The sequence below is a fragment of the Sphaeramia orbicularis genome, chromosome 8, assembly GCF_902148855.1.
Source record: "Sphaeramia orbicularis chromosome 8, fSphaOr1.1, whole genome shotgun sequence".
Taxonomy (NCBI): Eukaryota; Metazoa; Chordata; class Actinopteri; order Kurtiformes; family Apogonidae; genus Sphaeramia; species Sphaeramia orbicularis.
Window position 1 is genome coordinate 51,880,429 of NC_043964.1, and position 65,019 is coordinate 51,945,447.

At 40.9% G+C, this 65,019-nt stretch overlaps 2 protein-coding genes across 2 annotated transcripts; both read left to right on the forward strand.

The window, feature by feature from the left end:
• The first annotated feature begins 9,264 nt into the window (after positions 1-9,264).
• Positions 9,265-13,187, forward strand: LOC115424877 (scavenger receptor cysteine-rich type 1 protein M130-like). The gene is made up of 5 exons (XM_030142272.1): positions 9,265-9,406; positions 11,336-11,641; positions 11,711-12,016; positions 12,520-12,750; positions 13,168-13,187. Exons 1-5 carry the CDS (start codon positions 9,346-9,348, stop codon positions 13,185-13,187), a joined length of 924 nt encoding a protein of 307 aa, XP_029998132.1. The 5' UTR covers positions 9,265-9,345.
• A 15,609-nt stretch (positions 13,188-28,796) lies between these two features.
• Positions 28,797-60,603, forward strand: LOC115424878 (deleted in malignant brain tumors 1 protein-like). Its single transcript, XM_030142273.1, has 13 exons — positions 28,797-28,842; positions 36,749-36,784; positions 36,875-37,189; positions 40,109-40,420; positions 42,476-42,790; positions 44,839-45,150; positions 46,884-46,921; positions 48,175-48,251; positions 51,618-51,679; positions 51,749-52,054; positions 52,555-52,875; positions 59,665-59,750; positions 59,850-60,603. Exons 1-13 carry the CDS (start codon positions 28,797-28,799, stop codon positions 59,886-59,888), a joined length of 2,265 nt encoding a protein of 754 aa, XP_029998133.1. The 3' UTR covers positions 59,889-60,603.
• The last annotated feature ends 4,416 nt before the right edge of the window (positions 60,604-65,019 follow it).

Consider the following 65,019-nt stretch of genomic DNA (forward strand, 5'->3'; position numbering starts at 1 on the left):
AGTTGTTTGTTTTAATCAAAGGTCTTTAAAATGTTTGGTGAATATGTGTTTTCTGTTCCTAAAGATCACATCAGACTGGTTGGTCCTGGTTCTACTCGGTGCTCTGGTAGGGTTGAGGTCTTCCATGGTGGTACCTGGGGAACAGTCTGTGATGATGGATGGGACTTAAATGATGCTCAGGTGGTTTGTAGACAGATATACTGTGGGACGGCAGTGAGTGCCCCAGGCTCCGCCCACTTTGGTCCAGGTTCTGGTCCAACCTGGCTCGATGATGTGGATTGTTCAGGAAGTGAGAGTTCTCTGACTGAGTGTCAACACCCAGGATTTGGAAGAGAAAACTGTGGACACCATGAGGACGCTGGTGTCATTTGTTCAGGTGAGAAATCCTTTTCCACTGTTGCCCATAAAGTTGAGTGTGGTTGCTGGTCCTTGGGGCCCTCTTTGTCGGCCCCTGGTTCTTGGAGGGGGTGCAGTTGTGGTTCCATGTCTGTGTTCTTCAGTCTCAGTCTCTTTCCCTGTTAGGCCTGAGCTGAGTAAAGCCGGTGCAGGGCCTATTGAGTCTGCAGTGGGTGCATGGGGACGAAATCACCAGTGACGCAGTCGCCTTTCTCCACCGTCTCCACTCACACATATTCACATTCACGGCACTGAGACCTTTAAGAACATGTACGTGACATGGACACAAATCGCATATTTACACCTGCTTAGAATGAATGGGAGTCAATGGGACACACCCAGTCGGGGTCAGTCATGTGGGTGTAAGTGCACGACATGTGACATCTGACCCCACAGACATGTGGGGGACCTCGACACCTTTCAAATAAAGCCAAATAGGTGGTTGCCATGGAAACGGCTATACTGTTCCTGTTCAGATTATTTTAATTTTCATTTATTTATTTATTTATTTTTATTTATTTATTTTTTAATTTTTCCTTCTCCTGCGCTTTGAGCTCAAATTTGACCCCCTGAACATTTACGAAAACTCACCAAATTTTGCCCAAAATTCAGAAATGTGCAAAATTGAATTTACATATTGGTTTCGTAGATGTTGGTAAAGAAATGTTGCCACAGTGCCCCCTTGAAAAGTGAAAATACATTACGCCAATGGGAGCACGTCCAATGTAAAGTTTGTCGTACAGCCAGGAAAATCAGTACACAGGTTCATCATCAAGACACAAACAAAAAATATTATTATAACCCGTAGTCGGCCCTATTGGATTGACATTTCCACAGTGCTGAGTCGGCGTTTTCGCAGACGTTGTACTTTAACTATCTCCTCCTTGGGCGTTTGGCCAAATGAGCACTAAATTGGTGTACAGTATCTAGAGAAGTGGGCCATCAAAAGTTAGCCAAATTTTTGGGATTGGTGTCATCGTTTTTGTGTGACGACGTCACAAACTTTGCAAAGTTTTTTAGAAAATTTACCATTACAAAAATTGCTTCAGCTCAGACATACGAACATCGATTTGGCTCAAAGTTGACTCAGACATCTATCTCGACGGCCTACACCTATTTATCAAAAGAAATTGAAATTTCACACTATAGCACCCCCTACAAGTTTATTTTTATGAAAATTGCTTCAGTTCAGACATACGAACACTGATTTGGCTCAAATTTGACTCAGACATCTATCTCCCAGGCCTACACCCATTTATCAGAAAAAATAGAAATTAGGCACTATAGTGCCCCCTACAAATGTACCTTTACAAAAATTGCATCAGTTTGGACATACGAACACCATTTTGGCTCAGATTTGACTCGGTGGTACATCTCACAGGCCTACACCCATTCAATTGGAAGAAATTGAATTTTGGTTCCCTGCAGATTTACTTATACAAAAATGTGTTAAGTTCGGACATACGAACACCAACTTGCCTCAAATTTGAGTCAGTTGTCAATCTCCCACACCTACACCCATTCATCAGAAGACACAAAATTTGGTGTTAGAGTGCCACCTGCTGAACGACGGACATGCTTTTACTTGATGTGCCCATGACGAGGGCCTTTCAACGCCGCTTGCAGCTTTAATAATCATTTTTTTTGTTTGTTTGTTTATTAGGCCCGAGCCGAGTAAAGCCAGCGCAGGGCCTATTGAGTCTGCAGTGGGTGCATGGGGACGAAATCGCCAGTGACGCGGTCGCCACTCTCACACATATTCACATTCACGGCAGTGAGACCTTTAAGAACATGTACATGACATGTGCACAAATCACATATTTACACCTGCTTAGAATGAATGGGAGTCAACGCCCAATCGGGGTCAGTCATGTGGGTGTAAGTGCACGACACGTGACATCTGACCCCACAGACATGTGGGGGACCTTGAGAGCTTCCAAATAAAGCCAAATACGTGGTTGTCACGGAAACGCCTAAATTGTTCTTGCTCAGGTTATTATTTTTATTTATTTATTTATTTTCCCTTCTCCTGCGCTTTGAGCTCAAATTTGACCCCTTGAACATTTACGAAAACTCACCAAATTTTGCCCAAAAGTCAGAAGTATGAGAAATTGAATTTACATATAGGTTTCATAGATGTCGGTAAAGAAATGTTGCGGCAGCGCCCCCTTGAAAGGTGGAAATACATAACACCAATGGGAGCACGTCCGACATACTGGATTGAAGTTTCCAAAATGCTGAGTCAGCATTTTTGCTGTCATATTTTAACTATCTCCTCCTTGGGCGTTTGGCCAAATGAGCTCAAACTTGGTGTAGAGTATCTAGAGGAGTGGGGCATCAAAAGTTAGCCAATTTTTCAGGATCAGTTTCACCATTTTTATTCAAGGAAGTCGCAAACTTTGCAAAGTTTTTTTGGAAATTTGCCTTCACAAAACTAGCTTCAGTTCAGTCATACAATCATTGATTTGGCTCAAATTTGAATCAGTTGTCAATCTCCCTGGCCTAAAGCCATTTAGTGGAGAAAAAAAAAAAAATTGCACTATAGCACCCCCTACAAGTATACATTTACAAAAATGACATCAGTTTGGACATACAAACACCGATTTGGCTCAAATTTGAGTCGCTTGTCAATCTCCCAGGCCAACACCCATTTATTGGAAGAAATTTTAATTTTGCACTATAGCGCCCCCTACAAAGTTACCTTTACAAAAATTGCTTCAGCTCGGACATTCAAACACCAATTTGGCTCAAATTAGAGTCAGTTGTCTATTTCCCAGGCCTACACCAATTCATCTGAAAAATTTGAAATTTGGCTACATAGCGCCCCCTACAAATTTAACTTTACTAAAAGTGGTTCAGTTTGGACATACGATCACCCATTTGGCTCAAATTTGAATCAGTTGTCAATCTCCCAGGGCTACACCCATTTGTCAGAAGACATTGAAAATTCACACAATAGCGCCCTCTACAATTTGCCTTTACAAAATTTGCATCAGTTTGGACATACAAACACCGATTTGGCTCAAATTTAGCTCTGTGGTACATCTCCCAGGCCTACACCCATTCAATGGAACAAATTGAATTTTGGCTGCATAGCATCCCCTACAGATTTACTTATACCAAAATTTCTTTAGTTTCTATATATGAACACCAATTTCCCTCAAATTTGAGTCACTTGTCAATCTCCCAGGCCTACACCCATTCATCAGAAGACATTAAAATTTGGTGCTAGAGCGCCACCTACTGAACAATGGACATGCTTGTACTGGACGTGCCCATGGCGAGGGCCTTTCATTGCCGCTTGTGGCTTTAATTTTTCTTTCTCCTACGCTTTGAGCTCAAATTTGACCCCCTGAACATGTACAAAAAATCACCAAAGTTTGCTCAAAATTCAGAAGTGCGTGAAATTGAATTTACTTATAGATTTTGTAGATGTCGGTAAAGAAATGTTACGACAGCACCCCCATGAAAAGTGGAAATACATTACGCCAATGGCACCACGTCCTACGTAAAGTTAGTCTTACAGCCACAGAAATTGGTACACAGATTTGTTGTCAGGAGACAAACAAAAAATGTTATTGTGGCCATGGTCCTAAACCAACTGGAAGTCGGCCATATTGGATTGAAATTTCCAAAATGCTGAGTCAGCACTTTCACTGACATCATATTTTAACTATCTCCTCCTTGGGCGTTTAGCCAAATGAGCTCAAAATCAGTATACAGTATCTAGAGAAGTGGGACATCTGAAGTTAGCCAAATTTTTGGGATTGGTGATACCGTCTTTGTGCGATGAGGTCGCAAACTTTGTGAAGTTTTTTCGAAAATTTACCATTACAAAAATTGCTTCAGCTCAGACATACAAACACCGATTTGGCTCAAATTTGAATCAGACATCTATCTCCCAGGCCTACACCCTATTATTGAAAGAAATTGAAATGTCACACTATAGCGCCTCCTATAAATTTATTTTTATGAAAATTGCTTCAGTTTGGACATACAATCACCGATTTGGCTCAAATTTGACTCAGACATCTATCTCCCAGGCCTACATTCATTTGTCAGAAAAATTTGAAATTTGGCGCTATGGCACACCCTACAACTTTACCTTTACGAAAATTGCTTCAGTTTGGACATACGAACACTGATTTAGCTCAAATTTGAATCAGTTGTCAATGTCTGAGGCCTACACCCATTTATCAAAAGAAATTGCCATTTAGCTCTATAGCGCCCCCTACAAATTTATTTTTTATGAAAATTGCTTCAGTTCGGACATACGTTGACCAATTTGGCTCAAATTTGACTCTGTGGTACATCTCGCAGGCCAACACCCACTGAATGGAAGAAATTTAATTTTGGCTCCATACTGCCCCCTACAGATTTACTTATACAAAATTTTGTTCAGTTCAGACATGTGAACACCGATTTGCCTCAAACTGGAGTAAATTGTCAATCTCCCAGGCCCATACTCATTCATCAGAAGAAATTGAAATTTGCTGCTATAGCGACCCCTACAAATTTACCTTTACAAAAATTGTCTCTGTTCGGACATACGAACACTGATTTGCCTCAACTTTGAATCGGTTGTTTATCTCCCAGGCCTACACCCATTCATAAGAAGGCATTAAAATTTGGTGCTAGAGCACCACCTGCTGAACGATGGACATACTTGTACTGGATGTGCCCGTGGTGAGGGCCTTTCAATGCCGCTTTTGGCTTTAATTCTCTTTCTTTCCTCTGATGCAGTCACTCTGTCACAGCAGATTCATGTGAACAGCTGATGTTGGCTGGATTTGGTACTGGTGTTATTTGGGCAGTAGCTGTTTATGATATTCTGTTCATGTTTTCTTTGCTTATATTCATCATTTAATTGGTCTTATTTATTCTATTTGATTGTAATTTTCTTTCTTTCTTTCTTTCTTTCTTTCTTTCTTTCTTTCTTTCTTTCTTTCTTTCTTTCTTTCTCTTCTGCCCAGTTTTACTCAGTTCTGGATCGAGTTATTGTTCCCATTATAATTATCATCATGGTTGTTATTGTTGGTATTGTTGATATTTTTCTGTGAGGGTCTTCACCACCTTTACTATCTTGTTCTCCCCCCTTCACCCCTCCACCTTTAACCCTTAAAGATCCAGACGTCCACCTTTAACCTTACAGACCAAAACGACCACCCTTAACCTAAACCATCTACTGATCTAAACTGTTTAATTCCTGTTGATCTACTAATAATTTTAATCCATGTTAATAATTGGTGTAAAATACAATTCTTCATCTTTTCATGGTCCTCAGATATGACCATATTTGGACATTTAGGGGCTCTGTAGTTATTGTGGAAACATCATCTTCTCCAACATTGATTCTCCAGTAAAACCCATGGAGCTGGATCAATGACAGTGGATGGACACACTGTTTTGTTTTATTTTGTTTTGTTTTATATATTAAATAATAATAAAAAAGAAAAATTCACCAAAAATTTACTAAAATAACAAGCGACATGAGAAAATCTGCAAAACAATTTTTTGAAACTGTAAAAAAAAAAAAAAAAAAAAAAAGCAAGAAACAGTGATTAATGAAATGAACGAAATGAAAAACGAATGGACAAAAATAATCAGCAACATGAGCAAAATATGCCTCAAACTGAATGAAATTGAATAAAAACTAATAATCCCATGGAGTTGGATCAGTGCCAGTAGATGGACACACTGGGTTTATGTTCAGTTCATGACAGATTGGACTGAAAAAGACACTGTTTATTCAGTTTGATCTGTTTCTGATAGAAGAACCTTTGAATTTATTCGGAGCTTTAATGAACACAGAGGATCATCTTCTAATAAATGGTGGTAAATTGCTTCAGAAACACAACAGTATTTGTGTGTAACTGATCCTGCTCAACCTAAATGTGTCAGTTTCATCTTGTCGTTGTTCATCTGCTGCTGTTCAATCATGTCATATATTTGTATTTGAACCTTCATCTGTGTCACATGTGCTGGTTTGGTATTTAGACGACGTTTGTCAAAGTCAAAGCACAAACACAGTTCAGACAGATTTAGATCCAACCTGATCAGCCTCAGTTTCCTGTTTCTTCACTCATGTGGACATGTTTGATTTGTCATCAGAATCTTGTCCTATTTTCATGGCTGTCCTTTGTGTTTTTCCTGCAGGGCTCCTGTCTGAAAACAACACCACTTCAACAGGTAAGAAATGCAGAAAGGAGGGATGTGAACTGGGTTGAAGCTGAACATCCTGGTTCGGGTGGTTTTCATCTGAACAAACTGGAGCCAATGCAGAGGATTCAGGAAGGATGGGTTTACAGAAGCTCCACTGAGCACGCTCAGCTCCTGTTCCTGACATTTGGACAAGTGTGGCTTTAAAGATCCACAAGTGAAGGAAACACTGACAAACAGGAGCAGACTGAGCCATTCAATTCACTGACTGAATGAATGAGGGATGAACTGAGTCCGTTTGGACTCAGAAAATCTGTCAGTGGGACTGAAAACACTGTTCAGACATGGAAACCAGTGCTGCTACTCACACTGGTGTATGAACGTGTGTGAATGTTCAGTGGTGGTCAGATAGGTGCAGATTGGCAGCCACGCTTCCGTCAGTCTGCCCCAGAGCAGCTGTGGCTACAAATGTAGTTTACCGCCAGCAGAGGGAGAATGTGAGAGCGAATGAATAATGGATCCACTGTGTGCACTTTGAGTATGCATTCATAAAAAAGCACTGTATAAATCTAATCCGTTATTATTATTATAAACCATATGTGGTCAATAATCCAGTCCATTTGGTCCAGATGGTGTGTTGTGGTTCTGGACTGGACTCTTACTGGTCTGTCTTATTTCTACAGAGTCTGTCCACTTCAGGTTGGTGGGAGGAGCCAGTCGTTGTCACGGTGACCTGGAGATGAAACAAAAGGATGGAAACTGGAAACCAGTGGATGAGTTTGACTGGTACAGGAAGTTAGGAAACAGAGTTTGTGCAAAACTGGACTGTGGATCTGCAGTTTCACTGAGAGGTAGATGGACTGGTTCACGTGTAGATAATTGGAGGATCAGATCAAACTGTGATGAATCTGAACTGAGTGACTGTTTTACATCTGAGACATTTCTCTTTTCATCCCTAAAGCTGAGTTGTTCAGGTAAGAGCATTAACACTGAACCCTAACCCTTCCACTGTCACTGTGGGCTCCAGACTCTGTGGACTCTCAGATCCTGGTCGGTCCAAGACTTCAACTCAGATTTAATGTGAACTCACACAAACTGATCAATACAATCAATATTTTTATTCGTGTAGCACTTTTCATACAGCAAAAATGTAGCACGAAGTGATTTACATATAAAAAATTGGTACAACCGCCCCCCCCCCACACACACACACACACACACACACACACACACACACACACCCATATTATTACTAAAGTAAGTATAATATAAATATACAACATTAAACAGATCAAACAGAAGCATTAGTTAAAGCCAAATTCAAAGGTGGGTGTTGAGCCTGGTTTTCAAATGTCTCCATTCTCTGCAGCCCTCAGGTTCTCCTCAGGTTCTCCTCAGGTTCTCCTCAGGTTCTCTTCAGGTTCCCCTCAGGTTCTCCTCAGGTTTCTCCATAGGTGAGGGGCATAATGCTGTAAATCTGCCTCAGCCTGAGTTTGAGTGTTTCTTCATGGAACAGTTCTCAGGCCAGTGCCAGAGGACCTCAGGGTCTGCCAGGGTTCAGAAGGTCAAAGCAAGTCTACGAGATAAGAAGGAGCAAGACCATGAAGACATTTAGAAACCATTCAAAAGACCTTCAAACCAACCCTGAAACCCAGGGGGAGCCAATGCAGTGGTTTTCAAACCTCTGTAATGTGAGCCCACCTTCTGGTCTTCATCAGCACACGAGCGGCTGAGTTCTGGAGAAGCTGGAGGTGTGAAGTTCTATCTTTAGGAAGATCAGAGAGCAGAGCATTACTGTAGTCAGTTCTACTGGAGATAAAAGCAGGCATCAACATCTACGTATTGGCTGGACACAGAACTGGACAGACTCTGGCTATATTCTGGAGATGATCAAAACCTGTTTTTAGATGGATCCAAAATGAGGAATAAAAGTAAAAATAAACAACCAATAATATCCATGTCCACAAACAAACAGCTGATGAACATCATGTCACACACACAAGAAACAAACACTAACACATATGAATGTGAGTCCACTACAGTCCAATAAAATCCACTATATAGTCCAAGCCCCAGACCCCGGTCTACTCCAGTCCACTAGAGTCCCTTAGAGTCCACTTCAGACTGTAGTTTGATTCCAGTCTTCTTCCATCTGTGTCCACAGACTCTGTCAGACTGGTCCATGGGTCCAGTGTGTGTTCAGGCAGACTGGAGGTCTGGTCTAACCAGTCCAGGTCCTGGTCCCCAGTGTGTGAAGGACACTTGGACCTTCATGGTGCCCAGGTGGTCTGTAGGGAGCTGGGCTGTGGGGCTCCTGGGCTCCTCCAGGGGGTGCTCTATGGAGAAGCGGAGGCTCCTGTGGTGCAGATGTTCCAGTGTGAAGGCCATGAGTCTGCTCTGCTGGACTGTGGAAGCTCAGGGTCACAGACCTGCTCATCTGGAACAGCTGTGGACCTTACCTGTCGAGGTGGGTGGAGCTTTGACTGACACCAGCTGACATCAGTTCACTCACTTTGATCTCATTTATCTGCCACTTGTATTTGATCAGATCCTGATGATGTCAGACTGGTGGGAGGAGCCAGTCGCTGCAACGGTAAAGTACAGATCAAACATCATGGAGAATGGAGATACATGGGATATTATCAGTCTGTTGACCCCTGGACCCTGAAGGCAGCAGATGTCATATGTCGTCGACTGGACTGTGGATCTGCTGTTTCTGGGAGAGAATCTGATCCATCTTATCATGTGTGGTTCATCAGCCCCACCTGTCTTCTCTCTTCATCTACACTGATGGACTGTGTGAGAACAGATACTGGGACCAGAGGCTCCACCCTGTCCCTCACCTGTTCAGGTAAGTCTACTGTGGATGGTCCTGATTCTGTCAGAGTTCTTCCATGAGTCCATTCAGGTGTGTTTTATCTGAGCTGTGTCAAACCAAACCCAGTCAGACCAGGTCCACACATTGGACAGTTGGACTCAAACTTCTAACACATGCAGCTGAATTCAGTTCCAGTCCATGAACGTGGTCACATGACTCTGCTTTCCAACAGGCTGTTGAACAGCTCAGAAGGACTGAGTCCATTTGTTTGAACTGGACTTTGTGTTGGTCCATGTGCTCTTTTTCCAGCTCTATGTGGGTCTGCTGGACTCTGAGGACACCATGGAAACATCACTGACACTAAACCATGTCCTTAAATGCAGATGTTTGACATGAGCCACATGTTTCCAGTGGTCTGAGATGAACCAGTGCACAGGTCACTGATCAAACACACTGCATTATGGTGCATTCACTGACCACTGGGATTCTATGTGTGCATCAAACCCACTGCCTTTGAACAGACCCCACTCACACATATTGAATGTTCAGTCTGACTTCAGAATGACTGTGTGTCCACCAGCGCTGACGTTCAACTAACTCTAACCTGTGACTGAGGATCCACAGAGTGGACCTGAGGCCTGTTTGAGTCCAGTCTGAATGTAGACAGCGCCCTCTGTTGGAATCCAGTTCAACAACAGCACACACTCACTGTGTCCTTCAGCTCCACATTCAACACTAAAGGGCCTTTTATTGGTGTGTTCTTTGTTCTGCTGTTTTCTTTGAGGACGTTGTGGCTCTGGTTGAACTGGTCCATGAGTCCTATTTAGTTCCTGTGTCACTAATGACTGACAGGAGGCTTTGAAAGAGTCAAGATCACTTTAATCTTTGATTTTAACATGGTGTTTCCTCCAAAGTTCAATGGTTTAGTTCATGTTCAGCTGACATTTTGTCCACATTTCTGGAAAAAAAGCCTTTGTTCAAATGCAAATGGACCTACTATCAGTTTCTTTTCAGATAATATGTGTTTCCTGCTTCTGTAAAAGTCCACTTTCCATCATCTGTCATATTTCCAAATGTTATGTGGTAAGTCGGGCCCATAAATTCAGATTTTCTGCTGAGAACTGAAAACCTTCTGCAGATGAATGTGAGAACACGTGTGCGCAGATATGGTTCTGCACAGGGAACGTGGAAGAACATTTAAACATGCAGCCATTATTATTAGTAGTAGTAGTATTTAGAATTATTGCATATTTGATCCTTCTAATCATCTCTGTGGGTAACCAACCATTATTTATCTCTCATAACTGTAGTATTTATCACTGTGACAATATACTGTATAGAACTGTTCTGTTATATATTGTACTCTGTTCTTCAAAATGAACAGATGTGTTGTTAAGTCTTTCAAACCTGACGGGTCATCGCTGACACACCCTGTGCATCTGCAGTTTGGATGGATGGAACTGTTTCACCATTTAAGACGTTGTGCTTTACAGGTTTTATTGGGTCATTACGGTCATTTCACTCAGGCCTGAACTAGAAGCTGGAGAAGAAGCTGTTTGAGCAGAATTAGAACATACAGGAAATTGTAAAGTGCTTTGAGTGTCCCAAAAAGCGCTAGAAGAATCTAATCCATTATTATTATTTTGATTTTGATTTTGATTATTATTATTATTATTATTATTATTATTATTATTATTATTATTATTATTATTATTATTATTATTATTATTATTAAATTGTAAATGACTAGATGTTGAATGTTCTAAGTGTTCTGGAAGTATGGGCAAAAGGAGGAACTCACAGCATATTTTCTACCCTTTTTCTAGTCAAAAATAATAAAAAGTGCAGGCGGTCCATTTTAGGCTGAGGGTTGAAAGGGTTCCAGAGTCCACCCTCACACTGCCGTCTGTCCAGGGGCTTTTGTGTCTTTAAACATGTCTCTGTGTTGTTGTGGGTCCACAGACTCTGTCAGACTGGTCCATGGTTCCAGTCTGTGTTCAGGCAGACTGGAGGTCCGGTCCAACCAGTCCTGGTCCTCAGTGTGTGAAGAGGATTTGGACCTTAACGATACCCAGGTGGTCTGTAGGGAGCTGGGCTGTGGGGCTCCTGGGCTCCTCCAGGGGGGGCTCTATGGAGAGGGGGAGGCTCCAGTCTGGACCAGTGAGCTCCAGTGTGAAGGAAATGAGTCTGCTGTCCTGGACTGTAGAAGGTCCAGCTCCGCTGGGAAGACCTGCTCACCTGGAACAGCTGCTGGACTCACCTGTTCAGGTACCAAGGGGGTGTGGCTTTCATATGACAGTGTGTTTCTTTGACTCATGTCTTTGTGTCTCTGCTCAGATCCAGGTGGTGTCAGGTTGGTGGGACAGCCGAGCCGCTGTGCTGGTACTTTGGAGATCCAACACCAGGGACACTGGAGACCAGTAGAAGATGAGTATAAACTCTGGGACCTGAAGTCTGGATCTGCTGTGTGTCAACATCTGGACTGTGGATCAGCTGTTTCAGTCAACAGAACAGATAATTCTACAGACAGACCTGTGTGGGTGGTGTCCGTTCCTTGTGTAAAGCTGACATCTGGACTGAGGGACTGTGTTGGACTAGATGATTTCTATAAACACTCATCTGGTGTGGACGTGGTGTGTTCAGGTACAAATGGACACAAACTGTGTCTGAACTGAATTCTCAGTGACCAGATGGTTCTGACTCTGACGTTTAAAGTTACGTCTAATGAATCTGTTCATTTCATCAGTTGATTATTTTGTCTCAGTTCATTGTTTTTTTTCTGTCAAATGTGTCAAATATTGACCTTTGTAACGTCCAGATTCCAAATGAACGTCTTCATTTGGACCAGATGAGGCTGAAAACACAAACAGATTTCACATTAGTCTCATTTAGGACAAAAGGACCAAATGTTGACATGTGAGACTCTAAAACCACCACATGTGTGTCATTTTTTACCCATAATGCCTTTGAAGGTCAGCTGTGCTCTAAATGACCCATTCCTCCATGTTTTCATTGGTCAGTGTTCATCCCATCCCAAACTCCTGTGGATCAGATCCATCTGTGTCTCTGAGGAGGATGGATTCTCTGACTGCTTGTTTGTGCTCATGTGTGCTGCTTGGTCCAATCATGTCTCTGTGTGTGGACAGATCTGCTGCCTCAGCCCAACATCTCCCTGTCTGACGGGGTCTTTGAGGTCTACCAGCAGGGGTTCAGGGTGCTCATTGGCTCCGAATTCACCATCACATGCTCCGTCCAACCACAGTACCCAGGAGGCTCCTTCCAGCTGATCTCCGACACCAAGGAGCCGCTGAACCTCACCCAGCCAGCTGTCAATCACTCCGCCCACTTCCTGTTGTCTGCCATGGGCTACGCCCACCGAGGGAACTACACATGTGTTTATCACGTGGATGTTTATAACCACAGCTTCTCGTCGTCTCAAAGCCCTGCCCTCTATCTCACTGTCGGAGGTAATGTCAGGACAAACACACACAAAACACCCACAATGCATCAGTAACAGTCACATGACCATGTTCCACAGCATTCCCAGTGAGCAGAGTGAGCAGGTGTGAGCAGAACCACGTTGGTAGGACTGAGATCAGGTAAAGCCGGTCCAGTTGAACCTGTCACAGACTGGGCTGAACCAACAAACACTCCTTTAATCTGAGCTCAGTTCAAACCACAGTTAAATTTAAACCCAGGTTTAAACCCAGTCCATCCAGTTGAATGTGAAGCCCAGTTAGTGTCCACAGTGTAAGGTGCATCTGTACATGTGTCTGTGTGGTCCACATGTCTAGGGGTCATGTTGGATCAGTAGTCCAAATGTTCTCAGATATTTGATCAGGCACCTGTGTGGGCAGCACTTTGGAAGCATTTTCAGGACGCACTTGGTCTCAGTTCAAGAATTTATTCGGATCACATGTGAAACCTAAACGCCAGCGCTGGTCTTTCTGGACAAGGACTCCTGCAGGAACTCAAGTCACAAAAAGCCTCAAATTCTAGGTCGGTTTGGTAATTATCTTCTTGGATGTCTCCACCCTGGACATAGGTTGGACTTCACAACGTCATCTGACTCCGTCTTCTGATTGGACCTCACCTATTGACGCCACTTACCGACCGTCTGTTCACGTCTTTGCTACTAGAACGTGCTATGCAAAGTGTTGTGATTGTTGTTGGAGACGTAAATCTATCGGAGTGCGAGTTCCCAGCCTCTGTAGACACAACATCTTCTCCAGTGAACAGAACTGACCCTGAACTTATCAGTAGTGACGTCCATGAGTTTAACTGGGAGGCAAGCTTCACCAGTAGAGAAATACATGAGGTGACTGGGACATTTGAGAGCAGCTCAGAGCAAAACTGTATTTATTCAAGAGTTATTCTTCAACTTGAACTTAGATAAATGTTCAAACAGCACTATGTGTACGTGTATTAATCATGTCATTTATATCGCTGCTTAAAAATCTTGATTATCTGAGTGTTTCAGTTGTATTTTACGGTCAATGTGCTTTAAAAACATCAAATATGGTCCTCAGATATCGGCTGTAGATGTGGGTCATGGTCTGAGCACATAGTCCAAAATGGGCGTGGGCCTAAGACTGACCCCTGTGGGTGGACCTGGACTCAGGACCTTGTTGCTGTGAGGCCACAGTGCTGTCCACTGCACCAGCGCCACCAGGACTGAACAGATTCTGTTCCAACACTAACAGTTGTGTGTGTGAACTCAACTCCCATTTGGAGCCAAATCCAACTGCAGTCTGAACTCAAACACACAATCCCACTGAGCTCAGCACAAACATCCTCATGATGGGAATGTGTCCCGTTGGTGCAGATGTTCTTCACACTGAATATGTTCCATCAGTAGATGTGAATGTGTTCCAGGTGTTTCCGACTCATTATTGATCGGATCGGTTCTGTTCACACTGTGATCAGCAGAATAGTGTCAAACAGACACAGTTTGTCAGCTTTTCCAGACGTCAGGACTCTTCAGCTCCACTCTGATGGTTGTTGTTGTTGTTGTTGTTGTTGTGTTTCAGACTTGGTGAGAAATCTGATCATCAGGGTGGTGCTGGTCCACTTCATCCTGATCACAGGGACCATGTTCCTCTACTTGTACTGTCGGGTCAGTTCACAGCTTTATTCAACACACTAACACACTTCAACGCTGACATGGGACGCTTCTGCCAAACTGGGTTTACCTCCAATATTTGTCACATGTGTTTGTGCATGTTTCAGAGGCTCATGGTGTGGAGAAGCCAATCATGGAATAATGGCTGATAACGGAATAACGACCAATAATGGAATAACTTATTATAATATTATCCTGTTAAAAAAAATCTTTTCAAATGTAATAACTGAGCCATTAACATAATAATATATGAATATAACTGTATATAAGTTTGATTTATTAGATAGAACTGTGATAAAAGTACACGGGGGGGGGGGGTTAACAGGCCAATAATGTACGACCAAAAGTTATTCCGTTATCTGTGGTTCTTCCGTTATCGGTGGTTCTTCCGTTATCAGTAGTTCTTCTGTTATCGGTGGTTCTTCTCCATGGTGCTTTTCCTCCGTCCAACACCAATGCCCTTCATGTGTGTGTTGAATGGTTTTACTGGTTGAACTGGGCTGGGTTTCATCTGGAAAATGTCCACACAGATGAGATCACATGACTTAGGTCATGTGATGATCTAAAGCTCCAACCTGGAAGGACTGAGGATGGGAACTCCAGTCTGTGGAGTCCAAGTCCTGGATTTAGTCAATCCACCTCCTGTCTGTTCCAGTCCACCAGGAAAAGTCCAGACAAACACTGAGACTGAACGTCTGTGTGCTTTCAGAGCCGTCCCATGTCAGCAGGATTTACCTGATCAGGTGGATTTGATTCAGTGATTGAATGAACTTTACATGGACTCACACACACATGAGTGACAGCAGCACATGATGATGACATGTTTGTTCCAGGCCAACAGGGGGCGCTTCAGACTGAAGGTACGCAACACAGGATGAGCTACACGACCACGGACACAGTCTACGTCCACAGTCTACGTCCACAAAACACCATCATTCTGACTGACCTGCTGATGCTGTGTGCTAAACCTGTCAGGTTTCATTTTTAGTCCAACGTCCTGAAGGTCCGATGGACGACTGGGATCAGCTGTCATCCATAAAGTTTTTCCAGAACCTTCTTCCCTAAAACTCTCGGTCAGAATGAGTTGGTATTTGTTGTGGAACATCTTTGGGCTAAGGTCTACCAAGTTTTTTCAAAGAATTGGGAAATATTGATTTGTAAATTTTATATGAATTTTTGAAATTTTCTAAATCCCCTTTGGTTTATAATGGAACCCATTTCAAAGTGTGAAAAGTTGAAAACAGTTGAAGATATTGATCTGTCAATTCTGATTTTCTTTTACTGCTGACCATAAGTCTTCTGTTCTTGGAATTGTCTGTATCTCCTCACAACATATTTGTGTGGCTGTTTCAGGGTCATCACGTTGTTCCCTTTCTTTCCTCTACCATAGATAACAATTTCTCACGCCATCCTCCATCCTCCTCTTCCCTCCCAAATGTTCCAGGTGTTTTCTCTTATGACAACAATGTCTGGTTAAAGTCTGTCAAAACTGTCACTAAAAAGCTTCATCTCTCTAACTGCTATGTCTGTGCCCACGTCCCGCATACCGCAAAGGACGCCCTTCCCCTTTTTCCAATGCCGCTAAATGTATCCATGACCCTAGCAGCCCTGACCTTTTTAGTTCCACGTGCAAATGGTGTCATTTCCCCCTCAGTGTGGAACAAACCATCCTATATTAGCCTCAGTCTTAGCTTACCGTGCCTTGCAGGTTATACCATTCAGAGTTACAATGTATCTGAGTATCACACGCCTACCGTCTTTCAACCGGTTATGGTCACTCACCCCTCAGCATATGTTGCCCCATTGTGTTTTACCCTCCGCTGCTGGGATGGTGCACATTTTCTTGGTACCACTCACCACTGTACCCACACCACCAATGGTACCTGTGGTTATCCACAGAAATCCCCCTGTTGGCTCAGAAACCGACTCCCTCACCAAGGTGGAGTTACTGTCCCGGTCCAACACCACGATGGTAATTGACATGTTTCCAGGGCAATTTTTTATTTACCCAGTGATTACGGATTTGGTTCACTTACTGCAAAGGTTTGGGTTTGTGGTCCAAATGTTTACCAGTTCCTCCCACCCAACTGGTGTGGAGTTAATCACCTTGCCCGTCTCTTACCTGATGTCCTCGTGGTAGGTAATCTGACTTATTCTCACCCCTATTACCCACATGTGCAACGCCCCATTCATTCCCATGTCCATCGTGGATCTGAGACCAAAGCACGAGTCAGGATAAAACAATGGGACAAAGGTGTGGGAGCTGTTATTCCCATGTGGGCTCTTCCTAAATTGGCTCATTACATTGATGATACAGCTGTAGATTTGGAGGATGGAACCAAGTCGGTGACAGAAGGCTTTGGTGCTGTTTCTGTGGAAATCAAAGCCCTCAGAAATGTGACCTATGTAGTTGATCACTCAAACGAGCTTCTAATTCACCAATTTAATGGCGACCCCCCCCCCCCCCCCACTGAAGGATTTGACCTTTGGAACTGGCTCACCTCTGGCCCATGGGGGCAGATTTTCCTTAAAGTAGTGACCCCATTCCTTGCCGTCTGTGTTGTTCTCTGTTTGTGTTCCTGCTGCCTTGTTCCTCTGATCAGGAACAGGATTTCCTCCATACTCAGTCCCACCCTCCTGACCTATCAGCTGGTCCCCACTGACTCTAAACCTGTCCCTCAGACACCGCCCTCTTCTGATTTTGACCCCTCCCATTTCTCTGACGCCAACTGAGACGCCGTCTTTGAAGCTCCCAGCCGGTTTGTAAATACATTGTTTTCACTTCCTCATCAGCTTGCTCATACTGTGTGCCTTTTGCACACCAAAAAAAGCGGTTCCATTCTGGACATGCAGATTTTCTACTTCCAGACTGTGACGTCTCATCTGAAACCTGTGAGGGTGTCATGTGACTGATGTTGAATTCTGTGAAGGTCTAACCATATGTTATTGTTACTATATCTGACATATTTTTTTTTTACTATTTTATACTAATGTTGTTTTGATAGATGATATTTTTGTGTATTTTTGTGTAGAGGAAGTCACATATGGGCTTTCATTTGGTGCCGTGACCTCTGACCTAGAGTGACTTTGGAAGGTCAAACAAATGTCAATTAAAGTCTTTAAATATGCCTTTGGAAAACAAGACCCTCTGCTATATATATATATATATATATATATATATATATATATATATATATATATATATATATATATATATATATATTCTCTGTACATATTTGTGATATTTTTTAGGACTTCTTGTATGATTTTTTTTTATCGCTGCCTTACTGTTGTATTGTTTTACTGTGATGCAGATTGACCTCAGATGAAGACAGCAATCTGAATGTCCAACATGTATCAGTGGATAAATCCCCTTTAATCCTTTTCCATCTTTAATCCTCCATATCTGCTCCTTTTACTCTGTCTGTTCATTATTATTATGACTTGTATTTACACCTCCTGATTCATGTCCAATGAACAGTTCTATTAAAGTGTGTGTGAACAGTTGTGTGTTTTCCATGACAGCATTAACACGTTTGATCAGGTAAAAAATGCAAAAAATGTTTATGACCAAAATGAACAAAGATGGGCCCAACTGAGGTCAACTGAACCATAACTGTAACAGAACAAAACTGACCTAAACAGAAAATGAACAAAGGTGGAATAAACAGAAGGGGATTAACCCAAATCAAACACGGTGGGGGGGGGGGCATTACACTAAGAAATTAAACCAAACCATTAACTTAGTCAAAATAACAGAAAAAAATAATAATTAGAACTACACACAAAATACTAAGTGTCTGAAATAAATGTGATTTAACCTAAGAATTAAAGGTGGTGTATGTAGGATTGTGGCCCAAACTGGAACTGCAATCACATTCAAATACTGTAGAGCGTGGTATCCTCTGCTCCTCCCCCCAGACTAGGGGTGGACAGATCCAGCATGAGCGTCCACTACTAGTGTTTCCACTAATCCTGTCCACCACACCATAAATTTAAAACAAAAAAATCATCACCAGACTTATTCTACATCAGTCTAATATAGAACAGAACAGGACAAACGTCCTGCCCACTCAAATGAAAGTTTACACAGATTCAGGAGATAGAGAAAAATGAGCCTTAAGTTTAACTTTTACTTCCACAAAGTACAAGTGGCACGGATCACTACTGTACCCCCCCACCACCGCCACCGAACCACAGATGGCAGACTACTGAACCCTCCCACCCTTTCGGATTACACACCGCTACATGCAGAGGTCACTTCCTACAGAAAACACTGAACTACAAGGAGCTACCATGGACAGAGACAAGTCCTACACCGGTACCAGGTCTGTTCACCAGTACTCAGCCTCTTCACCAGGGCCAGGAGAAAAGACCGCCGGTCTGGGACTGAGTGCAGACCACAGCCTGGCTCTCAGTGGTTCTTACGGTGGTCAGACTGAGGCAGAGCCGGCGTTGGTCTTCAAATTCTTCTCCTCTTTCATCCGTCTCCATGTTTCTAAATTATCTTCTTTTCAGATCCTTGTTTTTTTTCTCACTTTGTCACGTTGACATATTTGGGAATAATCAGAGTCCTTTTAGGTTTATTAAGGTCAGACATTTGTGATCAGAAATGTTCAGCTGCAGCTCAGTGGAACTGCCAACCTGAATGAACAAAGGTACTGACTCTGTGATTGGCAGACAGGTGATGGGCGGAGCCTCAGACCAAAACACACAGTGACAACAGAAACATTATTTGGGGCTGACACTGAGCTTTTCAAATGTCAATATTCTGTGTGGACTACTACTGTCAGTGAGCTCAGGATTTGAAATGAACAGGATTCCTTCATGTCTGCTGACAGTCAAGGCCATTTTAGAATGACTGAGAACAGAATTCGCCCATCAGTCTGCTCCTCTGTCTGGGAACTCAAGAAACAAGTGTCAGTAAATCCTTCAAACAGACACTAGTATGTGTGCACCCAAATGAGTGTGTTTAAAGAAATACTTCAACTAAACTGTGTGATGCACTTATGAACTGGAACTGAAGAAACACAAAGTCAGGAGAGAACAAAAACTACTAACACTAGGTTGTGGTGGATAAGGGGTCCACCCATAGGTGGAGCTAGGGCATCAGGAATGGGGAAGTGAAATTTCATGAGACAAAACCAGTGTTTCTCCAGCAGCAGCAGCAGACTGACACTTATAATAGTAAAGGCTTCATGTTGGAAACATGAGCCAATGAACCCTATTACTGAGCAGAACACTGACAATGACACCAGTGTTTCCTATTGGCTGATATTATTGATGATGTCATCAAACTGAGATGGAGCAGCAGAAGAATTTATTCATTCTTTACACAGATTAATACTCATAGGGTCAGATCTACTAGCAGGAGAGAGAGAGAGAGAGAGAGAGAGAGAGAGAGAGAGAGAGAGAGAGAGAGAGAGAGAGAGAGAGAGAGAGAGAGAAAGAGAGAGAGAAGGAGAGCGCAGGAGAGGGAGAGAGAGAAGAAGAGGAGAGAAAGAGAGAAGGGAGAGAGAGAGAGAGAAGGGAGAGGGAGAAAGAAAGAGAGAAAGTGAGAGAGAGAGGAGAAAGAAGAAGAAAAAGCATGGGGAGAAAGAGGGAGAGAGAGAAGTGGGGGCAGAGAGAGGAGAGCAGGAAGAGAGAAAAGAGAGGAGGGAGAAAAGTGAGAGAGAGAGGGGGGGGAGAGAAGGAGAGAGAGAGAGAAAGAGAGAGAGAAGGAGAGAGATGGGGAGAGGAGAGAGAGAGAAAAAGAGAGAGAGAGAGAGAGAGAGGGAGAAAAAGAAAGAGACAGGAGAGAGAGAAAGAGGGGAGAGAAGGCGAGAGAGAGGGAGAGAGAGAAAGAGAGAGAAGAACAGAGAGAGAGAGAAAGAGTGAAGAGAGAGAGAGGGAGATTTTATCACAGTTATTTCTAATGAATGAACTTAAATACAGTCATATTCATAATTTTTATTGGCTTATTACATTTGAAAACTGGTAAATTTATGACGTTATCAGTCATTATTACGTTATTGGCTTCAACAAACTCAAACGTCCACCTTTAACCCTTACAGACCCAATTTAATTTAAATTTCAGTTTTTTCAGGGTTTTTTTTTTGGGGGGGGGGGGGGTAATTTATAAAACTAAGTATTTTCATAATCTAAATGTTTGTTGTTTTTTTTTACACTAAAACAAACACAAACATTTGGAGTTGTCATTATTTACAGGTTCTTATGTTATTATTTCTCTGCTCCGGCCCACTGCAGATCAAATTTAGCTGAATATGCCCCTGAACTAAAATGAGTTGGACAGCCCTGCTTTCTGGACTTGGAAGCTCCTTTTAAAATGACCAAGACAAAACAAGTGTCCAGCAGCAGCACATATGAATACAGATATGAGCAGATCCCTCATGAGGTCAGATTAGACAAAGGCCAGGACACTTTATTAGTCCAGTCCAATTCATACACAGGACAATTCACAGAGCTGTCCACAAATGGAAAAGACACAGGTTCAAAACACACTAGTACAATGAAAACAGCAGCAATCAAACACCAAGAATAATCAGTGAAACTAAAGGCAAAGGTCAGAGGTCAGATGGAAGCCTTTCAGTTGTTCTGTGTCCAGTTGAACAGAGCCGTTTTCAGCCTGGACTTCAACACTGTCCCAGTCCAGGTCTGTCTCACTGTTCCACAGTTGAACTCATGGAACTGAAACGCACCTTCACCTGTTTAGTCCTGACTCTGGGCTCCAGCACGAGACCAGTCCATGAGGTTCTCAGGGTCCCACATGGTTCATAAGGGACCGACATATCCCAGACTTTGGACTTTGGTGCTGGACCATGGACAGACTTGTAGACCAGCAGAGCTGTTTTCCAGTCTATGGTGTGAGCCACAGGAAGCCAGTGCAGATGTTCCTCCCACTGATCCAGATGTGGGACAGCTCAGTAGGTAATACTACTGACTGTGGTGCAGGACACTGGGCTGGGAATCCCACTAGGGGACACAGCTGAACCATTTGACCCATGATGATCATTTGAGTTCATTTGCACATGTTGCGTTGACCATCAACTGTATTCTGACTCTGAGGTTGAACTGGACGAGGCATAGGTTACAGTTGAATGGATCTGCTGAACTGCACTGGACCTTCTGCATGCTGCTTTGAATTGTGCAAATAAAGAACTGGTTATTGTTGCATTCAAGATTCAAAGATTCACGTTTCAAAGATTCAAAGATTCAAGATTCAAAGATTCGAGAGTCAATGATTTAAGATTCAATGATTCAATGATTCATGATTCAATATTCAAAGATTAAAGATTCAAGATTGAAAGAACCATGATTCAAAGATTCAGAATTCAAGATTCAATGATTTAGAGTTTAAGATTGAAAGATTAAAGATTCAAAGATTCAAAGATTCAAGATTCAGATATTTAAAGATATGAGATTCAATGATTCAAAGATTCAGGATTCAATGATTCCGTATTCAAAGTTTCAAAGATTGAAGATTCAAAGAATCAAAATTCAACAATTCAAAGATTCATTATTCAAACATCCCTCCATCTGTCTTCTTCCTCTTATCTGGGTCCTTGTTCAGGACTCATCAGTCTAATTATGGATGCCCAGACTCCTCCCTCTCCTCAGACTCCTCCTCCAGCTCTTCCAGGGGGACCTGAGGGTGTGCCCAGACACCCTACAGAGGAAACTCAAATTTTTTTTTTTAAAAATTCAAGATTCAATGATTCAAAGATTCACAATTCAATATTCAAAGATTCAAGATTCAATAATTCAAGATTCAAAGGTTCAGAGATTCGAGATTCAATGATCTGAGATTAAATGATTCAAAGATTCAATAGTCAAAGATTCAAGATTAAATGCTTCAAAATCCAAATATTCAAAGATTCATGATTCAGAGATTCAAGATTCAAAAACTGATGATTCAATATTCAAAGATTCAAGATTCAATGATTCAAGATTCAAAGGTTCAGAGATTTGAGATTTAATGATTTGAGATTAAATGATTCAAAGATTCAAGAGTCAAAGATTCACAATTCAAAGACTCAAGATTAAATACTTCAAAATCCAAATATTCAAAGATTCACAATTCAAAGACTGATGATTTAATATTCAAAGATTCAAGATTCAGTGATTCAAGACTTAAAGGTTCAGACATTCGAGATTCAAGGATTTGAGATTAAATGATTCAAAGATTCAAGATTAAATGCTTCAAAATCCAAATATTCAAAGATTCATAGTTCAAAGATTCAAGATTTAAAGACTGATGATTCAATATTCAAAGATTCAAGATTCAGTGATTCAAGATTCAAAGGTTCAGAGAATCGAGATTCAATGATTTGAGATTAAATGATTCAAAGATTCAAGAGTCAAAGATTCACAATTCAAAGATTCAAGAGTCAAAGATTCACAATTCAAAGATTCAAGATTAAATACTTCAAAATCCAAAGATTCAAGATAAAAGATCCAAGATTCAAAGATTCAGTTATTCCAGATTCAAAGCTGTAGAAGTGCAGATCCCATACAGAAGGACATTCCAGTAGTGGAGCCTTGAGGAGACAAAGGTGTGGACAAGCTGGAAAACCTGCTCCGTTTACAAATGTTTTTCAAATGCTCCAGAAAAATGGCTCCTAGAGAACCAGCACTGCCAACACTAATCTGCATTCTAGTGTGGATGGCACAGACTCCAGTCTGGTCCAACAGATCCACTACTGGACTAATGTGTGCACACATGGACTGGATCAACTGTCTGGGTTAGTTCCACTGAAGAGTTTACAGCAAGAGTTTTTACTTGTTCTTTTTTCTATGTCTGGTTTGTAATTGCACAATTAGCCTATTTATCTATTTATTTTGATTTATTTATTCTTCTTGCTCTGTTCTCCTCTCTCTTCTTCTCTTTCTCTCTTTTCTATCTTATTCTTGCTCTAGTAAAGTTAGTGTATTTTTAGAATGTATTGTATGTATTGAATGTATTTTCTGTATTTGGATGAAGCTGTTCAATCTGAACAGACTTTTCTGTATCTGTCATGTTTAACGGTTTTCTTCCAGTATATTAGGACTTTGTAATCTAAGTGATGTTTGTTCTGTTGGTCGTTTGTCCAGGACAACAGATGGAAATGAGCTTCTCTGCTAAATCTGGTGCATGCATCTTGTTCTTTGTAACTAATGCCAGTACACACTGTCCTGGAACTAAATAAATACATACATACATACAAATGCACAAAATGCAAATTGCGCAACGGGAAACAGGTAACGGAAACAAAACAGTTTTTCCGCTCTCATGAGGTGGTTTTTTTGAGATGTTTTGATACAGAAGTGTTGCACAAAAGTGTCATAGAAACACATTTAGTGCAATTTCACACATCTGTTCCAACACCGTGGAGGTTTGGCATGAAACTCAGTGCCTCCATCTTCCTTAAACCAGTGTCTTGCTAGAACTATACAGTATTTATGAGAATTACAACATGTTGCAGCATGGGACTGGACTAGAACCACGCATCAGAAGCCAAACACTCTCCAGTGGAAACACCTACAAGTAGCACTTTGATGAATTTGTACAAATATCGCTTTTATTTTGTGGAAAACTGTAATGAAAACCAAGCTATTAAAAGTAAAGTTAGGAATAAACAAACTCACTAAACACAAGATAGAGCTGAGAAACTTCAGATGGACGGACAGATGATTAAACCTGTTACTGTTGCTATGACAACCCTGTTTCTGACTCCATGAATCCAACAGTAACGTCCAAAAGTCTGACCAATGAGACAGATGTAGTGTTTGACCTTTGACCTGTTCCTGTGGTCTGATGGTCTGGGCTCAGTGTGACAGAGCACTGACACGTTCAACACTGAACACAGTCACTCACAGACGGTGACACTGACATTTTGGATCTGACACCTGGAAAGTCCCCAGATGTGAATGTGACGTGTGACGGACAGAGCCTCAAAAACAGACCCACCATAATAATGGGATTCAGGGGGTCTGTCCTGGTGCACTGGTGCATTGTGGGTGTTGAGTGTGCAGCTGGACTGAGCACAGTTGGATTTAGTAGCAGTAGATGAGTTCCTTCAACCACTACGTTTCCATCCACACTCAGATGTGGCTCATTTCAGAACTGGGGGTACATTTTGTGTCTCCCAGATACACCCATTGTTTTTTCTCCCCAGACAAATCTTTATTGAATCCGTTTTTAATAATACTACTAATTAAATTAAACTTCAACAAATAGTAATGCTTTTTTTTGTATATTTTTGACCAAATGTAGACAGAAAATATTAACCTAAGAAGTCCCACCCCATCCAAAATGGACTGTCTTTGGCTCAGGATTCATACATTGAACTTGAATTAAAATGAAATAATTTTACATAATTGTCATTTTTTTCGTGCTCACTCTAAAAACACCAACAAAATCAATTGCAGAGAATTTCTATTTTCTGTATTATGTGAAATTTCAGTATTAAATAAATATGTTTTTTGTCTGTCTGTACCAGTGGATCCAAACCTTTTTTGGCTCGTGACCCCATTTTAGCATCACACATTTCTGGTGACCCCAGACTTTCAAAACAGAAACATTTTTTTGCTGAAATTAATTTAATTTTCCTTGGTCAGGATATGTACAGTCAGTCCAGCTTGTATTTAAAAGGCTAACAATTAAAACTGAACAAACGAGAACTGAAAATGTGAATTATGGAAGAGCTGCAGCATCTGAACCGTTAGGGGTCTGAGCCTATTTTGGCTGTTTTTGAGTTCTTTTGATTTTGTCTTTATATACTATATAAATAAATGTTTACTATACCCATGTTTAGTATCTTCTTTTTCAGCACAACTTCATCTATCTCATCTGCCTATTATTTTTTCACTTTAACTATGATATCAACACAAAAGGCCAAAAAACACAAAAAATATAAAATGCGGTTTGAACAATGTATATAATTTATTGCATAAATGACACAGAGATGCTTAATGAACCTTTTCAAAGACTTTAAAAGTGAAGTTTGGTTCCAAATAATAAGTATATAAAATAAAAATTATAATAAATTAAAAAATATACTCAAATATTTGACCTAAAAGCATATCTTTACATAGGTGTTTTCTCTGGTTTTCTTAATCAGTTACTAGAAATTTCAGGCGACCCCATTTGAATTCCAGGCGACCCCATGTGGGGTCCCGACCCCAAGGTTGAAAAACACTGGTCTATATGTTCTGGTCACCTCTGTTATCTCTGTTATAAAACTCCATAAAAGTCTCCAAAGCATTCATATAAAAACATGAGACCTGCATCCTGTGATGTCACTTCCTCTGGCAGAAAACATGTTGAAGGCGCTAAGGTAGATCATTTTTCTACTCCCATTATTTTGTACAAAAGGTTTAGGATACACCAATAGTAGATTAATTTCTTGTCAATTCTGTTATTGTTAAATCATAGTGAATCAATCATGAAACTTAAAAAAAAACAATAATATGATAAAATCTATAAAAATTCTATTTTATAGACATGCCATGTGGTGTCTCATTTTCATCGAGCACATGGAGTTAAGGTCAAAAATGGAAAAAAATGTCAACTCTGTTAATGCTTTAATGATAACAGAGTTGACAGTGACTTACACAGTCAAATGCTTCAAATCTTATTTGAGTATTTTGAGGTATTTTCCTTTTTTAATTTAAACACATTTCTTAATATAAACACTTTTATTATAGATGCTGAATCATTTTACTGTCAAAGGAACATCAGTGCTGTTTTTTATTCGGGTTGTCAGTGTGATCGTATGGAACTGAACTGTCCAGTGTGTTGGGTCTTAAAGGCACATTCTGTCATTTATACATGCCTTTAAATAAACAGTGCACTTTTTAGCAACAGATTTTGGTAAAAATTTGGGACTTCTAGATGGGCAATGTTGTCTTTTTGTTCTGACCATAATTGATCTGATGCCCACCATAACTGTAAACACAAGCCTGTTTTTCTATTCCTTCTGTTAAAACCTCTGTCTTCTATGTTTGATGCTGTGACAGGGGTGTCAAACTCAGTTCAGTTCAGTTCCATATATAGCCTATTATGATGATGATTATGACAAAGAACATAACCGCTGTCAGAAAATCCCAAAAACGCCTCCAGAGACTGTTATGTGTGTAAGATTCCTGTTGATCAAAAACACAGAAACAAATATGAAGACATAAACTTCCTGCAGAGGTTCAAAGAACGCGCTTTTGTCATGATGTGCTGATAGAGAATATTACAAAAATACCAAGAAACTAAAGTAGAGTGAATGCGTCATATGATATCACCAAATGTGTCAGGAAAGAGACTAAAAATCATTTCTACATTTTTAAATGTTTTTAAAGGTTTCAGAGTCTGGCAGAAATATTATTGTTGTTGGTTTGAACTCTGGGTGGTCAACTCTGTTATTCATGTCAACTCTGTTTGTAGTTTTGCTTTAAAAAATAATTATCAGATATGTTTTATTAACAACCTTATTACAAGCTGTGTCTAATGAAATTTCAAAGTATTTAATTCATTTTTACAGGTTTGTTTACAGAAAATGCACACCCTCGCGGCAACATGTCAATTAAATGTGTTGATATTTTGACTCCAAAACAAAAATGTTTTTATCTAATCAGAACACAAAATTGACTTAATGGATTTACAGACACAATATCTCTAAGGAAAAAGCAATCTTTTACTTTGTTTAACATTTGTTAATTTTATGTATTCTACCCAATTTGTCTGCAACAGAGTTGACAGATTTTTCTGCAACTACATTGTTTTTCACATTAAAAGTTGTAAATGTTACAGGTTTAAGCTCAGCAAATACTAGAAAAGTTCAATTTAAAGTGTGTTCTACGAAATACAAAAGTTTCATGAAAGAAAAAAAACACTCCAAATGTTTGTTTTCTGTCTCCATGTGAAATGTACCCAGCAATTCTGAAATGAGTCATGTGACTAGAACTCCACATTAGACACTTCCATTTTCTACATTCAACCTTTTTGGAAATGACTGAATCATTGCGTCCAGAAAACAGCTGTTGGATGGACAGTCAGTGGTGGGCTGTCAGGGCCTGCAAGGCCTTCTCTGCTGGCCTAAAAAACTATCTGAATCACAGACTGATGTTAATTCTGTTTTGTCCATGAATACTTCTTCGATAATTCTAAATGGTCTGTGTGCTTCCATTCAGAGCTTTTCCTCTGGTTGTGCTGCTTCCACTCATGGATTTTCATATTAAAGCCTTTAACCAATCACATTTCATCATTTGTTGCCAGGCAGGGTCACAGTCACAGAAATCTGCCAGGAGGCCTTCACAGTCACTTCCACGTTCCCTCGAGCAAAACAGAAGTGGAGATGAAACTGTTGCTTCAACCAATCAGATTTAGAGTTGGCGACACCAGGGCCCTCTAGCAGGCGTACGGTGATGTCAGCGTTTTCACACCCTGTGATTGGATAGTCAGAGAGCGGACTAGCCAAAGCCAGCAAACTGCATCTGTAGTGAGCTGCACCGACACCAGTATAGTTGTGTTGGTTTAACAGCTGTTTAGTCCAAACACAACGGCTGAAGGAGGAGAAGAAATGGATTTGGTCGCAGATTTATTGTCAAAGCCATTTTCAAGACGGACTTTTCAATAAAAGCTGGACATCGTTAAGAAAGGTCGGACAATTCCGAAGCTAGCAAGACAGTCACAACCAGGAAAAGGATTTGTCCGTCACTTTCACTGCACTAACTATGAGCGGTACCCCCGGTACCCACATGGATAATCTGTACAACAGAGGAGTTGAACTGTTTTAGAGGAAAGAAAGAAGGGTGGATTTGTGTACAAAGAATCAGAACTTTTGGTGAGTAAAATGTTGCTATTTTCCTCAATAATATTGCAAGTTTATGAGGTTATTATTGCTGCTTTTTTCTGTGTGTCAGCTGTAGCTGCAGTAGAAGGAGACTTGTGCACCCCAGGTTTGTTTATTCACTAAAGGCATTTATTGTGGCTGCACCAGTTATCTATCTGGGATGCAACGGCTCTTTATGCTGCATTTCTGCAGAATAAGATGGTTTTTATAACCATGAAATAGTTATTAAGGGGTGGATTGATTCAGATGGAGCACTACTGGAGGCCTAGGTGTGAAATGCACGGTCCGCCACTGTCGACAGTGGAATATTACCGCCCAAATATGTGAAGGCATGTGACACAGAACACTAACCACAGCAGAGGAGGTGAGGAGATAAGAATGAGTTTGAACTGACTGATGTTCTGATCAAAGATAGAGACGACTATTACTATTCTGATCAAAGAGAGGACGACTGAGAGAAGAGACCAGCACGGGACTGGACATGGACCACAGCGTGATGATCATCTGGATGTCCTTCTGGATCCAAGGTAAGAGGACAGGTCGACATGGTAACCATGGAGACACTTCGCCTCCGTGGTTACAGACGGGTCAGGGGTGTGTTTGATATCAGTCATAGCGTGTGCTGATGGTCATGTGTCTGTCATGATGGAAATGAGGCTCAAACTGACTTTAGTTTAGGAGCTGATTTAGTTGTGTTATATGAACAAAGTGGTCGTTCAATGTGTTTCTAATATTTCCCATGTTTTCGTCTTTTTTGTCCATTTTCTAGAAGGTAATCTGGCAGATGTTCTCCCCACTATCCTTTCTAAGAACATTATTTCATAAACTCCACACACTTTTCATTTCTTCTGAGTTTTTTCAACTAAATTCCAACAATAATCTTTTTTTTTTTTTTTACAGGTTCTTATTCTATTAGTGTGAGGTCCAGTGCGTCCCAGATGGACCGCCCACTACTGTTTGATTGATAACTGTTGAACCAGACCAGTTGAACACAAATATTCCACAGAACTGTAAAGGTCTAAATGCCATCTGAAACAGACTCAAAGGGAAACATTTAGTTTAAATATTTTTACATGAAATATATCCAAAACTAGTGCATCACAGATGGACAAAAAATGTACGTCTTTTTTTTTCCCCCAGAATTCCACAGTTCTCCACAGTGAAGTTCCTCTGACATTTTCATCCTCAAATGTATTCAGTGTAAACCATAAACCCTCTATTTTACAACCCAATAATTGGTTATAGAGGAAAAAAATATATGATCAAACCTAAATAGAACGAGTTTAGAGAAATGTCAGCGTCACTGAAGGACAACAAAAGGAAATATCAAATTAAACATTTTTTATTTCAATTATCAATATCATATACATTTATTTATAATATTTACAACATATAAATAATATTAACATTATATTCACATGCATTTTGCACAGATATATGCATTTATTAATTTTAAACACTGTGTGTTTAGAATATGGCATAAATAATATAATAGTCAAATATCAGTGTATTTGAATAAATGGAGTTTATTTATAGAGTTTATAAAATGAACCCAGAATGACGGCACTAAACTGAGTCACTGTACAAACATTCACACTCACTAAAATACTCACTATTTATATATATGTCTGATATTTAGATTCTTTTCTCCAGTGCTTGTGTTTGATCTTTTTACTCTTGTATATTTTTATTCTCTATTTCTATGGGGGGTGGGGGTGGGGGGGGTGTCCTCCACACCAGGGGGTGGCTGTGGTTCCTTCTTGGGGTCTGCTCCTCCCTGGTGGGGTGGGGGTCCCTGCTGCCCACATGTGCTGGTACTTTGTCTCTCTCTCTCTCTCTCTCTGTCTCTCTCTCTCTCTGGTCAGGATGTGGCTCTAGGTTGGTGGTGCTGGTGTCTGGGGGCGGAGCCTTCTTCCTGGTTTGGATGGCTCCCTGTGATAGCCCCTCCTCTTTTACTTCCTGCTCCTCCTGTGTTCAGTCTGTTTGTGTGCATGTGTGTGTTTACATGTATGTGTGTGTGTGCGTTTGTGTATACGTGTATATGTGTGTGTGTGCGCGAGAGTGTTTTTGTGTGTGTGTGTACATGTCTGTGTGTTTGTGCATATATGTGTGTCCTCTTTTACTTACTTTTCTCAGTCAGTCTTTTTCTGTGTTATTTGAACATATCAGCACTGGTGTGTGTGTACTATCTATCTATCTATACAAATATATGAAACACATATACTGCATAAATATCCATATTAATAAACAGATATACTACATCTATACAAATATATAAAACATACAGGGTGGGGAAGCAAAATTTACAATGAACATTTAGTTGTTTTTTCTCAGCAGACACTACGTCAATTGTTTTGAAACCAAACATATACTGATGTCATAATCATACCTAACACTATTATCCATACCTTTTCAGAAACTTTTGCCCATATGAGTAATCAGGAAAGCAAACGTCAAAGAGTGTGTGATTTGCTGAATGCACTCGTCACACCAAAGGAGATTTCAAAAATAGTTGGAGTGTCCATAAAGACTGTTTATAATGGAAAGAAGAGAATGACTATGAGCAAAACTATTACCAGAAAGTCTGGAAGATACTATTAAAGAAGAATGGGAGAAGTTGTCACCCCAATATTTGAGGAACACTTGCGCAAGTTTCAGGAAGTGTGTGAAGGCAGTTATTGAGAAAGAAGGAGGACACATAGAATAAAAACATTTTCTATTATGTACATTTTCTTGTGGCAAATACATTCTCATGACTTTCAATAAACTAATTGGTCATACACTGTCTTTCAATCCCTGCCTCAAAATATTGTAAATTTTGCTTCCCCACCCTGTATATATTACATAAATTTCCATATAAATAAACATATATACTACATCTATACAAATATATAAAACATAAATTTACTACATAAATATCCATATTAATAAAGATGTATACTACATCTATACAAACATATAAAATATATATATGCTATATAAATATCCATATTAATAATGATATATACTACATCTATACAAATATATAAAACATATGTATGTAAACATTTTCATAATTTAATGTTATGTTTTGCACTTTGAAGTTGTCATTATTTATAGGCATAATGTAATATTATTTTTTCCACATCAAACTGAGAACAAAATATGGAGTCATTCTTTTTTGTCGGTTATTCTGCTGTTATTATTTGACTGTAGATCATATTGGTCTGTATGTGGAACCGCAACTAAAATGAGTTCCACAACCTTGACTGTGGAATTTTTACACTTTGTAAATTCATACCAGGGGCTGGATTTGAACCTTTGGTGGGACGCATCTTTGTCACCCCTGAACTAAAGGATGATGTTAGCTGTAGAATGTGGACTGATCTGGGATCTGCTCCAGTGAACCTCCTCAGACCCACACATGGGTTTACTGTCTACGATTGGACAACAGGTTCATAGCTTTAGACAAAAAAAAACAAAAAAAAAACAAAAAAAAAAAACCTGTCCACTGCAAAGGACATTCCATAAAAATTACCAAAAAAAAATGTATCTGAAAAAACTATTGCATTATGATGTTTCCAATATCAGCAATTACTGAATTAAGAAAAGCCAAAAGTTGTACTTTCATTAGTCTGAGGAAGTTCATATATTCTTAATAAAACAATGAAAAAAAAAATCAAAATGCATTTCAACTTTAGCCTAATTTTGACAAATGAAATCAATCTAAAAAAAATCTGTATACTTTTTTTTCATAACTCATGCATAAAAGGGATAAAACAGATCCAACTGAATAAACAGTGTATTTTTCAGTCCAATCTGTCATGAACTGAACATAAACCCAGTGTGTCCATCCACTGGCATTGATCCAACTGCATGAGTTTGACTGTGGAATCAATGTTGGAGAAGATGACAGTGTTTTCACGGTAACTATGGAGCCTCTGAAAGTCCAAATATGGTCATATCTGGTGACCGTGAAAAGATTAAGAACTGTATTTGACACCAATTATTGACATGGATTGATAGGATTAATGGATCAACAGGAATTAAACAGTTTAGGTCAGTAGATGGTTTAAGTTAAAGGAGGACGTTGGGGTCTTTAAGGTTTAAAGGTGGTCATTTGGGTCTTTAAGGGTTAAAGGTGGTCATTTGGGTCTTTAAGGGTTAAAGGTGGTCATTTGGGTCTTTAAGGGTAAAAAACTGTCACATAAAGTTTGATACAGAATACTCACAGCAGTAGGAGCAGTCCTACAGCACAGGCCTAATATGATGTTCTACTCAGATGTCCACACTTTTTGCTGTTCTATGGAGGTATCAGAAAAAAAAATTCAACATAATTCGAGCAGAGTTTTAGATTGACTGTATTTACTTGTTATTGCTGCGACAGGAGCTGTCACATTTTTTCTTCTTACAATGAAACTCAAAACTGTTCAGAAGAATTTTGAAAGAAACACATATATTTCATTTCCTCATTCTTGTAGGATGTGTTTTGTTGTTCATTGTTCACTGAGTGACACACCTGTCTATCATCACAGTAGAGATTATGGATACGGCAGCATGAGTGACTTTTGGAGGAACTGTTGTGGTCGATGGGCCAGTCTGATTTGATTAGATTTCATTTGAAAGAGTATAACATCTAAATTATATGCTGTACTGAAACACTAAGGTCCAATCCCAGTTCACCCCTTGGCCCCTCCCCCTTAGCCCTACCCCTCCATTTTGTGCGTTCAGGTGAAGGGCTAGGGGTGTCCCGATTATCGATGAGTCGGAGGGGAGAGGCTAAGGGGGAGGGGCTAAGGCAGAGGGCTGTTTGACCCTTCAAATGGAGATTTTTGAGGACCACACTACAAACACAGGGGTCTGACAAATCTGCCATAATTCAGTTCCAATCATGGGTCAGATGGAGGTAAACACAGAAAAACAGAGCAGCAGTGACCAAAGAAACACACAAATGGACAGATTTACTTCAGAAACAAGAAAAGCACTCGGAGAGTGCAGACCTCCGACAAGGCAGATCTACCCCCCCATCACCACCAAAATGTAATCATTTTTTCTTTGTGCCAGTATCAACATTTCCCAAAAATTTCATGAAAATCCACCCATAACTTTTTAAGTTTTGTTGCTAACAAACAAACAAACAAACAAACCCTGGCAAAAACATAACCTCCTTTGCGGAGGTAACAACTGAATCATTAGATCGTCTGTTTAATGCTGTTTCATTGTGTTATAGGTGTCATTTATGCGTTTTGCGGTTGACAGACATAAACAGATGTCCAAAGCCCATGGAACACAGACGGTTCCAGCTGCTGACCACATGGAGAATTCTGTCCCAAAGTTCAAACATCTGTTTATAGAAGCATCGATGACTGATGAAGGGTTGTGTCATTTCACAGGGGAATGTTTCAACCACTACCCCTTACAACCACTGCATGAAAAACCAGATTATCGACCCCGTAAACGCCCGCCAACTTCAAAGATTCCCGGTAATTATCGTGAGTTTACAGAAAAGTTCAGCTGTGCTGGAAACTGCCGCAAACGGAGCCAACGGGAGAGGAGGAGCGGGGCGGGTGTGGGGGCGAGTGGGTGCGGGGGTTAACAGCTCGCCGAGGTGTGAACGACCCTCATTTACATTTGAATGTCACTGGTGCCTGCCATGTCCGACCACAGAGACACACATTGGATGTTTTTTTTCTTTTTATAGCATCCCATTGGATGTTACCACAAAGGACAGCTCACATGTGATTGGTCATCTGTGCAGCATTATAATATGCCCCACCCATTAAAAATATTATTATTATTGTTATTATTATGTTTATTATTCAGATATTTATTTACATATTTATTTATTGTTGCAGGGTAATAATTCACATACTGAAAACATCACCACCAATATCAATTAAGAAAGAACACGACTGCCAAGATCATGTTAAAAAATAAAGACAAGCTTTAATAAAATGTAGAATGCAAAAAGCACACTTACATATTTAAGAAAACAGTGCCAACACTTTCAAATTAAACAAACTTAGAATTTCCACAGTCAGTTCAGTCAGATGTGCTGTCCTCACAACATGTGTCTGTGCAGCTACAGCCACAAACAACACAGTAGAGTCCAAACAAGGCTTTCTGTTCTGAGCTGGAGCTTCTCCTTTACTTGACGTTTTCTGAAACGTTTTTGTAACTGCAACATATAAAATACATCCAACTTCAATTACTAACAGACAGTTATTATTACAGTTATTATTAATTACTCTACACACGTAATGCACTCACATCGCTAGCTTGAATAGCATAAACGTTAGCTTCATTACACGTTCACAGAACAGTTTCAATCAACCAACATCTAGAACCTAATGTTGTTTTCGGATATATACACTTACAAAGAAGAAACTTTTCCAAGGCACACAGTAGTAGAGCACACTTAGCGAACATGAGTTTTTCTGAACTTTAACTGCAGAGAAAAGAACGAACGGAAATATCCGGCAAAGATCATCTCTAGCAAAAGAGCGCTCACTCTGTATACAACCTGAGTGCACAGCGAACACAAAGATCCTTAACGAGAAGACATCTCACTCCTATCAATTCTTAAGCCAACTGCATTTTAACAGATTTTAACTGATTTATCTATTATCAACTTATTGTAACTTATGAAAGTAATTTATACAACTTATGAAATAAGTTTGATCTTTGACCTAAAAACATCACATCAGACAAGTGTTGGTGCCATCTTCTCTGAGGGTGGTCCAGTCCAGTCTTCTGTGGTGGTAGAACATGTGTTGGTTCTGCTGTAGTGTCTGTGGTGGTAGAACATGTGTTGGTTCTGCTGTAGTGTCTGTGGTGGTAGAACATGTGTTGGTTCTGCTGTAGTGTGTGTGGTGGTAGAACATGTGTTGGTTCTGCTCTAGTGTCTGGTGGTAGAACATGTGTTGGTTCTGCTGTAGTGTCTGTGGTGGTAGAACATGTGTTGGTTCTGCTGTAGTGTGTGTTGGAGTGCAGCTCATGGGTTAGAGCTCCAGACTCTGGAAGGATGGAGGCCTTACAGTCCACCCAGATGTCCCATCAGCAGTGCCATCTTCTTCATCAGACCTCATATCCATTGTGATCCCCCTCCATAAATCTCCTCCTTGTTGTCCAGTTCACCCTCTTTTGCCTCCAGCTGCTGTACAGACAGAAGTACCATCAGTGCTGCACTGTGAGGCTAACAGTAGTAGAATGTGGTGTTTGTGTCAGATTCAGATTAAACAGATTCTTCTAAATCTTCCCGTCTTTCTTCTCTGATGTGGACTGAAATGTTCATGGCTTCTGCCTGGACTGTTAGATCTGGTTGGCTGTATGTGTAGTTCCATCGGACTGTTTCTTTATGTCTTACAGGCCACTGGAATTAAAATATACAAGTTAGGAAGAGTAAAAAAATAGATGCATAGGATTATAACAATAGAGAAACAAAACACAACAAACTATTAAAGTTTCTTAATCAACAGGACTCCACTTTCTACTCCATTCAAGCCTGGACTTGCAGCTGGAGCTGCCATTAAATGAGCAGTCACTGCTTCACTGTGGGTGAGCTCAGTCTGAAAACCAAATAGAAATAGTTCAGAAAAAGCAGACATTAAAGGCATACATTTACTTCTATAGAGCAGAATGGATCCAAACTCTTTAAAATCTGACCTTTGCTCTGGTTCATACCATCTGTTGTTTCCTTCACTGTTTTGCAGACGGCGCACACCTTCCTAAAATAATACAAGACTAAGTCACTTTGAGGAACAAACACCTCCAGGTTCAAGCAGGTCAATGTGACAGATTCATGACTTTAATCAGTTCCACAAGTCAAACCACACTATCATACACTGTGCAATTAACTAAGAAAGTCACACTAAGATAAAATTCCCACCCAAATAGCACACAGGTAATAATTAATTGAATATATACTTACCACAATTTTTGGATTGTGCTCCAGCCTTTTTCTGGTTCTTGTCCACAGTCTGGTGGCTCATCCAGTGTCTGCCTGGTTCAAGTCAGTAAGTTGTTGTCTCACCTCCACTGTAAACTGCTGTGTCATGTACGACTCCATTTGCATTTGTATACCTCACAGCAGGACCATTTACATACGAAAACCTCACATAGCCCAAGGGGCTGGGGAGGGGTTATTGCCAAGGCTCTCTAACCAGAGGGTGGGAATTCACGGCAATTCCCGGCAGTTAGAGAGAATTTTCTGTGGTGACTTCAAATTCCCACCAGTAGGCGTTAATTTCAAGTTCCACAGCAATTTACAGGGACGTTAACTGACAAAAACCCCACTTTTCATGCAGTGAACTCCATTTCAAAGAGTAGTGCCAAGTGCAAGGGCTGAGAGGGAGGGGCCAAGGGGTGAACTGGGATGGTGCCTAAATGTGTGTGAATATGGCGGTAAAAATTGTAATAAATCATGTCGTGTTTTTTTTTTTTTCATTTTTCTAGTGTGTCTCCTCTTCACCTCATCTTTACCTGCTGCAGGTCAGTCCATTATCCTGTGTTCGATTTCAGTTCACACAGGTCAAATTTTTAATATAATATTCTATGTATGTGATGTTTTGTGTCTGATAGGAGTTCAGATCAGACTGGTTGGTCCTGGTTCTACTCGGTGCTCTGGTAGGGTTGAGGTCTTCCATGGTGGTACCTGGGGAACAGTCTGTGATGATGGATGGGACTTCAGTGATGCTCAGGTGGTTTGTAGACAGCTGAACTGTGGGACGGCACTGAGTGCCCCAGGCTCCGCCCCCTTTGGTCTAGGTTCTGATCCAATCTGGCTCGATTTTGTGGACTGTTCAGGAAATGAGAGTTCTCTGACTGAGTGTCAACACCCAGGATTTGGAACAGAGGACTGTGGACACGGTGAGGATGCTGGTGTCATTTGTTCAGGTGAGAAATCCTTTTCCACTGTTTCCCATAAAGTTGGAATACAATACTTGGACCTTTCTTCATGAGATGCTTGTGCCAATGTGGTTGATTGTGAACAGATAAAGTGGAGCTGGGACTCAGTATGTGATCACCACCTGGTTAAAGATGATTAGTGACTGTATGAACAGGAACAAGAGGTTTTGCTGTTTTCACACCTAGAATTTGTGTGGATGCTATGTGCCTCCTGTTCATATTCCTGATGTCTTTTGGTATATTTATATTTACATGTTTATTTTTCTATCTATGTTGGGGGTGTGGACTTATGTTTAGAACAGTGGTTCTTAACCTTGTTGGAGGTACTGAACCCCACCACATTCATATGCGCATTCACCGAACCCTTCTTTATTAAAAAATACAATATGATTTTTTTCAAATTCAAGACACAGGTATATGTTTTACTGGTGCACAAAATGAACCGTGCATTAACATCACTGTGCTCAAAGAACAAAACCAATACAGTGCATGAACTTTCAACAAATTCCATACCTTTTCACAAAGACATGACCTTTTTTAATACAACCACACTGAAATGGTTTTAATTTTTAACCTTATGTATTCCAATAATGAACTTATTGTATTTATGCTATTTATCATTTTTAACATTTTAACACACACCCATCACCTAATTTCCATCAGGCTACAATAATAATGAAAATTTACTGCAAATCAGTGTGACTTCTGCTGTTGTGTATATGTATGTGTAGGCCGTCAGGTCAACCCAGTTTTCGTTTCATCTCGCTCCGAACTTTCCGAACCACGCAATTTTGACAAAAAAAAAGATAATTGCATGTAGTGTATCAAAAAAAAAAGTTCTCGTGATACTCCTTCAGTATTTTTGTGATCGTTGTTTTATTACGGCACTAGCTCAGCTTTAGCGTAATACGGTTTCTCCATCTGCGATGATGCGTCGGTTGTCACATGACTGTAACTGACCAGTGCGGTGACCGAAAAATGTAAACAAACACTACACATGGCTGCCTCCGTGGTTAAAAGGAGGTAGTAAAAGTCACAACAACGATGTGGAAAATACTCAAATAATTCATCGTCAGACAAGTGGAAGAGATTATAAACACTTCCGGATGTGTTGTAGTGCTATAAGCAACAACAATACACCACGTATATTGGCTGTCAATCAGAGAAAGAGACTCCGAGGCCGTTTGTTTACATACACGCACCTAGCCCGACATTCACACCCGACTAATGAGTCGAGTGTGTGTCTTGACCTCCGCCGAACCCCTGAGACTGACTCACCGAACCCCTAGGGTTCGATCGAACCCAAGTTAAGAACCACTGGTTTAGAAGGACAGTGAAAATGTCACACTGTATGATGCATCCATGTTAGGATGTTGAAAATCCACAAATAAAATTCTAATAAAAGTTATGAACAGAACTGGTGACAAAGGGCAGCACTGGTGGAGTCCAACCCTCATCGGGAACAGGTCCAACTTACTGTCGGCCACGTGGATCAGGCTGGCACTCCTTTAGTACATGGACTGAACGGCCGCTAACAAGGGGCCATCCACCCCGTACTCCTGGAACATCCCCCACAGGATCCCCCTGGGATCAATTAAAATTATTATATTATTATTATTATTACATTTTCAATTTTGTCTTGGTCAGCTTTTAAATGATGAGATGAGACAGCAATTTTTAAAGAAATAAAAAAACATAGATGATTATGGCTTGAACAGGACAGGTGGTACAGTCATTAGTACAGGTGCCCCCTAACAAGAAGGTTGTGGGTTCAACTCCAACACCAGTCATGACTGATGAGATGTAATAACAGATCTGAATTCACCAAACTACTAAACATCCGTCTACACCAGGGGTGTCCAGTCCTGGTCCTCTAGAGCTACTATCCTGCGTGGTTTAAGCCTATCATCAAGCTCTGCAGAAGTCTGAGAACGACCGTCAGGTGTGCTGGAAGAGGGATCCATCTAAAACATGCAGGATAGTAGCTCTGGAGGACCAGGACTGGACACTCCTGGTCTATATGATGCAATTTTTAATTCAGATGGATTTTTTCTTTTTTTTTTTTTTGTTCAAATAACTTAAAAACAAATTCAACTAATGAATAAATCTGTGTCCAAAAACAAAGACAGACGCAGACACAAGAAAGGATATTTCATAGAGACAACACGACATACGTTAACAGAAAAAGTTCTGTTTTTTCATTTGACATACAAATTTAAGGCAGCCCTTTTACTTATATTTTTCCGTTGAAACAAGAAGTTCTACTTTACAGTGAGGAAGAAAATTTGTGATTTGTGAATACAGACGGCACCCTTATTGTTTGAGAGCACAGACGGCACCCTTTTGTTTCATGTCCCCTGTTGAGCTAACCTCTTTAGCATTAACCAGTGATGTTTTGATTATATGTTAAGATGCCTCCACCAGGTCTGAGAGACCTACCCTCCCTTCCCTTGGTGGGAACCCCCCCTTCCTGGAGTGCGACCCCCCTCCCCTTTCCCCTGAATGTAAATTTTCTTGTCTCCTTCCTAAAGTACAACCCCCTTTTCTTTATTACTTTGTTTGTCTTTTGTTTTCTATTGACTGCTTTGAAGTAACTGTATAAATACCATCTGAAAACATAGATTCGGGGTCAGACTACTGAAACAGGCTCTGTCTGCATCGGTACTCTCACCGTGCTCCGGAACACTAAATAAAGCTACACTCATCGCAGCAAACTTTGAACCACGTTTTGTAATTTTTCTTCAACAACAGTATGTGTGTGTTTCATTGTAATGTGAGTTAAGATTGGAAAATAATAGTGAGTGTTTTACTGATGTTAATCAAACACTTTTAATTTAGGCTATAGTTGTTTGTTTTAATCAAAGACCTTTAAAATGTTTGGTAAATATCTGTTTTCTGTTCCTAAAGATCACGTCAGACTGGTTGGTCCTGGTTCTACTCGGTGCTCTGGTAGGGTTGAGGTCTTCCATGGTGGTACCTGGGGAACAGTCTGTGATGATGGATGGGACTTAAATGATGCTCAGGTGGTTTGTAGACAGCTGAATTGTGGGATGGCGCTGAGTGCCCTAAGCTCCGCCCACTTTGGTCCAGGTTCTGATCCAATCTGGCTCGATGATGTGGACTGTTCAGGAAATGAGAGTTCTCTGACTGAGTGTCAACACCCAGGATTTGGAACAGAGGACTGTCGACACGATGAGGACGCTGGTGTCACTTGTTCAGGTGAGAAATCCTTTTCCACTGTTTCCCATAAAGTTGGAATACAATACTTGGACCTTTCCTCATGAGATGCTTGTGCCAATGTGGTTGATTGTGAACAGATAAAGTGGAGCTGGGACTCAGTATGTGATCACCACCTGGTTAAAGATGATTAGTGACTGTATGAATAGGAACAAGAGGTTTTGCTGTTTTCACATCTAGAATTTGTGTGGATGCTATGTGCCTCCTGTTCCTATTCCTGATGTCTTTTGGTATATTTATATTTACATGTTTATGTTTCTATCTAAGTTGGGGGTGTGGACTTATGTTTAGAAGGACAGTGAAAATGTACACACTGTATGATGCACCCATGTTAGGATGTTGAAAATCCACAAATAAAATTATAATAAAAGTTATGAACAGAACTGGTGACAAAGGGCAGCACTGGTGGAGTCCAACCCTCACCGGGAACAGGTCCGACTTACTGTCAGCTACGTGGACCAGGCTGGCACTCCTTTAGAACATGGACTGAACGGCCGCTAACAAGGAGCCATCTACCTAGTACTCCTGGAACACCCCCCACAGGATCCCCCTGGGGACATGGTCGTAAACCTACTCCAGATCCACAAAACACATGTGGACTGGATGGGTGAACTTCCATGCCCCCTCCAGCACCCTAGCAAGGGTAAAGAGCTGGTCCACGGTTCCACGTCTGGGATGAAAACTGCACTGCTCCTCCTTGATCTGAGGTTCAGCTGTCGACCGTACCCTCTTCTCTTGTACCCTGGTGTAGACCTTACCGGGGAGGCTGAGGAGTGTGATCCCCCTATAGTTGGAACAAACCCTCTGGTCCCCATTCTTAAAGATGGGGACCACCACCCCGGTTTGCAGCTCCAAAGGCACCGCTCCTGATGTCCACACAATGTTGCAGAGGCGTGTCAGCCACGACATTCTTGCAACATCCACAGCCTTGAGATACCCAGGGTGGATCTCGTCAACCTCCCTGGCTCCACTGATGCGGAGTAGTTCCACTACCTCTGCAACTTCTGCCCTGAAGAGTGGTCCATCTGTCTCCTGGTCTCTCAGCTCCGTTACCTCCATGTGATCCTCCATGTGTTGGTGGGATTGAGGAGCTCCTCAAAGTATTCCTTCCACCGCCTGACTACATGCTCAGTTAAAATCATTATTATTATTATTATTATTATTATTATTATTATTATTATTATTATTATTATTATTATTTATTTATTTATTTATTTATTTATTTATTTTTATTATAACGTTTTCAAATTTGTCTTGGTCAGCTTTTAAATGACTAGGTGATATAGCGATTTTTACAGAATTAAAAAAACATAGATAATTATGGCTTGAACAGGACAGGTGGTACAGTCATTAGTACAGGTGCCTCCTAAAAAGAAGGTCGTGGGTTCGACTCCAACACCAGTCATGACTGATGAGATGTAATAACAGATCTGAATTCACCAAACTAGTAAACATCCGTCTACACCAGGGGTGTCCAGTCCTGGTCCTCTAGAGCTACTATCCTGCATGTTTTAAGCCTATCATCAAGCTCTGCAGAAGTCTGAGAACGACCGTCAGGTGTGCTGGAAGAGGGATCCATCTAAAACATGCAGGATAGTAGCTCTTGAGGACCAGGACTGGACAACCCTGGTCTACATCATACAATTTTTAATTCAGCTGGATTATTTTTTTTTTTTTTGTTCAAACAACTGAAAAACAAGTTCAACTAATGAATAAATCTGTGTCCAAAAACAAAGACAGATGTAGACACAAGAAAGGATATTTCATTGAGACAACACGATGTACGTTAACAGAACAAGTTCTGTTTTTTCATTTGACATACAAATTTAAGGCAGCCCTTTTACTCATACTTTTAAGTTGAAACAAGAAGTTCTACTTTACAGTATGTGTGTGTTTCATTGTAATGTGAGTTAAGATTGGCAAATAATAGTGACTCTTTTACTGATGCTAATCAAACATTTTTAATTTTTGCTATACTTGTTTGTTTTAATCAAAGACCTTTAAAATATTTGGTAAATATCTGTTTTCTTTGCTTAGATTCTCAGATCAAACTGGTTGGTCCTGGTTCTACTCGGTGCTCTGGTAGGGTTGAGGTCTTCCATGGTGGTACCTGGGGAACAGTCTGTGATGATGGATGGGACTTAAATGATGCTCAGGTGGTTTGTAGACAGCTGAACTGTGGGACGGCGCTGAGTGCCCCAGGTTCCGCCATCTTTGGTCCAGGTTCTGATCCAATCTGGCTCAATGATGTGGCCTGTTCAGGAAATGAGAGTTCTCTGACTGAGTGTCAACACCCAGGATTTGGAACAGAGGACTGTGGACACCATGAGGACGCTGGTGTCACTTGTTCAGGTGAGAAATCCTTTTCCACTGTTGCCCATAAAGTTGGAATACAATACTTGGACCTTTCCTCATGAGATGCTTGTGCCAATGTGGTTGATTGTGAACAGATAAACTGGAGCTGGGACTCAGTATGTGATCACCACCTGGTTAAAGATGATTAGTGACTGTATGAATAGGAACAAGAGGTTTTGCTGTTTTCACATCTAGAATTTGTGTGGATGCTATGTGCCTCCTGTTCCTATTCCTGATGTCTTTTGGTATATTTATATTTACATGTTTATGTTTCTATCTAAGTTGGGGGCGTGGACTTATGTTTAGAAGGACAGTGAAAATGTACACACTGTATGATGCACCCATGTTAGGATGTTGAAAATCCACAAATAAAATTATAATAAAAGTTATGAACAGAACTGGTGACAAAGGGCAGCACTGGTGGAGTCCAACCCTCACCGGGAACAGGTCCGATTTACTGTCGGCTACGTGGACCAGGCTGGCACTCCTTTAGTAAATGGACTGAACGGTCCCTAACAAGGGGCCATCCGTACTCCTGGAACACCCCCCACAGGATCCCCCTGGGGACATGGTCGTAAACCTACTCCTGATCCACAAAACACATGTGGACTGGATGGGTAAACTCCCATGCCCCCTCCAGCACCCTAGCAAGGGTAAAGAGCTGGTCCATGGTTCCACGTCTGGGATGAAAACTGCACTGCTCCTCCCTAATCTGAGGTTCAGCTGTCGACCGTACCCTCTTCTCCTGTACCCTGGTGTAGACCTTACCGGGGAGGCTGAGGAGTGTGATCCCCCTATAGTTGGAACACACCCTCTGGTCCCCAATCTTTAAGATGGGGACCACCACCCCGGTTTGCCACTTCAAAGTCACCGCCCCTGATGTCCACACAATGTTGCAGAGGCGTGTTAGCCATGACATTCCTGTAACATCCACAGCCTTGAAATACCCAGGGTGGATCTCATCAACCCCCCCGGCTCCACCGATGCAGAGTAGTTCCACTACCTCTGCGACGTCTGCCCCGAAGATTGGTCCATCTGTCTCCTGGTCTCTCAGCTCCGTTTCCTCCATGTGTTCCTCCATGTGTTGGTGGGATTGAGGAGCTCCTCAAAGTATTCCTTCCACCGCCCGCCTACATGCTCAGTTAAAATTATTATTATTATTATTATTATTATTATTATTATTATTATTATTATTATTATTATTATTATTATTATTGTTATTATTGTTATTCTTATTATTATTACGACGTTTTCAATTTTGTCTTGGTCAGCTTTTAAATGACTAGGTAATATAGCGATTTTTAGAGAAATAAAAAAACATAGATGATTATGGCTTGAACAGGACAGGTGGTACAGTCATTATTACAGGTGCGTCCTAAAAAGAAGGTTGTGGATTCAACTCCAACACCAGTCATGACTGATGAGATGTAATAACAGATCGGAATTAACCAAACTACTAAACATCCCTCTACACCAGGGGTGTCCAGTCCTGGTCCTCAAGACCTACTATCCTGCATGTTTTAAGCCTATCATCAAGCTCTGCAGAAATCTGAGAACGACCGTCAGGTGTGCTGGAAGAGGGATCCATCTAAAACATGCAGGATAGTAGCTCTGGAGGACCAGGAATGGACACCCCTGGTCTACATCACGCAATTAATTCAGATGGATTTTCATTTTTTTTTTTTTGTTCAAATAACTTCAACAAATTCAACTAATGAATAAATCTGTGTCCAAAAACAAAGACAGATGTAGACACAAGAAAGGATATTTCATTGAGACAACAAGACATACATTAACAGAACAAGTTTTTTTTTTTCATTTGACATAAAAATTTAAGGCAGCCCTTTCACTCATATTTTTCCGTTGAAACAAGAAGTTCTACTTTACAGTATACGTGTGTTTCATTGTAATGTGAGTTAAGATTGGAAAATAATAGTCAGTGTTTTACTGATGTTAATCAAACACTTTTAATTTAGGCTATAGTTGTTTGTTTTAAGTAAAGACCTTTAAAATGTTTGGTGAATATCTGTTTACTGTTCCTAAAGATCACGTCAGACTGGTTGGTCCTGGTTCTACTCGGTGCTCTGGTAGGGTTGAGGTCTTCCATGGTGGTACCTGGGGAACAGTCTGTGATGATGGATGGGACTTAAATGATGCTCAGGTGGTTTGTAGACAGCTGAACTGTGGGACGGCAGCGAGTGCCCCAGGCTCCGCCCACTTTGGTCCAGGTTCTGATCCAATCTGGCTCAATGATGTGGCCTGTTCAGGAAGTGAGAGTTCTCTGACTGAGTGTCAACACCCAGGATTTGGAACAGAGGACTGTGGACACGATGAGGACGCTGGTGTCATTTGTTCAGGTGAGAAATCCTTTTCCACTGTTGCCCATAAAGTTGGAATACAATACTGGGACCTTTCCTCATGAAATGCTTGTGCCAATGTGGTTGATTCTGAACAGATAAAGTGGAGCTGGGCCCATAAAGTTGGGTGTGGTTGCTGGTCCTTGGGGTTCTCTTTGTCAGCCCCTGGTCCTTGGAGGGGGGTGCAGTTGTGGTTCCATGTCTGTGTTCTTCAGTGTCTTTCCTTGTTCTCTTTCATTCCTCTGATGCAGTCACTCTGTCACAGCAGATTCATGTGAACAGCTGATGTTGGCTGGATTTGTTTCTGGTGTTATTTGGGCAGTCGTTTATGTTATTATGTTCATGTTTTCTTTTCTTATATTCATCATATAATAGGTCTTATTTATGTTCATTCTTTCTTTCTTTTTCTTCTGCCCAGTTTTACTCACTTCTGGTTCTTGTTATTGTTTCCATTATAATTATCACATGGCTGTTATTGTTGGTATTGTTGATATTTTCTTGTGAGGGTCTTTGCCACCTTTTTCTTCCTTGTTCTCCCCACTTTATCCCTCTACCTTTAACCCTTAAAGACCCAAACGTCCACCTTTAACGCTTAAAGACCCAAAAGTCCACCTTCAACCCATAAAGACCCAAACGTCCTCCTTTAACCCTTACAGACTGAAATGTCCACCTTTAATCCTTAAAGTCCCAAACGCCCTCCTTTAACCCTTACAGACTGAAATGTCCACCTTTAATCCTTGCAGACCCAAACGCCCTCCTTTAACCTAAACCATCTACTGATCTAAACTGTTTAATTCCTGTTGATCCACTTATAATTTCAATCCATGTCAATAATTGGTGTAAAATACAGTTCTTCATCTTTTCATGGTCATCAGATGTGACCATATTTGGACGTTCAGAGGCTCCGTAGTTACTGTGGAAAAACTGTCATCGTCTCCAACGTTGATTTACCAGTAAAACCCATGGAGTTGGATCAATGACAGTGGATGGAGACACTGTTATTTTTTTCTTTTTTATTAAATATATTAAATAATAAATAAAATGAACAAAAATGTACTAAAATAACAAGTGACATGAAAAAATATGCAAAAAAAAAATTGTAAATTATGTAAAAAATAAAATAAAATAGAAAAAGTGATCAATAAAATGAACAAAATGAATAACAAATGGACAAAAATAATCAGCAACATGAGCAAAATAAGCCTCAAACTGAATGAAATTGAATAAAAACTAATAAACCCATGGAGTTGGATCAGTGCCAGTGGATGGACACACTGGGTTTATGTTCAGTTCATGACAGATTGGACTGAAAAAGACACTGTTTATTCAGTTTGATCTGTTTCTGATAGAAGAACCTTTGAATTTATTCGGAGCTTTAATGAACACAGAGGATCATATTCTAATAAATGGTGGTAAATTGCTTCAGAAACACAACAGCATTTGTGTGTAACTGATACTGCTCAACCTAAATGTGTCAGTTTCATCTTGTCGTTGTTCATCTGCTGCTGTTCAATCATGTCATATATTTGTATTTGAACCTTCATCTGTGTCACATGTGCTGGTTTGGTATTTAGACGACGTTTGTCAAAGTCAAAGCACAAACACAGTTCAGACAGATTTAGATCCAACCTGATCAGCCTCAGTTTCCTGTTTCTTCACTCATGTGGACATGTTTGATTTGTCATCAGAATATTGTCCTATTTTCATGGCTGTCCTTTGTGTTTTTCCTGCAGGGCTCCTGTCTGAAAACAACACCACTTCAACAGGTAAGAAATGCAGAAAGGAGGGATGTGAAATGGGTTGAAGCTGAACATCCTGGTTCAGGTGGTTTTCATCTGAACAAACTGGAGCCAATGCAGAGGATTCAGGAAGGATGGGTTTACAGAAGCTCCACTGAGCACGCTCAGCTCCTGTTCCTGACATTTGGACAAGTGTGGCTTTAAAGATCCACAAGTGAAGGAAACACTGACAAACAGGAGCAGACTGAGCCATTCAATTCACTGACTGAATGAATGAGGGATGAACTGAGTCCGTTTGGACTCAGAAAATCTGTCAGTGGGACTGAAAACACTGTTCAGACATGGAAACCATATGTGGTCAATAATCCAGTCCACGTGGTCCAGATGGGCTGGTGTGGTTCTGGACTGGACTCTGACTGGTCTGTCTTATTTCTACAGGGTCTGTCCACTTCAGGTTGGTGGGAGGGGCCAGTCGTTGTCACGGTGACCTGGAGATGAAACGACAGGATGGAAACTGGAAACCAGTGGATGGGTTATACTGGTACAGGAAGTTAGGAAACAGAGTTTGTGCAGAACTGGACTGTGGATCTGCAGTTTCACTGAGAGAAAGAGGGACTGATTCACATATAGATAACTGGTGGATCAGATCAGACTGTGATGAATCTGAACTGAGTGACTGTTTTAGATCTAGTACAGCTCTCTCTTCATTCCTGGAGCTAAATTGTTCAGGTAAGAGCATTAACACTGAACCCTAACCCTTCCACTGTCACTGTGGGCTCCAGACTCTGTGGACTCTCAGATCCTGGTCGGTCCAAGACTTCAACTCAGATTTAATGTGAACTCACACAAACTGATCAATACAATCAATCAATCGTTATTTATATAGCACTGTTCATACAGCGAAAATGTAGCACAAAGTGATTTACATATAAACAATCTGTACAACCCCCCCCACACACACACAAACAAACAAACAAACAAACAAACAAACAAACACAAACACACACACATACACACACACACACATTATTACTAAACTAAATATAATATAAATATACAACATTAAACAGATCAAACAGAAGCATTAGTTAAAGCCAAATTCAAAGGTGGGTGTTGAGCCTGGTTTTCAAATGTTTCCATTCTCTGCAGCCCTCAGGTTCTCCTCAGGTTCTCCTCAGGTTCTCTTCAGGTTCCCCTCAGGTTCTCCTCAGGTTGTTCCATAGGTGAGGGGCATAATGCTGTAAAGCTACCTTAGCCTGAGTTTGAGTGTTTCTTCATGGAACAGTTCTCAGGCCAGTGCCAGAGGACCTCAGGGTCCACCAGGGTTCAGAAGGTCAAAGCAAGTCTACGAGATAAGAAGGAGCAAGACCATGAAGACATTTAGAAACCATTCAAAGGACCTTCAAACCAACCCTGAAACCCAGGGGGAGCCAATGCAGTGGTTTTCAAACCTCTGTAATGTGAACCCACCTTCTGGTCTTCATCAGCACACGAGTGGCTGAGTTCTGGAGAAGCTGGAGGTGTGAAGTTCTATCTTTAGGAAGATCAGAGAGCAGAGCATTACTGTAGTCAGTTCTACTGGAGATAAAAGCAGGCATCAACATCTACGTATTGGCTGGACACAGAACTGGACGGACTCTGGCTATATTCTGGAGATGATCAAAACCTGTTTTTAGATGGATCCAAAATGAGGAATAAAAGTAAAAATAAACAACCAATAATATCCATGTCCACAAACAAACAGCTGATGAACATCATGTCACACACAGAAGAAACAAACACTAACACATATGAATGTGAGTCCACTACAGTCCAATAAAATCCACTATATAGTCCAAGCCCCAGACCCCGGTCTACTCCAGTCCACTAGAGTCCCTTAGAGTCCACTTCAGACTGTAGTTTGATTCCAGTCTTCTTCCATCTGTGTCCACAGACTCTGTCAGACTGGTTCATGGGTCCAGTGTGTGTTCAGGCAGACTGGAGGTCTGGTCTAATCAGTCCAGGTCCTGGTCCTCAGTGTGTGAAGGACACTTGGACCTTCATGGTGCCCAGGTGGTCTGTAGGGAGCTGGGCTGTGGGGCTCCTGGGCTCCTCCAGGGGGCGCTCTATGGAGAAGCGGAGGCTCCTGTGGTGCAGACGTTCCAGTGTGAAGGCCATGAGTCTGCTCTGCTGGACTGTGGAAGCTCAGGATCACAGACCTGCTCATCTGGAACAGCTGTGGACCTTACCTGCACAGGTGGGTGGAGCTTTGACTGACACCAGCTTCTATCAGTTCACTCACTTTGATCACATTTATCTGCCACTTGTATTTGATCAGATCCTGATGATGTCAGACTGGTGGGAGGAGCCAGTCACTGTAACGGCACAGTGCAGATGAAATATCATGGAGAATGGAGAGACGGGGAATATGGTGCTTATTCTGACCCCTGGACCCTGAAGGCAGCAGGTGTCATATGTCGTCGACTGGACTGTGGATCTGCTGTTTCTGCGAGAGAATCTGATTCATCTGGTCCTGTGTGGTTCATCAGCCCCACCTGTCTTCTCTCTTCATCTACACTGACAGACTGTGTGAGAGCAGATCCTGACTCCAGTGTCTCCACCCTGTTCCTCACCTGTTCAGGTAAGTCTACTGATGATGGTCCTGATTCTGTCAGAGTTCTTCCATGAGTCCATTCAGGTGTGTTTTATCTGAGCTGGGTCAAACCAAACCCAGTCAGACCAGGTCCACACATTGGACAGTTGGACTCAAACATCAAACACATGCAGCTGAATTCAGTTCCAGTCCATGAACGTGGTCACATGACTCTGCTTTCCAACAGGCTGTTGAACAGCTCAGAAGGACTGAGTCCATTTGTTTGAACTGGACTTTGTGTTGGTCCATGTGCTCTTTTTCCAGCTCTATGTGGGTCTGCTGGACTCTGAGGACACCATGGAAACATCACTGACACTAAACCATCTCCTTAAATGCAGATGTTTGACATGAGCCACATGTTTCCAGTGGTCTGAGATGAACCAGTGCACAGGTCACTGATCAAACACACCGCATTATGGTGCATTCACTGACCACTGGGATTCTATGTGTGCATCAAACCCACTGCCTTTGAACAGACCCCACTCACACATATTGAATGTTCAGTCTGACTTCAGAATGACTGTGTGTCCACCAGCGCTGACGTTCAACTAACTCTAACCTGTGACTGAGGATCCACAGAGTGGACCTGAGGCCTGTTTGAGTCCAGTCTGAATGTAGACAGCGCCCTCTGTTGGAATCCAGTTCAACAACAGCACACACTCACTGTGTCCTTCAGCTCCACATTCAACACTAAAGGGCCTTTTATTGGTGTGTTCTTTGTTCTGCTGTTTTCTTTGAGGACGTTGTGGCTCTGGTTGAACTGGTCCATGAGTCCTATTTAGTTCCTGTGTCACTAATGACTGACAGGAGGCTTTGAAAGAGTAAAGATCGCTTTAATCTTTGATTTTAACATGGTGTTTCCTCCAAAGTTCAATGGTTTAGTTCATGTTCAGCTGACATTTTGTCCACATTTCTGGAAAAAAAGCCTTTGTTCAAATACAAATGGACCTATTATCAGTTTCTTTTCAGATTATACGTGTTTCCTGCTTCTGTAAAAGTCCACTTTCCATCCTCTGTCATATTTCCAAATGTTATGTGGTCAGTCGGGCAAATAAACTCAGATTTTCTGCTGAGAACTGAAAACCTTCTGCAGATGAATGTGAGAACACATGTGCACAGACATGGTTCTGCACAGGGAACGTGGAAGAACATTTGAACATGCAGCCATTATTAGTAGTAGTTGTAGTATTTAGAATTATTGCATATTTGATCCTTCTAATCATCTCTGTGGGTAACCAACCATTATTTATCTCTTATAACTGTAGTATTTATCACTGTGACAATATACTGTATAGAACTGTTCTGTTATATATTGTACTCCATTTTTAAAAATGAACAGATATTTTATTAAGTCTTTCAAACCTGACGTGTCATCGCTGACACACCCTGTGCATATACTGTTTGGATGGATGGAACTGTTTCACCGTTTAAGACGTTGTGCTTTACAGGTTTTATTGAGTCATTACGGTCATTTCACTCAGGCCTGAACTAGAACCTGGAGAAGCTGTTTTAGCAGAATTAGAACATGCAGGAAATTGTAAAGCGCTTTGAGTGTCCAAAAAAGCGCTATAAAAATCTAATCCATTATTATTATTATTATTATTATTATTATTATTATTATTGAATTGGAAATGAGTAGCTTTTGAATGTTCAAAGTGTTCTGGAAATATGGGCAAAAGGAGGAACTCACAGCATATTTTCTACCCTTTTTCTAGTGAAAAATAATAAAAAAGTGCAGGCGGTCCATTTTAGGCTGAGGGTTGAAAGGGTTCCAGAGTCCACCCTCACACTGTCGTCTGTCCAGGGGCTTTTGTGTCTTTAAACATGTGTGTGTGTTGTTGTGGGTCCACAGACTCTGTCAGACTGGTCCATGGGTCCAGTCGGTGTTCAGGCAGACTGGAGGTCCGGTCCAACCAGTCCTGGTCCTCAGTGTGTGAAGAGGATTTGGACCTTAACGATGCCCAGGTGGTCTGTAGGGAGCTGGGCTGTGGGGCTCCTGGGCTCCTCCAGGGGGGGCTCTATGGAGAGGGGGAGGCTCCAGTCTGGACCAGTGAGCTCCAGTGTGAAGGCAATGAGTCTGCTGTCCTGGACTGCAGAAGGTCCAGCTCCGCTGGGAAGACCTGCTCACCTGGAACAGCTGCTGGACTCACCTGTTCAGGTACCAAGGGGGCGTGGCTTTCATGTGACAGTGTGTTTCTTTGACTCATGTCTTTGTGTCTCTGCTCAGATCCAGGTGGTGTCAGGTTGGTGGGACAGCCGAGCCGCTGTGCTGGTACTTTGGAGATCCAACAGCAGGGACACTGGAGACCAGTAGTAGACCGCTTTAAACGCTGGGACCTGAAATCTGGATCTGCTGTGTGTCAACATCTGGACTGTGGATCAGCTGTTTCAGTCAACAGAACACATAATTCTACAGACAGACCTGTGTGGGTGGTGTCTGTTCCTTGTGTAAAACTGACATCTGGACTGAGGGACTGTGTTGATCTAGAGGATTCCTATGAAGACTCATCTGGTGTGGACGTGGTGTGTTCAGGTACAAATGAACACAAACTGTGTCTGAACTGAATTCTCAGTGACCAGATGGTTCTGACTCTGACGTTTAAAGTTACATCTAATGAATCTTTTCATTTCATCAGTTGATTATTTTGTCTCAGTTCATTATTTTTTCTGTCAAATGCGTCAAATATTGACCTTTGTAACGTCCAGATCCCAAATGAACGTCTTCATTTGGACCAGATGAGGCTGAAAACACAAACAGATTTCACATTAGTCTCATTTAGGACAAAAGGACCAAATGTTGACATGTGAGACTCTAAAACCACCACATATTTGTCATTTTTACCCATAATGCCTTTGAAGGTCAGCTGTGCTCTAAATGACCCATTCCTCCATGTTTTCATTGGTCAGTGTTCATCCCATCCCAAACTCATGTGGATCAGATCCATCTGTGTCTCTGAGGAGGATGGATTCTCTGACTGCTTGTTTGTGCTCATGTGTGCTGCTTGGTCCAATCATGTCTCTGTGTGTGGACAGATCTGCTGCCTCAGCCCAACATCTCCCTGTCTGACGGGGTCTTTGAGGTCTACCAGCAGGGGTTCCGGGTGCTCGTCGGCTCCGAATTCACCATCACATGCTCCGTCCAACCACAGTACCCAGGAGGCTCCTTCCAGCTGATCTCCAACACCAAGGAGCCGTTGAACATCACCCAGCCAGCTGTCAATCACTCCGTCCACTTCCTGTTGTCTGCCATGGGCTACGCCCACCGAGGGAACTACACATGTGTTTATCACGTAGACGTTTATAACCACAGCTTCTCGTCGTCTCAGAGCCCCGCCCTGTATCTCACTGTCGGAGGTAACGTTGGGAAAATCACACACAAAACACCCACAATGCATCAGTAACATTCACATGACCATGTTCCACAACATTCCCAGTGAGCAGAGTGAACAGGTGTGAGCAGAACCACGATGGTAGGACTGAGATCAGGTAAAGCCGGTCCAGTTGAACCTGTCAGAGACTGGGCTGAACCAACAAACACTCCTTTAATCTGAGCTCAGTTCAAACCACAGTTGAGTTTAAACCCAGGTTTAAAACCAGTCCATCCAAGTTTAATGTAGAGCTCCTTTACATAAACACTAATGTCACTGGAACTATTACTCAGGTGTGACATAGGACGCTCATGTCCAGGTCCTGTTGTTTCCATATACAGTTGAAACCAGAAGTTTACATACATTATATACAAATCGGACCAATGGCCCTGCAGCTTACCGGCCAAATCAAAAGCTTTGGGAAATGTATCCAGATGCCATTTATTATCATCCAGTTCTGTGTTTTTATTATATTACAGAAATAGTCCATGTTTTGGTCATTCTCCAATACGATCTGTAAAATATTCAAATTCCAACTTGATATCATTGATACTTACTGATTTATTGTATCAATCCACTTCCTATCTCTTATAATGGGAAAATGTTTCAAAGTCACACCAAATCCAGAATCAGATCCGGATGGAAATAATTCCAATACCTTGTGTTGACATCATTATACAGAAGCTGTATACCAAGTTTGAAGTCAATCAGAACTGGAGTTTCAGAGAAAAAGATGGCTGAAATTTTTTCCCCATAAGAGCCCATGATAAATTTTCCGTAAGTTCCCGGATCCAGAAGAAGATCCTGATCAGCATGTGGCCATTATGTTTTGGTCATCTCCCCATCAGGGCTGGACTGTAGAAATTAAAACTTGATATCATTTATATTTACTGGGTTATTGCATCGATCCACTTCCTATCTCTTATAATGGGGAAATTTTTCAAACTTGCACCAAATCCAGAATCAGATCCAGATCCAAACAATTTCACTAACTTTTGTAGACATCATCATAAAGAAACTGTATACCAAGTTTGAAGTTAATCGGAATTGTAGTTTCGGAGAAGAAGACGATTGAAAGTTTTGTAACGGACGACAGATGACGACGACACCGGACGATGCATGACAACAATAGCTTATGGCCTATTGGCCGGTAAGCTAAAAACACACAGACGTTTTTTTCTCACTGTCTGACATTAAATCAGACTAAACTTTTCCTGTTTTAGATCAATTAGGATTACCAAAATTATTTCTATTTGCTAAATGCCAGAATATTGTAGGAAGCTCTAAAGTGTCTTTGTCGAAGGAGTTTCACATATCTGACGTCCAGAGGAGCACCAATCATTTTCTTAAAGTCTCAGGTTTGACTAAGAGGTTGGTAATGCAGCATTTCTGCTGCTAAGGTTAAATCCTTGCTGCCACACCATACATTTCATACAAAAAAATCATCACCATCGGATTAGCCTTATTATACATATGTGTAATCTATAATAGGGCCAAATAGGCCCTAAAATGAAAGTTGGCAAAGCTTCAAGAGGGAGGTAAAAGGTAAATGAGCATGAAGTTTCATTATCACTTCCACAGGCAGTATGGTCCACACCGCTCCTTACCCCCATAAGTAGGATGGAAACCAGCCCAGCCCTGCCGGCCCCCATGCAGGCCCCGCCCCTGACCGACCCCCAGCCAAACCGCACGTGTGTAACCCCTTCCCCACACGCACACCGTAATCTAGTCATTAATCTAACATTTATACTAGGGTTGTGAATCTTAGTTGTAAGGCTGATATGATACACACCTCGATACAGCATCTGTGATCTGATATATTAAAGTTACATGTGCAGTGTTTCCTGTAGAATTGATCTGTAGGTGTGGCAGTGTGGTAAGGGGGGGTGGGGGGGGCTCAGCTGCACATGAACAATTCGGCCGGCGGGGGTGCATACGTTTTGGTCGGTAACCGTGTCCATGCATCCGTTTCCATCCCACTTATAATACTATGGGGGCACAGGGCAGTGCGGTCTGTGCCCCCGCAGAAGTCAAAGTGAAACTTGATGCTCATGTACCTTTTCCATACTTCCTGAGGCTTCACAAACTTCCATTTGAGGGGGCAGGGCGTTTGTCCTTGCCTATTATATATTATATATATATTACACATATGTATAATAAGGCTAATGCCTAACCCTAATGGTGGTGATCTTTTTTGGATGAAATGTACAAGGGTTGGACAAAATAATGGAAACACCTTAAAAAAATCAACAAAATATAATTTAATATGGTGTAGGTCCGCCTTTTGCGGCAATTACAGCCTCAATTCTCCGAGGTATTGATTCATACAACTTGTGAATTGTTTCCAAAGGAATTTTAAGCCATTCTTCAGTTAGAATACCCTCCAACTCTTTTAGAGACGATGGCGGTGGAAATCGACGTCTTACTTGAATCTCTGAAACTGACCATAAATGCTCAATAATGTTGAGGTCTGGGGACTGTGCCGGCCATACGAGATGCTCAACTTCATTAGAATGTTCCTCATGCCATTCTTTAACAATTCTAGCTGTATGGATTGGGGCATTATCATCTTGAGGTGAAGGTGTTTCCATTACTTTGTCCAACCCCTGTATGTAGTGGCGGCAAGGATTTTGCCGTGGCGCAAACCTTATCTGCGGAAACGCTGATGTGGCATCTCGCGATGCAATATGATACAATTCACACCCAAATCATGAAACAGAGCGATTAAGCACATTCTGATTGAACAAATTCATTCAGGTAAAAAAAAATGCAGTGACATTCAGTGATCTTGATTATTTATTTATCAAATAAAACCATGGCTTTTCCCAAAGTGTCTTTAGTTCCGTTTCAGAACACGTGCCTCACATTCAGTCAGTTAAACGGTTCAGACTTTGTTTCCAAAGTCGTTTCTCTGTTTCACTCAACTTCTTGCTCCCTCGCTGAATCCGTTTGTAATGAAATGTATTTATAATGAAGGTAAAACAGAAAAAGGTTCGGTCACTTTAAGGGACACCTTGGCAAGGTATTATGGGATGTGCTGTTAGATGTGTATGTGACTGTTTAAGGAAGTGTCCGTGGTCTTTACTGCAGTATCTGTGGAATGTACTGCAGTATCTGTGGTATTTAGTGCAGTATCTGTGGAATGTACTGCAGTATGTGTGGAATGTACTGTAGTATCTGTGGAATGTACTGTAGTGTCTGTGGAATGTACTGCAGTATCTGTGGTTTGTACTGCAGTATCTATGGTCTGTACTGCATTATCTGTGGTCTGTACTGCATTATCTGTGGTCTGCACTGCAGTATTCAGTACACTTGATATAGTGAAAAGTACACGTTAATAATCCACATGTGTTCTCCTCCTTCTGTGTCTGTCACATTCACATACACACAGGACAGGATTCATGGACGGAGCATGTGCCCGGTGCATGCGCGGAGCTCATACTGTCATGTACAGTGTACACATCCATGAATCTGCTGCACACGTTAATGTGGGTCTGCAGAAAAGAAAAACTTTACCCAGATAAAGAGTAACACTTTTAAATGCAAGTAAAAATATATTCTATTGAACGGATTGAATTTTATCAATACAAACATTCAGTGACCGATGCATCGTGATATTATTCCAAACTTTTCATTCACTCGCAGCTTCTCTAACGGTGCACTAAGATCGTGCACGACTGTGTCGGTTTATCGATACATATCGAATAATCTTCCCATCCCTAGTTTATACCATTTCAGTTTTATATGTTGGGCCCAAATCAAACCTCTAAAATCTCAGGAGAAAAAAGTACACAATATAAATATATCCTCCAAAACATCAGTTCCACTGATAAAGATCCTAACACCATCCATGGAAAAGATGAACATCCTGGTATGTCCTCACGACGGTGTCCCAGGGGGAAGGCAGCAGTTCTGTCCATAGAAGAGAATCCATAAAAAAAAAGCCTGAACACACATGTATAGACAATTACTAAGACGGGCCTTATAATAAACATTTACCTTTAACACTATGAAACATTCAATATAAAAAGTACAACAGTACATTGTAAAAATGTCTTTCTTTTTCAGTACAGTACCTGACAAAAATACCTGAACCCACTGAACTGTTTCTTTCCATCTTTTTGTTTTAAACATATTTTTTTATAGATCAGTTTCATGATGACGTAGGACATATGCTGCGTACGCACCTTGGAGGCAGAAAGCACTCTGAGTTCATAGCAAAGCACTGACTGTAATTGTGAATAATGCCGTCATCTTGCTGTGCCGTGGGTTGTCAGAACAGAAAGAACACACAGAAGGATTTAAACTTCTACAGAATTCCTGCTGATAAACATCTCTTCCAGAAAAATCGGCGAAAGTTATGGCTGCAGGGATTAAGACACGAGAACTGGTCTGAGGAGGAACTTCAGAATGCTGGTCTGTGCAGTGCACACTTCAGATCTGGAAGTACTGGAGATCTACCACAGAGGTCGCCTTAACCGAAAATATTCCGTCATTGACAAATTTTTTTTTTTTAATGACGGAAAATTCTGAAGGCCATCCGTCATTTTGACAGATTAAAATACTGAGGCTAATCATTGTTTAGCTGACTTTAGCCAAAATTAGATGTTACTTTGCTAGCGCAAATTGTGCAGACAGCCCAGTCTCCTTAGTTCTTTTAAAGCCCAGTAAATGTGATGGCACTGATAAACGCAGTGAAAAAAGAGGGACTGATGTAGTGAAGGATGACGGACAAGCAAGTTATACACCAGTTCTGATGGGATTTGTTGTGTTATATGTACACATTTTCCACCTTTCATGTGTTATGGCATGTCAGTTTGTGTCCAGATCTGTGGTTCACAGAACCTGAACCCAAACCCTCAGTGCATGGTATCTGACACTGTGTGAACAAACACAAAGAAAGCTTAGAATGTCTACAGATAACACACCAATAAAAAGTGGCGTAAATAATAATGCGAGTCGTGATATCACGTTGGTTTATCAGCCAGCAGCAACTACAGCTGCTGCATCACTGACATGTTTTTGAACATTAAATACTACTAAATATATCTCATTATCATTAAAAAAAAAATTGAAATAACGGATAATAATATGACGGAATTTTTATGACCCTGTCCCTCAAGATGACAGACTATAACTAGAAGCACTCGGAGAGCGCAGACCTCCGCCAAGGCTGATCAGTGGCCCCCCCTGTGGGCCCCCCCACCCCTGATCACCACCAAAATTTAATCATTTCTTCCTTATCCCATTTCCAACAAACCCTGAAAATTTCATCCAAATCTGTCCATAACTTTTTGAGTTATGTTGCACACTAACGGACAGACAAACAAACAGACAGACAAACAAACAAACAAACCCTGGCAAAAACATAACCTCCTTGGCGGAGGTAAAAATGTCTAGTGCAACCTCTGCTCCCCACCCATCTGTGACAGTCTGCTTTTCTACTGTAGGACAGTCTATCCCGATGCGGTTAAGTCAAATTATGCAGCTGTGAAAGAGACAATGGGATCGGCTTTTGGACAGAAACAGTTCATGGGCAGTTTTAGAGCTAACATATTTGCTCGTTCACAAGTTCTGGGGCAAAGCCTGGAGGTGTATATGAGCCGCCTGGAGCTGGGATTGGGGTTTTTGCCTCCAAGGTGCGCGCGCATCACTGTAGTTAGTAAACACTGAAACTCATCTATTTTTTTGTTACAGAGTACAATGGAAACATAAAAAGGTCACTGAATTGTGTTTCCTTTCGGTCCAACTGGTTGAATACATGTCAGTCACATGTCTCCACATCCACAGCAGTAGAACACATGGCGCCATGTTAGCTTAGAAAGCCGCCTGTTAGCTTAGCTTAGCTTAGCTCCACCACAACTCAACTGATTTGAAACGTTTTTACAGCTTAATATCAGAACAAGTTTCACATCCTGAGTGGGTTTCGATATATCAACTTCCATATGTCATCTAACATTCTACATTCAGCTCATAAATGTATTAATCGAACTAAATCAGCTAAGCTAAACTAAGCTAAGCTAAACGGTGCTGCTAACTTACCTTATTCAGTCAGCGAAGAGAGTGAATTCACGGACTTCCTGTACAATTCACAAACGTTTGTCCGGTATAAATCTATAGTTTGCAGCTACAAGTTGTCAGAAAGTTTCCCTCTTTATCTCTGTTGGTCAGTTTCTTCATTTTTATGTCTTAATTATTAAAGAAATGCGGCAGAAATCAGAGTAATCTCATCCTACACCTATGAGGCGTTCAGGGTGTGTAGGAAAACACTGGACTAGGCAAACTAAGGGGCATTTAGAGAAACTACGTGATTTAAGTTTACACAGAACCTGGGCTACATCACCTCAGTAAAACACTGTTGAATGATGTTTGGTGAAAGTGAAGACATTTTAATCAGTACAGAGAAGCCTTTTTTTTTTTTCTTCAATTGTAAACAAATTAGTGAATAAATAAATCAAACTTTGTGTTTTTGGGACCTGCAGAGGAAAGACTCTTTCTGTCAGTTGGCTCAGTTTTCATTTACAACATTTTTTTTTTTTTCACATTAAACTGTGAAGAAAATCTGCAGTCATTCTTTTTTGTGGGTTTTTATACTGTTATTATTTCACTGTAAATCATTTTGGTCTGTATGTGGAACCTGAACTAAAATGAGTTCCACAGCTTTGACTGTGGAATTTTTGCACTTTGTAAATTCATCCCAGGGGTCGGATTGGAACCTTTGGTGGGCCGCATGTTTGAGAGCCCTGGTTTAAAGGTTGTTTCTATTGTGTTTCAGACTTGGTGACAAATCTGATCATCAGGGTGGTGCTTACCGTCTCGGCTCTGCTCATATTTGATGTGTGCCTCTTCTTCTACTATAAGGTACGTTCCCATCGGTCCTCAGTGGATCCATTGGACTGTAGACGCATTCACACACACATCCGTCTGAACTGGACATGTCCGCTGCCATGTTTGTTCCAGGTCTCTGGGAAGCGGATCCGAATGAACGCTAATCGCTGAGACCGGCGACCGTCACCACCACAATGACGGTTCAGGAACAAACATCCCATAATAGTCCCAGTTGTTCAGTGTGAGTCCAGCTGATATTTGGGTCTCATCAACAGTTTGACAGCTGAACCAATAAACGCCTTCATTCTGTTCTGATGCTTCGTGATCCATCAGCGTCTGAGCTTCTGTTCAGAGTTCATACACGTGGAAACTCCACTTTGTTCTGATCAGATTCTGACTTGGTTTGGAAAATACTTCTTTGTCGGAATAGTCCACAGAGTTCTTGGCTCTATGTCTTATACTTTTATTCAAACAGTAGAACAACATTTACACTGAAATATGACTTTTTGTGTGTAAAAATCAGACTTTGATTCCCTGTTGGTGATCCTAAACCTTCATCCATGGTCGACTGAAGAGTTGACCAGCGGACATTTGGTCTGATAAATCTGTCAGGTTTCATTTTTATCTCTGTACATATTTGAGTTATTTGTTTGGACTCCATGTATGATTGTTTTATTGCTGCCTTTACTGTCGTACACTGATTGACTGAATTGCCTTTAATACTTTCCCATCGTTAATGCTCTGTGTATCCATATATGCTCCTTTGACTCTGTTCATTAGTATTATTATGCCTCGTCCCTTATACAAAGAAAATGTATTTCTCTATATATTGACTGTCAATATATTTTGTATTATATTACAATATATTGAACAATACATAAGGAATTGCCGCTTTCCATATATTGAAATATGACAATATATTTACATATATATATATATATATATATATATATATATATATATATATATATATATATATATATATATATATATATGTCAATATATATTTTGTAATACACTTCATAATGTATGTATGCATATATACATACATATATTGTCTAGTTTATTACTAAATATATGTAATTATATATTTAGTAATACACTTCAAAAAATATGCATGTATATACTGTATATCTTTTTCATCCTATGTTGCCAAAATGACTAAGAAGGCATCTTTTTTCAGTTAACACTTTTTTCATGTATATCACAATGCATATTTTCATGAAATACGTTATTATGCATACCAAGTAACGTAAGTGTTGATAAATATCTGCTTTATGTAAACTTGTGTCAATGGAAAGAAACTGAGTTTCAATAAAACTATATGTAAAAATATAGGGCAGTTTTTGTCTTCATTGCAATATATGTTTTATATGTATCAATATATGATTAAAGCATATATTGCAGTATATTGGAAAATATATGCACTACTTTCCCATACATGGAAATGTATTTTTTAATATAATGCATTATATTTTTCAATATATTGCCATATATTTTATGTTTATGTTTACGCATTTGGCAGACGCTTTTTTCCAAAGCGACTTACAGGGGAAAACCAATTAAATCACTCAATCAATCAAATTTTATTTATATAGCGCCAGATCACAAAAAAGTTATCTCTTGACATTTTATATATAGAGTTGGTCAAAACCAGACTCTAAGCCAATTTACAGAAACCCAACAGAATCCTCCAGGAGCAAACACTTGTGACTGGTGACAGTGGAAGGAAAAACTTCCCTTTAACAGGCAGAAACCTGGAGCAGACCCAGACTCCTGGAGGATGGACGACTGACAGGACCAGCTGGGGTTAAAGAGAGAGAGTAGAGAAGGGGAAAAAGAGAGAGCGATAGAGATAGAGACTGGGGGAGAGGGGGAGAAGGGGGGAGTAGGGGGAGACACATGGAGGCGGTTGAGGATAAGTGAGTGGTGATGATGAGGGCAGGGAAGAGGCCGGACCACCGCAGCAGGTCCAGAGATAATCCTGGAAGAATCTGTGGTTATCCTGGGAAAAACCTTATTAGAATATTTAAAATGGAATGTTTGAAAGTGCTAGGACAGGAGGTGCTCTCGGAAGAGCTGGGTCTTCAGGAGCTTCTTGAAGATAGACAGGGATGACTCTGTTCTTGTAGCACTTGGTAGAGCGTTCCACCAACGTGGAACGACCCATGAAAAGAGCCTGGATTGTCTTGTACAAGGTCTGGGGACCACCAGACTACGTTCCCCAGACGAGCGGAGTGGTCGTGGGGCGACATAAGCTTTTATTAGTGCACCTAAGTAGACAGGAGCAGACCCACTGAGAATTTTGTAGGCTAGGATTAAAGATTTGAATTTGATGCGGGCAGCTATGGGTAGCCAGTGTAACTCAATAAGTAAGGGGGTGACATGTGCCCTTTTAGGCTGATTGAAGACCAGACGCGCTGCTGCATTCTGGACCATCTGTAGTGGTTTGACAACACAAGCTGGGAGGCCCGTTAGAAGAGCATTGCAGTAGTCAAGACGGGAGATAACCATAGTCTGCACCAGGAGCTGGGTGGCCTGTTGGGTTAGGTATGGCCTGATCTTTCTTAGGTTGAACAGAGTGAAACGGCATGATCGGGTGACAGAGGCAACGTGATCCGTGAAGGTCAACTGATTATCAATCATGACTCCCAAGTTACGTACTACACTGGTAGGAGCCAGAGGTATGGAGTCAATAGTGATGGAGATGTCCTGCTGTATGGTTGGCTTGGCTGGGAAGACCAGCAGTTCAGTTTTGGACAGGTTCAGCTGAAGGTGATGGGCTTTCATCCATGCAGATATGTCAGAGAGACAATCTGAGATCCGCACTGAGACTGTGGAGTCATCAGGTGGGAATGACAGACAGAGCTGGGTATCATCAGCATAGCAATGATATGAGAAGCCGTGTGAGTGGATGATCTGACCGAGTGAGGTGGTGTATATGGCAAAAAGGAGGGGGCCCAACACAGAGCCTTGGGGGACCCCTGTGGTGAGGCGGTGAACTGCTGTTTCATTTTGTTTCATAAGGGGTATTTACACCTCCTGATTCATGTCCAATGAACAGTTCTATTAAAGTCTGTGTGTGAACAGCTGTGGGTTCTTCATTACAGCTTTAACAGCTTTCATCAGTTTCCAACAAGAAAAGCACTCGAAGAGCGCACACCTCCGCCAAGACAGACCTGCCCCCCCAAGCGTGTTTGTTTGTTTGTTAGCAAGATAACTCAAAAAGTTATGGATGGATTTTCATGAAATTTTCAGGAAATGTTGATATTGGCACAAGGAAGAAATGATTAAACTTTAGTGGTGGTGGTGGTGGTGGTGGGGTTTCTCTTGGCGGAGGTCTGCGCTCACCGAGTACTTTTCTTGTTTTAGTTATTTTCACTCACTCACACATGAGGGGGGCAAGACCTCCCCACCCCGGATCACCACCAAAATTTAATCATTTCTTCCTTGTGCCAGTATCAACATTTCCTGAAAATTTCATGAAAATCCGTCCATAACTTTTTGAGTTATCTTGCTAACGAACAAACATGCATGCACACAAAGCAAAGTGTTGACAGTACCTCCTGGCGCAAGTAATAAAACAGCTAGCTGCAGTTTGTTGTTGTACCCACTAGAGCACAGTAGAGGACAGCAGCACAGGACCAATCAGTGATGAGAGAAATCTAAAACTAATTCATGTTTCCTTTTTACCCATAGCTGCAAATCACTTGTAAATAGTGTATTGTGGGTTTTCTTTTCTTTTTCCTGTTTATGTCCAGTTTTAAAGAATATTCAATGTCAGATTTAGTTTTCAACCCAAATGAGAATAAAGATGGTAAATTTATGAGGATCTATGATTGCGTTGATCCAGATATAAATTTTCCTATTTCCAGAACAGTCCAAGGTAACTGTAAATATTATAATGAAGAGGAGTTTAATGCATTCTCTACAAATTTATTAGAACTAGGATGTAAGGATGTTTTTTCAGCTTTTCATCTTAATATTCGTAGCTTGCCTAAGAATTATGATAATCTTATCCAATACTTATCAGTCTTAAAGCATACATTTTCTGTGCTGGCTTTTTCAGAAACCTGGCTCAATGATGACAAAACCTCCTTTTACTCAATATCTCAATCTAATGCTGTACATTCATGCAGGAAGAACAAAAGGGGAGGTGGAGTGTCAATCTTTATTAATAGAAATTTTCAGTTCACTGTGAAAAAGGAGTTCAGCATTTGTTTTGATAATATTGAGATTGAATCACTCTTTATAGAAATACCAACGTGCAGTACTTTTGGAGGGAAAAATGTTCTTATTGGTTGTATTTATCGTCCTCCTGATAGTGATGATGATATCTTTATAGATGCTTTATCCTCAACTCTTGAGCTGTTAAGTAGGAAAGGAAAAACCTGTATTCTTCTTGGAGACTTTAACATTGATCTTCTTAAAATGAACCCAAATTATCAAGTGAATTTGTGAATACACTTCATGCATCTTATCTGTATCCTCTCATTTACAAACCCACTAGGATAACCAGTTCATCTGCTACCTTGATAGACAATATTTTTACAAATTACTTTGTGAATGAAATTACTTCTGGTTTACTGCTAGTTGACATCTCCGATCATTTACCGATATTTCAATTTTTTTCTAAAAAAAAAAAAAATCTGTCCTCAAAAAACTCTGAAGTGAAAACTAATTACCGTAAGTTTTCAATGAAAAAAGAGGAGCTATTTAAAAACTTAATGGAGAAGGTTTCATGGGAGGAGGTGTTCAAACATAAAGAGGCTGATTGTGCTTATCAAATGTTTATGAATATATTTACATCTGTGTTTGATCATTGTTTTCCACTCATTAAATCAGGGAGTAAAAATAAGCATAAACACTCTAAACCTTGGATTCCTCCTGGCTTACAGAAGGCTTCATCTGAAAAAAATAAATTATATAAAAAATGTATTGTTAGTCCTACGCCATTTAATATTGATTGTTATAAAAAAAAATTACAAAAATCTGTTTACGAAATTACTGAAAACTGCTAAGAAAAAGTATTTTTCAGAAAAATTCTCAGAGTCCTGCAATGACACAAAAGCTACTTGGAGACTCATAAATGAATTGTTGAACAAGGAAAAGGTAGCTACAGTTATTCCATCTCAGCTATCTGATGGTGTGAGGAACTTTACTAATCCCTCTGAAATAGCAAATGGATTTAAGGAATTTTTTGTCAATATTGGCCCTTCTTTAGCCAAAAAAAAAAAAAAAAGAAACATTCAGATGATAATTTCTTAGAAAATATAAATGAGAAATATCCTAATATAAGTAT

Bases quoted from the DNA above. Each gene is read 5' to 3' on its own strand.
- LOC115424877 (XM_030142272.1), top strand. From the start codon at position 9,346: ATGGACTGTGTGAGAACAGATACTGGGACCAGAGGCTCCACCCTGTCC. The intron at 9,407-11,335 runs GTAAGTCTACTG...GTGGGTCCACAG, and splicing joins CCTGTCCCTCACCTGTTCAG to ACTCTGTCAGACTGGTCCAT. The intron at 11,642-11,710 runs GTACCAAGGGGG...GTCTCTGCTCAG, and splicing joins TGCTGGACTCACCTGTTCAG to ATCCAGGTGGTGTCAGGTTG.
- LOC115424878 (XM_030142273.1), top strand. From the start codon at position 28,797: ATGGACCACAGCGTGATGATCATCTGGATGTCCTTCTGGATCCAAG. The intron at 42,791-44,838 runs GTGAGAAATCCT...CTGTTCCTAAAG, and splicing joins CGCTGGTGTCACTTGTTCAG to ATCACGTCAGACTGGTTGGT. The intron at 45,151-46,883 runs GTGAGAAATCCT...TTTTTCCTGCAG, and splicing joins CGCTGGTGTCATTTGTTCAG to GGCTCCTGTCTGAAAACAAC.